Genomic DNA, 68,857 nt, shown 5'->3' on the forward strand with positions numbered 1-68,857 from the left:
GGCGGCAGAGTAAATCAATAACAAAAGAGCTGCCTTCCAACTCTGGTGTGTCCGGTGAGCTGGTTGGCCCCTCTCTCTGAGCCTCCACTGCCTCATTGCCATGGCCACGTGCCCTCTCCACGGCTGGCCAGTGACCCCTACCTCTGCCTGGCCTCAGGCCTCTCCTCTAGACCCCAGTTCATTCTGTGGCCCTGCATGCTCCAGCCCTGCCCCCTCCCTGACCTGCTTTCCTTCCCCCACACGTCATGCCTTGCTGTTCCTCACACCCCCAAGCTTGTCCTGATACAGGGCCCTTACACTGTCTGTGCCTTGCCTGGCGACACTTCTCCTTTTGTTCGTATTCAGGCATTGCTGCCTCCTTCAAGAAGCCTCCCTAATAGCCCTTCTGCCTGCCCCCGACTGGTCAGGAGCCCCACAGGCCCTGGGCACCCCATGTTATGAGAGCTTGGTCCTCAGGTGGCCCCGGAGCTGGGAGACACAGAACTGGACAGGACACCCCTAGCCCTGAGGGCCAGGGTAGGGCTCCTTGGACACTTGGGAAATGTCTGGAGTGAGTCCGTTTTCCAGATGAGGAAACTGAGGCACAGAGAGGGGCGGCAACTTGCCCCGGGTCACACTGGCGGGGCTGGGTTAGAACCCACGTCTGCGGGCATCTGGGGAGTGGGATCCGCTGTGACATGCGCCCTCCTCCGACTTCCAGGCCTCTGTTCCCACCCCCACCCCGAGCTCGGGGTTTGGGGACTTGGACGCTGAGGACCCTGGGCCACTCTCCCCCACATCTCCCCGTGGGAAGGACACACAGGAGCCAGGGGGATGGTTCAGCTTTTATTGACGCACCGTGGGTCTGCCTGGCTCCCAAGAGCCGGGGGGGGGGCAGGAAGGGGGGCACGGGCGCAGAAGCAGACCCGCCGCGTCTGTCCACAGCGTGGCCTCAGCGCCCGGGGGTGCTCAGGGGCTGTCCTCGCCCCCCACGTTGCTCAGCACCGAGCGAATCCAGTCTACGTAGAGGGAGACGCGAGCAAAGAAGTCGGGGTACTGGTTGGTGGCGCATCCCCGGATCACAAAGGAGTCCACGCCCTGGATGACACCGTCGCAGACCAAGGGGCCGCCCGAGTCCCCCTGGGGAGGGGGCAGGTCGGTCAGTCACTCAGGCCAGGCCAGCAGCCAGACGAGGCTACCTCAGGGGAAGGGGCCACGTAGGGGTGAGATGTTTCCAGCCTAGAATTTTCTTTAAAGTACGTGGGTGAGACAGGGAGGGGAGGCCCCTCTGGAGGAGAGCGGACATTTATTGGCCCCCTGCTATATACCTGGACCCCAGAATTCTGGGTGTGGCCCCCGGAGTGGGGCTAGGGCACCCACCCAAGGTGGGCTGCGGGGTGGAAAAGCCCCCAGACCCATGAAGGCCCCGTCACCCCCTCGCGATGGGTGTGCTCACCTTCCAGATGGTGTGACAGAGGCACCCGCCTGCCTGCCCTCCCTCCCTCTCCCGGCTGTCCCTGCAGCCACTGAGCTGCAGCCCCCAGTACATACAAAACAGATGCCAGCGCTGCGTTGGGGCACAAAGGTGCACACGTTCTGTGGCTGGCACAGGAAAGTGACCACGGTGACGTTGAGCTCCTGCAGGACCTGGGACGGCGGCTCAAAGGTGCCCAGGCGGCCCCAGCCCATGGCCAGGCACTGGGTGCCGTGGGGCAGCAGCTGGTTCTGCTGGGGGAGCTGGGCCACCGCAACCTGGGCGTTGAGGGTGGCCGGGCGGTCCAGCTGGGGCAGAGGGCGGTTGGTGGGCAGTGAGTCTCCAGGACCCGCAGCCACCCATGGACGATTATCTCAAAGTGCCTCCTTCAGGCCTTTGCACATGCTGTTCCCTCCGCCTGGCTCTACCTCAGGGGTCGCCTCCTCCAGGGAGGCTGCCCTGATCCCCCTCCAAACCTGCCAGGGCTCAGTTTCACATTCCCCGAGGCCAAGAGACTCCCCTTTGCAGCATTGGTCACTGTTGCATTCATTCACTTACAAAGCACTTATTGAGCACCAACTGTATGCTTGATCCTGGGCTAAGCCCTGGGGATCCTACCTCTGCCTTCTGGGAGCTGATCTTTGGGGCTGGGAGGGGCCAAGAAGAGAATGGCAGGTGGCACAGTCAAGGCAAACATAGCCCAGTGATGAACAGTGTATGCGGGAGGGGTGGCTGTCACTCAAGTAGGGTGAGGGGAGGCTTCCCTGAGGAGGGGAGGCTGGTGCCAAGGCTGAGGGTATCTGGGAACAGCGCAGGGAGCAGGGAGGGGACACAGCCGGGCAAAGGCTGGGGGCGGGGCATGGGGCATCCCGCGTGCTCAGAAGATGGTGACTGGCTCTCTCCCCACCAGGCCGTGTCCCACGCCCGCCGGGGCTCCTGTACAGTAGGTGCTGGAAAATGAATGAACAGGGGTCCCTGGGCCCTGCTGGCCCCGCCCACCCACCTGCAGGAGGAGGACGTCATTCAGCTTCTCCTGTGGGTTGTAATTGTTCTCAAACAGGCGGCTGATGCCGAACCTCTGCTCGGTGGGCTCGAAGGTCTGCAGGCGGTGGGCCCCGAGCACCACGCTCACCCGCAACGGGTTCCTGAGGGTCAGGGCGTTCATCGCTGGGACCCCGACCCCCCCCCACGTGCCCCCCACGCCCGTCCTGAGGCCCAGGGTGCAGCCCCTCGGGGACTGCCCACCGTCCCAGGAGACCCCCCCCCCGTCTGCATCTTGCCCCCGAGGTTTGAACCCCTGGCTTGAGCTAATCCTCCTGGGGCATCAGGGGGTCACGTCGGGCTGGGGAGCAGGGCAGGTGCCCGCCTAGTTTGGGATGAGAGGGTTGGGCCGATGGACGGAGGGGCTGAAACCAGGCAAGCGGAGGCAGGCCGCGCCTCGCCCCCTCGGACCCCCGGGGCAGCCCCGCGCCCCCTCCCTCGGAGCACCGCCCCCTCCCCGGGCAGGCCCGCGCCGCGCAGGCGCACTCACTCACAAGTTGCTCAGGCAGTGGGCTGCGGTCAGCACGAAGCGCGGGTGGATCAAGGTCCCCCCGCAGAAGTGGTTGCTGGGGAACAGCTGCAGCGACGCCATGTAGGGGCGCGAGTGGGGCTGGGCTTCCCGCCCGCCCACTATCTCCGCGGCCCGGGCTGCACCTGAGGACGCCGGGGTCAGCGGCCGTCGCCTTGCCTAACGCCCTCCGCGGCTCCCTGGACGGGGGACCGACCCCACCCCACCGCCCCATCCCCCGCCCAGGGAGCCCAGACGGGGGTCGGGGGACGAGGGCAGAGCCGCTGTGTGGCCTCCACCAGGCCTGGGACCCCTCAGGGCCTCCGTTTCCCCATGTGCAAATTGGGGGTCCCATAGCAGCACAGGGGGGCTGGGGGCTGTGGAGGGAAGAGGCCTGGGCCCGGGACAGTTAGCGCCGGGGAGATCCCGGTGGTCATTATCATTATTATTTCTGAAGGCACCCAGGAAGCAGCGGCGCCCAGTCCTGGAGGTCAGGAGGGGGAAGAAGCTGGCAAGATGACCCGTCTTGCAGATGGACAAACTGAGGCATGAAAAAGCCTCATCAGGATGAGGGCGGAGGGGTTCCCTCACTCCGGTTTTTCCTCTGACACGTGCGTCATTCACCCAGTGACACATTCGTTCGTGCGTGCACACTTACTTACTGAGTGCTTGCTGGGTGCCAGGTGCTGTCCAGGGATTCTGGTTATATTGAGTCCCTAGGACACCTCCCTGGGCAGGAGGCACTGGGTTTTGCCTATTTTACAGAGGCGGAAACAGAGCTGCATATCCCAGGCCCCCCCTTTCTCTCCTCCTCCCCTCCTCTTGAGGCATTCATCCCAAGCAGCCAGTCGAGGTCCTGCTTCACTTTCCCCATCTGAGCCGTGAGGGCGTGCGACAGGCAGACGGACGGACGGACGGACGGACTTGGGCCCCACTCACCGCCCAGCAGCACAGCCAACAGCACTGGGGCGAGGGCAGACCTGGAGGGTCTGCAGCTTCGGGTCATGGTTGGGCCGTGCCCCCTGCCTGCCCGCCCCCTCTTATAGCCCCAATTCAGGGAGGCCATTAGGGTTGCCCCATACCCGGGCTGGGCGTCCCCACTTCCTCCTTCCAGCTCGAGGGCTCGGGAGCTTGGGGGTCAAAGCTGCACCCCAGGAAGCCTGCAGGGGCTTCAGGCTCAGGCTCGGGGTCCCGGCACCCCAAGAGATGTAGGAAGCTGGCTCCCACCCACCCCATGCTGGGGGTCCTCTGGACAAGGGGGCTTGTGGCCACAGCCCTCACAGTGACACACACCCCAGCTTCCACACCCCCAAGGGGGCACTGCCTGCCCCCAGAGGGTCCCTGTAGCCCCAGCAAGGTGAGATGTGGCCGACGTGTGCAGGGGTGGGATGAGTCCCACTCAGCGGGACAGAAAAGGGGGTGAGGGTCTCAGAGCCCTGCGCCTCCTGAGACCCACAGGTTCATCTCTCTGCCCTCACTTTGTCTGGGGGATTCACTCTTCCCTCTAAGGCAGAGCTCTCACCTGGGGCGATTCCTCCCCCAGGGACACCTGTGGTCATCACGACTGGGGAGCTCCTGGCATGCAGTGGCTGGGACCAGGGACGCTGCCCGACACGGGAGGGGGCAGGGGGAGACTCTGGTGCCGGGGAGACATTTATTTATGTATCTATTTATAACTGACTCATTATTATGAAAAACTTAAACCTACAGAAGCATAGATAGAGGAGCTCACGGAATTTGGGGGCCAAAAAGAAAGTTTTTAAGCTTTTCATTTTGAAATCATTTCACGCTTACAGCAGTCCGCAGAATTCCCGGATGTGCTGCCCCAGCTTCCCCGGGGCCACGTCTTGCACAAAGTTTGCCCCCTCACAGGCCGCCTGGATTTCACAATCAGCCAGTCTCTGGTCCAGGATCCACCCCCCCCCCCCCGCCTCCCCGAGTCTCCTGGGCTCTGGGGCAGCCCCTCAGCCTCTCCTGGCTCTCGTGCCGTGTCCTTGGTGGCAACCTGGCGGGTTTTGGGGGGAACGTCCCTCCGAATGGGCTTGTGCGGGGTCCCCACACGGAGATGGGGTCTGTATACCGAGTGGCGGTCCCCAGGACGTGGGGTATCATCTCTGAGGTGCCTGCGTGTCCCTCCCGCCGAGTCACACTTTCCTCTTTGGAATGAATGAACGTCTCTGAGGCAGAAACACCTGCTCTGAGTTTTGCCCACCAATGACTCCTGGTGCAGCCTGCGTGCCTCACTGCTTCCCACCCCTCCTCCTGCAGGTAGTTGCCCCTCTGCCGATGCGTTTTTATTTTTTATCTTTTAAATTTTATTGAAGTAGAGTTGATTTACAATGTTGTGTTAATTTCTACTGAACAGCAAGGTGACTCAGTTATACATATATATATATTCTTTCCCCCCGCCAGGCTCTTTTTTTAAAATTAATTAATTTATTTTTTATATTCTTTTCCATATTCTTTTCCGTTATGGTTTATCCCAGGATAGTGAATATAGTTCCCTGTGCTATACAGTAGGACCTTGCTGTTTATCCATCCTATATATAATAGTTTGCATCTGCTAACCGCAAACTCCCAATCCATCCCTCCCCCACCCCTCTCCCCCTTGGCAACCATAACTCTGTTCTCTATGTCCGTGAGTCTGTTTCTGTTTCGAAGATAAGTTCATTTGTGTCATATTTTAGATTCCACGTATAAGTGATATCATATGATATTTGTCTTTCTCTTTCTGACTTACTTCACTTAGTATGATCATACCTAGGTTCATCCATGTTGCTGCAAATGGCATTATTTCATTCTTTTTTATGGCTGAGTAATATTCCATTGTATAAATGTACCACATCTTATTTATCCATTCCTCTGTCGATGGACATTTAGGTTGTTTCCATGTCTTGGCTATTGTGAACAGTGCTGTTATGAATATAAGGGTGCATGTATCTTTTCAAATTATACTTTTGTCTGGGTATATGCCCAGGAGTGGGGTTGCTGGATCACATGGCAACTCTACTTTTAGTTTTTTGAGGACCCTCCATACTGTTTTCCTTAATGGCTGCACCAACTTACATTCCCACCAACAGTGTAGGAGGGTTCCCTTTTCTCCACACCCTCTCCAGCATTTGTAATTTGTAGATTTTTTGATGGTGGCCATTCTGAGCGGTGTGAGGTCAGAATTCACACCTCATTGTATTTTTGATTTCCTCTTCTCTAATCATTAGTGATCTTTTCATGTGCCTGTTGGCCATCTGTATTGCCAACGTGTTTTTAAGTCACACATCAGCCCAGTCACTCGGGAAAGGCCGCAGCCCTGGGTGTGGCCCGGACATGTCTCCACAGAAACCCGGGGCTGCTGTGCCTTTTGCTTTCAGAACTGGTTTTTCTCGTTTGACAAGAACATCTCTGCGGACTGGCACTGTCCGGTCCAGCGGGGCAGGCTGCTTGGTGCCTCGGTTTCCCCACCTGTACAGTGAGGTGATCGTACTAATGGTCCCTCCCCCGGGGCGACAGCAGGAGGATTTGATAAGTTGGAGTATTGGAGTGTGTGGGCGCGCAGTGAGGTGAGGTGAGCACAGGTGCCAACCCTGTCGCTGCCACCCCACCACTCCCTTCCTTTTTCTGCTGTGCTTCTCCCCGTCTCAGCCCATCCTCTCGGCGGCTGGGCCGGGTCAGCATGTGCCTCTCTCAGATCCAGGCTCTTCTGGGAGCAGACGCGGGGCGGGTACACCCCAGGGTCCGGAGCCCCTCGCCTGGGTTCACATTCTGCTGTGCTTTGTGATTCTGGGCTAGAAACGCCACCTCTCTGGGCCTCGGTTTCCCCATCTGTTAATGATGGGGAGTCATGAGAACAACCCCACCTCAGGGACTGACTTCCCTAATACAGATAAGAGCTTGATGAACCATCAGCTGATGAAAGGGGGTACGCACAGGGGAGCATCACTCAGCCCTGAAAAGTAGAGAGACACTGACACTCGCTACAACGTGGATGGACCCTGAGGACACGATGCTCAGTGAGAGAAGCCAGACGCAGAAGGACACACAGGGTGTGATTCCATTGACGGGAAACGTCCAGAACAGGCAGATCCACAGAGACAGAGAGTAGGTTCCTGGTTGTCAGGGGCTGGGGGAGAGCATGGGGGTGAGTGCCCTTGGGGACAGGGCTTCTTTTCAGGGTGGTGAGAATGTTCTGGAATTAGAGGTGGTGGTTGCACAACCCTGTGACTATACTAAACGCCGCTGAACTGTTAAGCGGGTGGGTTGTATGGTAGGAGAAGTACATTTCGATAAAGCTTTAACTGAAAAAGAAAAAGAAACACACACACACAACCTTGCTAGGTAACTGCCCACGGGGTCCTGGCCAGAAGCTCTCACCCCCCAGGGAGCCTCCCGGGGTGGGGGTGGGGTGGGGAGGGGAGTCACAGCATTAGACGAGACAGGGGGATGGCCCGGGGTCCTCCTCTCTGCTCCAGGCCTGGGGTGGGGGCAGGCAGGTGAGTGCAGGGCTGGGGGGCTGCCTGAAGGCAGAGGCTTGGGAAGGCATGGGACTGGGTGGGGAGCTGGGGACACCGGGAGCCCTGGGGGTTGTAACTTGGAGGGAGGGAACCATCGGGGGCCTCTGGGGGTCGGGCCGGCAGGTGGAGGGGAAGTGGGGCTGGAAGCTGTGGCCTCGGCCCCTTCCCGCTCCAACTGTGGCTGGTGCAACAGGCAACGGCCTCGCCGGGAACACGGGCTGGGGCGGGGTGAGGGGGCAAGCGGACCCAAGCCGACCCACCCAGGATCGAGGGAAGGAGGGCGGGAGAGGCTCAGTCTCTGTGTCTCTGCCTCTTTTTCCTCTTCTCTCCTGAAAGAAGAAAAACACTCCTTTCTTGAGGGGGCCAGTGTTGGGGGCTCCAAGCTGGGACCATATGCTCTTGGACCCCAACGCCCTAGGGCCTCAGTTTCCCCATCTGAACAATCATCAGGCGGGGCCCCTGGGACCATTCTGGGCTCCTGAGCCGCTGACATTCCTCTCTGGGCCTCAGTTTCCCCTTCTATAAAGCAGGACCAATTCTGAACCCCCAATTCCACTCCTGGGTACAAACCCATAGCATTGAAAATCGATGTTCAAACAAAACGTGTACACAAATGTCCACAGCGACGTGATTCACAATAGCCAGGGTGGAACCAACCCAGATGACCATCGACAGACGATGGATATACATCCCTCCACACCTGGGAACATCACTCAGCCGTGAAAAGGGGTGAAGCACTGACACTCACTACAGCGTGGATGGACCCTGAGGACACGATGCTCAGTGAGAGAAGCCAGACACAGAAGGACACACAGGGTGTGATTCCATTGATGGGAAACGTCCAGAACAGGCCAGTCCACAGGGACAGAGAGTTAGTGGTTAGTGGTTGTCAGGGGCTGGGGGAGGGGGAGGAGAGGTGACTGCTGATGGGGACGGAGCTTCTTTTGGGGGTGATGGAATGTTCTGGAACTGGACAGCGGTGAGGGTTGCACAACCTAGTGAAATACACTAAAAACCACTGAATTGTTCCCTTTAAAAGAGTGAATTTTATGTTATGTGACTTTCACTGCAATAAATTATGAAAAACAAATAAACAGACCCGGGACCCACAGACCAGGCCTGTAGGATGGGATGAGGGCCTGGCATGCAGCTGGTGCCTAATAAGCGCCAGCAACGCCAGTGGTGATTGGAGCTCCCTGGGCCTCAGGCTCCCCATCTGTAAAATGGCTTAATGGCAACACAACTAACCTCGGTGGCCGGTGTGTGTGGGCCATCTCTGGGAGCTTCTGGGGCAGTGAGGGGGTGGAGGGCGCGCGGTCAGGGCAGGGGGCTCGGGACCGCACAGACCCCAACACCACCCGGCTCAGGGCAGAGCGCCGCCCCTTCGAGCCCCTCCCCTCCCCTGCGTGTTGGGGCGTCAGCAGGGCCCCCAGGAGAAAGGGCAGAGCCGGGCATCTCCATTTTGGCCCCGACGCCGGCTGGGCTGAGCCTCTTCCACAGCTGTGTGCTACCCGCCCGCCCCGGGCTTCTGTGGTCTCCCCACCGCCAGCCCGGAACACTGGATCCTTTGCAGCCTCTTTCTCTCGAGCCACATGGCAGGACCTGTTCCCGTCTCGTGCAAGGTGACACGTGGGCAACCCCCAGGGCGGCACCTGGTTCGGATGCCCGACCCGTCCCTGCCACCCCGCCCCCCCCCCCCAGACGAGACACCGCAGATGGCAGGCTTTGTGATCACCCCCCTGGGTGAAAAGCCCACCTCCCAGGAGGCCAGCGGGCATTTCTCACCCACTGGGTGAGGGGCAGTGTTCCCACATCGTCAAGAGCCTTCTGTGTTTCTTTGCTGTGAACTGTTTACATCCTTGACCCACTTTTTTACTACTGGGCTCTAATTTTTTTCCTTACTGATTTTAGGTGCACATTATATGTATTATATTATAAATATATAAGATAAATATATTATAAATATATACTATAAATATTAATGTATAATATTTACACAATGGATTTATTATATTTTATTATGTGTTATTAAGTATATATTTTTAAAAATACAAGTATAATATGTAATAAATACTAATATATAATGTAATGTATGGTTTAATTTTTATTTTTTAAAAATTTTTATTTATTTATTTATTTATTGGCAGCGTTGGGTCTTCGTTTCTGTGCAAGGGCTTTCTCTAGTTGCGGCGAGTGGGGGCCACTCTTCATCGCGGTGCGCGGGCCTCTCACTATCGCGGCCTCTCTTGTTGCGGAGCACAGGCTCCAGACGCGCAGGCTCAGTAGTTGTGGCTCACGGGCCCAGTTGCTCCGCGGTATGTGGGATCTTCCCAGACCAGGGCTCGAACCTGTGTCCCCTGCATTGGCAGGCAGATTCTCAACCACTGCGCCATCAGGGAAGCTCTAATTTTTATTTTAATGAAACAATTTTATTTAGTTTAATAAACTATATTATGTGTATTGTTTTATATATCATTTATATAATTATTTTTATTATGTTTTGTATGTTATACGATTATGTTTGTCATGTTTTATATATCATTTATATAAATATATAAATACATATATATATAGTTTGGCTGCACCACGGGGCATGTGGGATCTTATTTCCCCCACTAGGGATCCAACCCGTGCCCCTTGCGGTGGAAGCGTGGAGTCTTAACCTCTGGACCTCCAGGGAAGTCCCTATAAAATTATATTTATTATTTAACATTTATATTTTAGTTCCTTTCATATTAGGCTCTTTAACCGATTCAAGTGGCAAATAGTCTTAAGCCAGTTTCTCGTGTGTCTCTTGACTTTGCTGCATAATATGCAGCCAGGCCTCCGTATCCGCGGGTTCCACACCCGCGGACTGAATCAACCTCGGATTCAACCAACCACAGATCAAAAATATTTGGGAAAAAAATTTCCAGAAAGTTCTAAAAAGCAAAACTTGAATTTGCTGTAGGCGGGCAACTATATTTCCACAGCATTTACATTTTATCAGGTATTTTAAGTCATATAGAGATGATTTTAAGTGCACTGAAGGATGTGCGTAGGTTACTTGCAAATATTACGGCATTTGATATAAGGGACTTGAGCATCCGCGGATTTGGGTATCTACCAGGGTCCTGGAGCCCAGCCCCTGCAGATACTAAGGGGTGACTGTATTCTCGACCAAAATGAGAGACATTCAAGGGGGCCTGGAATCTCACAGATGTGGGTTCAGAGCCCACTCTGGCTGTGTGGCCTCAGGGTAGTCACCCAACCTCTCTGAGCCTCGGCGCCGCCTCAGGTGGCGATAACAAGAGCCCCTGGTCCTCAGGGCTGCGAGCGGATTCCGTGAGTGGAGGCCCCTGGGGTGGATGCCACTCTTGCCGGAAGATGTCCCTGCGCTCGGCACCCAGCCCCTTCCTGCCCCCGCAAAGCAGAAATCAGGTGCCGTGGACAGAATGGGAACAGATCTTTTATTAGAGTCACAACCGCGCGGGCCAGGGTGGGGCTGCGGGATGGGACAGAGGCGTGGGGGGCTGGGCTCCGTGGCAGCTCACACGCCCCCCACCGGCTGGGCTGGGGGTCCGTCAGGCTGGCGCACGTCCGCCTGGCTGGTTTATAACCGAGTCAATCCAGTCCCTGAAGAGTGCCACGCGAGCGAAGAAGTCGGGGCCCCTGCCGCAGGGCCCCCGGGACCAGGAGGCCACGCCGTGCGCCAGGCCGTTGCAGATGAGGGGGGTGCCCCCGTCCCCCTGCAGGGCGGCAGGAGAGTCAGGGCGTCCCAGGCCCAGCCCCCCTACTCTGCTCCCACCCAGAACCACTGCTCATGCCACCCGCAAATCCTGTCCCCGCCCCTGGCCCTTGGCACGTGCTGTCCCGCTGCCTGCACGCTTTTCCCTCAGCTTTGCTGGGTTAACTCCTACCTGCAACTCAGGTCTCAGATGCCCCCAGGAACTCCCTGCTGCCCCGGGCTGGGCCTGTCCCGTGCACGCCCTTGTCTTGACACCTGACTCCCCCACCCACAAGGTCTGGGAGCCCCTGGCTCCAAAAGGGCAGACCCTACCCTGTCCTGTTCCCTGTCGTGTCTCCAGCCTCCAGCCCAGAGCTTGGCACTTGTCCTTGCTTTTCCCACCACCTGGAGCCCACCCCAGGTCACGCCCAGCCCGTACCTGGCAGATGCCGCCCCGGCGGGTAAGGACGCCGGTGCACACATTGTTGGGGCGACACTGGTCCAACGGGGTCACAGTGACGTTCACGACCCTTGGGACTCGGGAGAGACGCCCTGTATGCTGTCGGGTGCCCCAGCCTGCGACCTGGCAGTTGGTGCCAGCTTCCACCGTGGCATTCTGTGGGGGCAGTGGTACCACTGCCACGGCGCTGCTGGTGAGGTTGGCCTGACGGTCCAGCTGGGGAGGGAAACTGAGTCAGGAGAGGGCGGAGCTGGGGACCAGAGCCTCACGGGGCCCAGCTGGGAGCCAGAGCGGCAGCGACGTGAGTTTTGGTCTGTAAAGTGGTTTGGGTCCTGGCCAGTTTAGGCAGTAACTGGCCGTGGGGTCCTGGCCAAGTGACTTTACCTCTCTGGGCCTCTGGTTCCTCCAGAGAAGGAATCAATCGTTCTTATTGCAAAGGTGGTTGAGAGACCCTGAAGGTGAAGAGCTTGCCCAGGAAATGCAGATAAAACAAGGTACCATCCCCCATCACAACTGACAGAAAATTTCAAAAAATCATATTATGCAGTGTCAGTAATGATGTAGAGAAATGGGCAGTTCTAAATTCTGCTGGCGGGAGGGGAAGTTGGCCCAGCTCCTGTGTCCAGGATCCGGAGGATAGGCAAATGGATTGCGCACTTGGCTGTACGATTTAACCACAGGCTCCGTACACGTGGCTCGTCCCTCCTTAGCCCCCCAGGCCGTCACCAGCCCCCCCCCCTCTCCCCACCTGCAGCAGCAGCACATCGTTCAGGTTCTCTTGGGGGTCATAGCCATTCTCACTGATGCTCCTGATGGAGAACGTCTGCCGGGACCTCTCCCGCCGCCTCAGCTTGTAGGCCCCCAGCACCACAGTGGCAATCCCGGTGTTGCTAAGAGCAGGTGGGGGCAGACACCGGGCTGGGGCAGTCCTGGGGGCTTGTGGGGAAGTCCCCAACCTTCCACACCCACCCCAGGGCCCGGGCATTGATGGGGAGCAGGCTTGCAAATAAGGCAGGGAATTACTAGCCCACTGAACCACAGCCCAGGAGCCAAAGGAAGGACAGCGGTGATGGTCAAGCCTCCTTCCTTCCTTCTGCAGCCGTATCTCCCCTCTGTTGCCAGATCGAGACCCTCCTGGGCCCCCTTCCTATCCTGGGTCCCCCATTTCCCTCTCCAAGCCCCTCAACCCTTCCTAAGACCCCTCCCCCTTGCCAAGCCCCTCCCCTTCTCACCTACCAGGCACCGTCCCCCCAGGAATCGCCAGAGCTCTCTCCCTCTCCGAGCCCCCCTCCCCACCCTGTGGCTCCCTCCTCACCGGCTTTGGAAGCAGCTGGCGGCTGTCAGGATGAAGCCGGGATGGATCAGGGCGCCCCCGCAGAAGTGCCGCCCTTGGGTCTGAATGGAGGCCAGGAATGGGAACTCCTGTGGCAGGGCCTTCCTGCCACCCACGATGTCCGCCAGGGGTGCCGAGCCTGGGGAGAGGGTGCATTGCAGCTCCCCCAGTTTCAGCCCCATCCCTGGGGAGACCCCGGCCTCCCGCCCCCTTGTTCCCCAAAAGGACAGGGGCCCACCCTCCCAGGGCTAGTCAGGGCCAGCCTGGCTGTGCGGCCTGGGCTAGGTCGCTTTCCCTCCCTGAGCCTTGAGTCCAGGGAAGCAGGGGCTGGCGCCCGCTGGTCCCTCCCACCAGGGCCTGTCCCCTGCCGCTGGACCCCTGCATAGATGGGGACGTCTGGCCTGGGGCAGGCACTCACCGGCCCTGGAGGTCGCCAGCAGGCCGGCCAGCAGGCCCAGGAGTCTGAGTGCCGTCATGACGGGGCCGCTGGGGGTGGCTGGGATGGTGGCGCCCTTATAGCCCGGGCCTTGGCCATCAGCACACCCCCGACCCAGGGCCTGGCCCCTCCCGTCAGGAACAGGGGAAGTTGCCCAAGGCCTCCAGAGCCAACCGCTCCTGGGGCCTGCCTGGGCCCTCCAACTGCCCACCCTGTGCCCCGTCCTCCCCTCTGTACGGTAGGTGACCCCTCAGATGTGGGTGAGGCTGACACCCAGCCGTGCCACTCACAATGGGGCCTCCACTCAGCTTTCCAGCCTGAGTGCTGGGTGTTCCACCACTGCCCACCTGGCCTGGGATTGAGTCCTGCTGGCTTTTGCATGTGTGTGTGTTTTACTGCTTTTTATTTTTTTTAAACAGCTTTATTGAGATATAATTCGGGTACCACACAATTCATCTGTTTAAAGCGTGCTATTCCATCGTTTTTAGTATCTTCAGAGTTACGCAGCCATCACCCCAATTTTAGAACATTCCATCACCTCAAAAGAAGCCCCGTCCCCATCAGCAGTCACTCCTCCTCCCATCCCCCAGCCCCTGACAATCATGAACCCACTCTCCATCTGTGGATTTGCCTGTTCTGGACATTTCCCATCAACGGAATCACACACTGTGTGTCTTCTGTGTCCAGCTTTTCACTTGCAGGGTTTTTATCTGTGGGCACCTGGCCGGGTCACTCGCCCGCCCTCAGTCTGTGCACCTCTAAAGTGGGCAGGTGCGGCCATGGAGTCCCCAGAGCCAGGTGGTCCTGGAGAGATTGTCTCCCCTTCCCTGTCCTCAAAGCAGGGTCTTCAGAGGTTTCAGGCACTCAGAACCTGGGCAAGAGATGAGGCCAAGGGGAGAGAAAGACAGGGTTGAGTATCCGGAATATATAAAGAACTCTCACAACTCAACAACAAAAAGACAAACAATCCACTTAAAAATGGACAAAGGATTTGAATAGACATTTCTCCCAAGATACACAAATGGCCAACATGCCATGAAAAGATGCTCAAAATTATTAGTCATCAGGGAAATGCACAAATCAAAACCACAGTGAGACACCACTTCACACCCACTAGGATGGCTGGAATGAAAAGGGCAGAAAAAATACAGCGTTGGCGAGGAGGTGGGAAATTGGAACCTCAGACAGGTTGGCAGGGATGTAAAATAGTGCCGCGGCTGGGGAAGGTCTGGCAGCTCCTCAAAACGTTAATCACCGAATTATCATATTACTCAGCAGTTCCACTCCTAGGTGCGTGCCCAAGAGAACCAAAGACAGGGCCTCAGAAACCTGCACACGTGTGTTCACAGTGGCCAAATGGTGGACGCAACACAAATGCCCTTCAACAGACAGACGTGTCCCTCCACACACGGGAACATCACTCAGCCATGAAAAGGGGTGAAGCCCTGACACTCCTACAACGTGGACGGACCCTGAGAACACGATGCTCAGTGAGAGAAGCCAGACGCAGAAGGACACACAGGGTGTGATTCCACTGATGGGAAACGTCCAGAACAGGCAGATCCACAGACACAGAGAGTGGGTTCCTGGTTGTCAGGGGCTGGGGGGTTAGGGGGTTAGGGGAATAATAGCTGAAGGAAATGGGGTTTCTTTGGGGGAGATAGAATGTTCTAGAATTAGCTGGCTGCACAACTCTGTGAATGTTCCTTCCAAAAAACAGTGGATGTGATACTTTAAGATGGCTGATCTTATGTCATGTGAATTTCACCTCAGTTTTTTATTTTTATTTTTACTTATTTTTGACACCTCAATTTAAAAAAAATAGGATTTATTTCCAAGATGACACCAAGAGGTTGGGGCTGGTGGTGGACCCCACGTCTCAGGACACTAGGACACCAGTTTCTGTCTGGGGCCCTGGGGGGTCTCTTCCAGGGCAGGACTGGGGAGGGTGGCGGGAGCAGGGGTCAGGGTGGACTTGCGGTCCTCCACCCAGCCCGAATGGTGGGGTCCTGGGGCTCAGGCCTGGTCCCTGCCGAGTCTCACGGTCCCACCGCCCAGCCGTGCCCCCCGCATGGCCTCTGCCTCAGACCAGCGTCCCCCCAAGTTTGCCTCCCGTCTCCACTCTCCCTGGATCCCACCTGCGCATCCTTCCTCCTGAGGCCCCAACTTGCCGCCCACCCTGTCCTTGCCCGTGAACCAGGCTGCTGTCTTGCACAGAGCACAGCTGGAGAGATGGGTGACTCCAGAGCCCACAGGTCCATCCCTTCCTACTTGGGTGACCTCAAGGGCCCCTCTCTGGCCCTGTTTCCCTGTCTGGGTACCAGGATGTGAACAGTTCCCCCCCACCCCCAGTAGTGAGCTGTGGTGAGCATCGAGTGGGTTAATATGTGCAAGAGTCTTTGAGCAGCACCTGGCGTGCTCAAGCCCTCTTGCCTGCTCTAAACTCTGCCATGGCTCCCTAGTGCCCCAGAAGCAAGTCCAGGCCCCACTGCTGGGCCGGCCATGTGCCATCACAGCCGGGCCTGGCTCCTCCACCACTGGGGATCGACAGGAAGAAGACCCCCACCCCTGCTCCTGATATTCCCCCAGACCCTCTCCTGGTGCCCTGAGCTGTCAGGAGGGTCCCCCAGGACATCCCTTCCTGCTCCTGCCCCCCAGGAGGCCCCCAAGAGCGAGTGCCCCATTTTCCCCTCCTCCCACCTCCTGAGGGCTGTTTGTGGTCACCTTTCAACACCAGGATTCCCAACGGCTGCCCAGCCCAGGCTCCACCCCTGGCTGGCAGGGAAACCGAGGCCCAGAGGGCATCAGGCCTGGGGAGGCAGGACAGACAGCTCCGGTGTGCCCCATGCGCAAAACGGCCTTGTTATGCCCATTTCCAGGTGAGCAAATGGAGGCCCCAGTGGGATTCAAACCCTCTGGGCCCCACCCTTAACCGCACATACAGTCATCTTTGAAGACACATGCAGCTGAGTCTCTTAAAACAAGAAGGGCCACGGCCAGGACCAGGTTGGAGTGTGAACGGCTGCGTGCAAATAAAGCCCAGTGGCTGCACACACCGGGTTATCCGTTCGTGCAGCCCTCACCCCCGACCTTAACTGGACGCTTAACTGCGGGATTGATTTTTGGGGGTCTGTCCCAGTTGTCAGCGGCTCCTCCGTGACTGTACAGGGCCAGGTATACAGGAGGTGCTCAGGAGACGGTGAAAAAATGAACCGAATAAAATCCTGCCGTTTGGGGCCTGGAGACCGTGGACAGAGACTTAAGTTCCCGGGGTCCTCAGTTTCCCCACTTGTCAAATGACGGTCAGCTGGTCCCCACCCCACATGGCTGTGTGTGGAAAAGAAGAAACACCTGCAAAGAGCAAGCGCTGCCTAAGTGAGCCTCACGTGAATTCACCACGAGGGCCCTACCGCCGCCCGCGCACCCCGGAGCATCCAGGGCGGTGCGTCCTGCATGCTGTGGGCCCGGCGAGGGGCCGGGTTTGGACGAGCGGAGGGAGGACCCCGGCGGGGCGCAGGGGGCAGGTGGGCGGTGCGCGGTGCGGGGGCCCGGGAATGAGGGCGGCCCCCCCCCCCCAGCTTCTTTTGTCTCCCGAAGGCCCGGGCACCCGGGAGCTCGCCATGGAAACGCGCGCCGGGGAGGGGGGCAGAGACGCGAGAAACCCGGAGACCAGGACACTCTCCCCGCGCCCGGCCTCGATGGGGCTCCCCGGGCCCATCCGAGAGGTCCGGGAGGGGAGGAGCCCGCAAACCCTGGCCCATACCCGCCCCCGCGGGAGACCGAAACCCCGGAGACCCAGAGTCGGAGGGCGCGGGAGCAGCGGGGGCGGGGACGGCGACGGACGCGCGCGGCGCCCCCGACGCGCCGAGACAAAGAGCCCCCGCCCCTAGCGCCGCCTGTAGGCCGCCGGGCGCGGGGTCTCGGGCCGGGCGGGGCCCCTCCCTCCCCGCCTCCCCTCCGCCCCCGCGGGGGAGGGGCTGGCTTTGTGTTCGCCGCGCCGCAGCCCCCGCCGCCGCCAGCTCCGCCCTCAGAGCGCCGGCGCGCCAGGTGAGGGGCCTGCGGGCTGAGCGAGGACCCCACCGTTCCTCCGGTCCCGAAGGCCCCCGCCCTGACGCGCGGGACGGACCCCGGCCCGGAGGCCCCTCGGTCAGGCCGTCCCCGCCCTCTCTGCCGAGCCCCCTCCCGGCCCCCCATCCGGATTGGCAGCCGGAGCGTCGGGCAGGGCCGCAGTGCGCGGGGGGAGGCCGCGGGCTCCCCTCTCCCCGGCCTCAGTTTCCCTGGGCGGTTCCTGTGCATCCTGGCCCGCCCTTCCTCCGCGGGCGCCGGGCACCGCGTTTCCCCAGGGCTCAGTCTGCGCCCCTCCCTCCTCTAGCGCGGCTTTGTCCCCTCCCACCACGGCCTGTGGCGCCCCCGGCACCATGATCTCAACCAAGGAGAAGAATAAAAGCCCGAAGGACAGCATGACGCTTCTGCCCTGCTTCTACTTCGTAGAGGTGAGTGGGGGGGGGGGTGGTCGCGCTGGTGGGGGCGGGGCAGAGGCATCAGTTCCGCCGGCCCTCGGGGACCCCCACGCTGAGGGACGGGCACAGGTCGCGTCAGCCTCGGGTCCAGGCACAGCTAGGGTGCCTGGGGGTGGGGGTGGGTCAGAACACTTGGGCTCTGCAGGATGAGTAGGAGTTGCAGAGACGCAGAAGGATGTTCTGCAGGAGCTGGGCAAATGCTGGGAGGCGGGACCTTCAGTCTGGGGTACGGGTCAAAAGCTCAGATGAAGGGGCTGGAGCAAGGTGCTGGGGGCCATGGGTGGGGGGGCGCGGGGTATGGATGCGGTGTCTTCCTCCAGCGTGAGGGCCGGAGGCCTGAAGGTCTGAATTGAAATCCCTCCTCTGCTAATGGTGGAGGCTCCTGCACTTCGCCAAGCTCTGATAGGACAGGCTGGGCACATAGTGAAGGCCTCGTGAGTGTTTAAGAAGTAAAAGATGGTAAATGCAGCCACCGGGCACATACTAAGCGCTAATGAGTGCAGACAACGTGTGGCCACACTTAGATGGTTAGCACCTGGGTTACTTACCCACAGTGCACCCTGCTTGCCGTGCTGGGAAGCCCAGCTCCAGCGAGGGGCCCAGATAAGGTGTGGGTGGAGAGGGGGAGCCACCAGACCCGAGCAAACAGCATCCCCCGCCACCCTGTGCAGGGTCACCCAGGCTGGTGGGTACCTCCCCAACGGGCAGGAAATCTGACAATTCTACAGATTTGCATTTGAATCCTCATTACAGTAGGTTGTACCTTCTCAGTGTTCTCCAGGCCTCACGGAGGCAGCACTCCCCCCCTCCCCAGGCACCTTCCCCCCTCCACTTCCCACTACTCTCCCCTGTGTCCCCTCCCAGAAAACCTTTCACACCCATTTAAGTCCACCAGATATGCAGCCTCCCCCCACCACCTTTGCAAGCACAAGTTCCTGCCCTTGGCTTTTTTCTAGCGGAGATCGTTGCTTACCATCGTCCCAGGAAATGGTACCCCATCCTTTTTCACTGCCACGTAGTACTCCAGCGCTGGGCCCCAGCCCCAGGGAGTTGGGCACTCGGGTGCTTCCTAGCCTTTGTGTCTCACAGACATTCCTAGAAGGAGACTCTTTAAGCCCTTTGGCCTGTGTCACCCCGCACGAGTGTGCAGAGCTTATCTGCAGGGTACCTCCCTGGGGAGCAGGGTGTGGTCACTCGGGAAAGACCCCAAAGTCCTCCCACGGAGGCCCCCACGTGCGTGCCTGTTTTCCCGCAGTTGCGTCTGCCCCGAGCGTTAGCGGCGTCTGGATTTTGACCCACCCAGGGGGCACAAAACCATATCCCAGACCCGGTCTGCATTTCCTTTACGGCCAGTGTTCCATTCATTTTTTTTTTTTCTTTTTTTTTAAACGCACACGCCCCCAAAGCCAGCAAGTTGGCTCGACATCGTGGGTGTGTGTGAGTGATCTTCCTTTGGTGCGGAGATATGCACTGAGGGGTTCCTGGTTTTCAGCCGAGGGTCTCAGGAAGCGGTGAGAGGCCGGTGGTGGGATTCCGGAGGCACTTACAGACCCTCAGGTGGTGGCAGGCTCCGACGGGGGACCTCCAACCTGCCACCAGGGGCCGCCGGTTCTCCCTCCAGTCTGGTCCGGCGGGCAGATGCAGGCAGAGGCTGGAGGAGAAGCAGGGGAGCCGGCCAGGCGTTATAGCCAACACCGCCTGGGGCTTGGAAAGTCGTGGGGGGTCTTCAGCACGACCCTGTCGCGGAAAGATTTGGTGATTTTAAGGCGCTTCCCAGTCCCCACCTAAACCCTCTTTGTGGCCTGACGCTGTCTGCCCACCGAGCCAGATGACACTGACCGTGTAATCACGGAGGCAGCCGCTAACTGCTGCTAATACCGCTACAGGCTCCACGTGCGTCAGACTCTAAGCGCTTTCAGTGTATTTGCTTATCCAGTCCTGCATTGAAGCCCTGGGTGGTGGCCACTTTATTGGTCCTGTTTTCAGCTGGGGAAACTGAGGCACCGGGAAGAGGTGGAGCCAGGATGCAAGCCCAGGCAGGTGGCTTCATTTAACTGCCTTGGGCCTCATGCCTGCATGCAGCAGGCACTCAATAAACGCTCCTTGCACACCAGCCCAGCTCCTGCAATCCCACCTTTGGCACTTCCCCTCTGGGAGCCCCCGGCCAGGGCTGCAGGGAGGGCCGAGACCCCTCTCAAGGCGCCGTACAAATCGAGTGGAGGTGGGGGCTTCCCAAGGCAGCTGGGCGCCGTTAGGGGCCCGCCTACTCTCTGGTCCCCAGATGTGCCAGCCCCACCTGGGCCTGGTGGGGGTTTGAGTTTGAGATCCTTGGACCAGAAGGGGAGGCAGAGGACACCGGGAGGTTCTGCTTGCATAAGAAGGTTCCACTGGAATCCGCTCAATAGCTTTGCAGCACGAGTGGGTGAGTGAGTGAGGTGTAGATCCTGCCCCCTGCCCTCCTCGGGCGCCATGTCTGCGACTTGGTCAAACGCAGCTCAGTTTTCCTGAACCTCAGCCTCCTGCCCGTTCATCACGGCTGCTGTGAGCAGGAGGAGCGTCATGTGTGCTGTGTGCCTATCACCTGAGGACACATGATCAGGGTGTGCAGAAGGACAGTTGCACAAATGAGTGATTCAAAGAATTCGTTCATTTATTCAGCACCTGCCATGGACCAGATGCCCATCTTCTCAGGGCTGAGTGTGAAGTTGGCACATAGAGGTACAGGGTGCAGAGGAAATAAAGCAGCGCAAGGGATGGAGAGACTGGTGCCAGGAAGGGGGTCTCCGAGCAGGGCCAGACACCCCAGAGGAGTGTCTAAGTGCATCCTTCTATCCCTGAGAGGAAAGGCCCAGAGGCAGGAACCTGTCTGTTGTTCCTAGGTTGTTCAAGACAGCACGGGTAGCTGGAGGAGAGAGATGAATGAAGTGGTGAGTGGGTGGATGGATGGACTGATGGATGGGTGGGTGGAATGATGGGTGGATGGATGGATGGATGGATGGAAGAAGGCAAGCATGAGTGGGTGGATGAATGGATGGTGGATTGGTAGATGGATGATGGAAGATGATGTATGGAGGATGGATGGAGGATGGGTGCTTGGATGGATGGATGGAAGGAAGGGAGGATGGATGGATGGATGATAGTTGGATGGGGGAAATGGGTGGGTTGATGGATGGATGGGTGGGTGGAAGAAAGGAAGGAAGGAAGTATAGGTGGATGGATGGATGATGGGTGGGTAGATAGATGGATGGGTGGGTGGGTGGGTGCACTGATGGATGGATGGATGAATGGATGATTGATGGATGAGTGGAAGGGTGGGTGGGTTGATGGATGGATGGGTAAGTGAAGCAAGTATGAGTGGACGGATGATGGCAGATGATGGATGGATGATGGATGGGAGGGTGGATAGGTGGATGGCTAGATGAATGGAAGGAAGGGTGGGTGGATGAACAGATGGATGGGTGGATATTGGATGAATGGATGCTTGATGGATGAGTGGATGGGTGGGTTAATGGATGGATGAGTAAGTGGATGGATGGATGGTGGATTTATGGATGGATGATGGCTGGCTGGCTGGCTGGGTGGTTGGCTGGATGGGAAATGAATAAATGGATAGAAGCATATTGGAAGTTGATGGACAGAGGGATGGGTGTTTGAATGAATGGATGATTGATGGATGAGTGGATGGTTGGGTTGATAGATGGGTAAGTGGATGGATAGTTGATTTATGGATGTATGGATGGGTGGGTGGATGGAAGGAAGGCTGGGTGGATGGATGAGTGGTTGGGTGGAAAGATGAATGGATGCATGGGTGGATAGAAGGAAGGAAGGAAGGAAGCACGAATGGGTGGATAGATGGATGGATGATGGAAGATGATGGATGGATAGAGGTGGACTGATGGATGGATGATGGAAATTAATGGAGGGTTGGATGATGGATGGGTGGATGGATGAACAGATGGGTGGGTGGGCGAGCGGTCAGATGGATGTAAAATAAATAAATGGTTAGATGTTGGAAGTTGATGGATGGAAGGATGGGTATTTGGATGCATGGATGATTGATGGATGAGTGGATGAATAGGTGATGGATGGATGGTGGATTTATGGATGGATGATGGTTGGGAGGAAGGATGGATGAGTGGATGCATGAATGGTGGATTGATGGATGGATAGGTGGGTGGAAGAAAGGAAGGGGGAAAGGAAGGAAGTGTAGATGGATGGATGGATGAATAAGTGGATGGATGGTTGGATGAATAGGTGATGGATGGATGGATGGGTCGATGGGTGTGTGGGTGGATGGATTAATGGATGAAAGGAAGGAAGGATAGGTGAATAGATGGATGGATGGATGTTGAGTGATGGATGGGTGGGTTGATGGATGGATGATGGAAGATGATGGATCAATGGGTGATAGATGGATGGGAGAATGGATGGGTGGGTGGGTGGATGGATGGAAAAAGAATAAATGGATAGATGGATATTGAAATTGATGATGGATGGGTGTTTGGATGAATGGATGATTGATCGATGAGTGGATGGCTGGATAGACGGACGGGTAAGTGGATGGATGGTGGACTTATGGATGGATAATGGATGAGTGGGTTGATGAATGGATGATGGATGGATGAGAGGATGGGTGGGCTGATGAATGGATGGATGAATGGGTAGGTTGATAGATGGATGCACAGATAGATGAGTGGATGGGTGGGTGGGTGGGTTGATGGATGGATGGGTGAGTAAGTGAATGGATTTATGGGTCGATAGATGGAAGGAAGCAAGCAAGCAGGAGTGGATGGATGAATGGATGGTGGATTGATGGATGGATGATGGAAAATGATGGATGGATGGGTGAATTATGAAATGGAAGGAAGGAAGGAAAGGTGGATGGATGGTGGATTGATGGATGGATGATGGAAGATGATGGATAGATGACAGGTGGGTGGGTAGATGGATGGACAGAAGGACGGAAGCAAGCAAACAAGGGTTCATGGATGGGTGGGTGAAAGAAAGGAAGAAGGGAAGGGAGGAAGGAAGTGTAGGTGGATGGATGGTTGGGTAGGTGGGCGGATGGATGGATAGAAGGAAGGATGGATGAGTTGATGGTAGTTTGATGGATGGATGATGGAAGATGATAGTTGGATGGTTGATATATGAATGGGTGAGTGGATGGGTGGGTGTATTGATGGATGGGTAAGTGGATGGGTGGGTGGGTGAGTGGAAGTAGGAAGTGTGGATGGATGGATGGATGATGGATGGTTGGGTGAGTGGATGGAGGTGGATTGATAGCTGATGGAAGATGATGGAAGGATGGATGATGGATGGATGATGGATGGATGAATGGGTGGGTGAGTGATGGACAGATGGGTGGGTGGGTGGGTCGATGAATGGGTGGGTGAATCTGTGGATGGGTTGATGGATGGATGAAGGGGAAAAAGGAAGCAAGCATAGGTGGATGGTTGGATGTTGGATAGAAAATTGGGTAGATGGATGGATGGGTGGGTGGGTAGATTGTGGATTCATGTATGGATGATGGAAGATGATGGATTGATGGATGACAGATGAATGGTTGGGTAATGAGTGAAAGGAAGGAAAGAAGGAGTGAAGGAAGGAGGTGTAGGTGGATGGATGTATCTATGGATGGGTGGGTGGTAGGATGGAATGATGGATGGAAGGAGGGAAGGATGAGTGGGTGGATGGATGGATGGAAGGAAGGAAGCATAAGTAGGTGAATGAATGGACAGTGGATTGATGAATGAATGATGGAAGATGATTGATGGATGAATGGATGGATGGAAGGAAGGATGAGTGGATGGATGGATGGTGGTTTGATGTATGGATGATGATGGAAGATGATGGACAGATGATAGATGCGTGGGTAGATAGATGGAAGGAAGCAAGCAAGCAAGCATAGGTGGAAAGATTGGTGGGTGGAAGAAAGGAAGAAGGGAAGGGTGGAAGGAAGTGTAGGTGGGTGGACAGATGATGGATGGGTAGGTGGAGGGAAGGATAGGTAGATGGGTGGGTGGGTGGATGCATAGGTGGATGGGTGGGTTGGAGGAAGAATGAGTAGATAGATGGATGGTGGATTGATGGGTGGATGATGGGAGAGGACGGATGAATGACAAATGAATAGATGGATGAACAGGTGGATGGATGGGTAGTGTATGGATGGATGGAAGGAAGGAATCAAGCAGCATGAATGGGTGGGTGAATGGATGTAGGATTGATGCATGATGGATGGGAGGATGGATGCGTGGATGGATGGATAAATGGATGGGTGGGCTGATGGAGGGATGGGTGGATGGTTTGATGGGTGTGTGGGTGGGTGGATGGATGGGTGTGTGGGTGGGTGGATTGATGGCAGGCTGGATGTATGATGGATGGATGGAAGGAAGGGAGGATGGGTGGATGGATGGTCAGATGGGTAGGAGGGTGGTCTGATGGAAAATGAATAACTGGATAGATGGATGTTGGAAGTTGATGGACAGGATAGGTGTTTGGATGAATGGATGATTGATGAATGAGTGGGATGGTGGATGGATGGAAGGAAGGATGAGTGGATGGATGGTGGATTGATGGATGGATGATGGAAGATGATGGATGGATGGGTGGGTGGATGGGTGGGTGGAAGGGTGGGTGGGTGTGTGGTTGGATGGGTGGATGGAATATGGATGAGTAGGTGGGTGGATGGATGATTGATGGGAGGAAAGATGGGTGGTCAGATGTATAATGAATAAATGGATGGATAGATGTTGGAAGTTGATGGACAGAGGGATGGGTGTTTGGATGAAAGGATGATTGTTGAATGGGTAGATAGGTGGTGGTTGGATGGATGAGTGGGAGGGTGGGCTGATGGATGAATGGGTGAGTAAGTGGATGGATATACGGATAGATGGATGGGTCGATGGAAGGAAGGAAGCAAGCATGAGTAGATGGATGAATGGATGGTGGATTGATGGATGGATGTGCATGGATGGATGGATGGATGGATGGGTGGGAGAAAGGAAGGACAAGTGGATGGATGGATGGTGGATTGATAGATATTGGAAGATGATGGGTGAATGGAGGGATGATGGGTGGGTGGGTTGCTGAATGGATGGATAGGTGGGTGGAAGAAAGGAAGGAAGGAAGTGTAGATGGATGGATGGATGATGGATGGGTAGATGGATGGATGATGGATGGGAGGCTGAATGGGTGGGTGGATGGGTGTTCAGATAGATGGATAATGAATAAATGAATGGATAGATGTTGGAAGCTGATGGATAGGTGTTTGTGGATGAACGGATGATGGGTGGATGAATGGATGGATGGGTGGACGGGTTGATGGGTGTGTGGGTGGGTAGATTGATGGATGCAAGGAAGGATGAAGGGATGGATGGGCGGATCAAAGGAAGGAAGCATGAGTGGATGGATAGATGGATAGAGGTGGATGGATGGATGATGGATGGGTGGGTGGGTGGGTGGATTGATGGATGGATGAGTGGGTTGATGGATAGATGGTTGGGTGGACTGGTGGGTAGATGTATGGATGGGTGAGTAAATGGATGGATGGATGGATGGATGGAAGGAAGGAAGCATAAGTGGATGAATGAATGGATGGTTGATTGATGAATTGATGTTGGAAGATGATGGATGGATGGAAGGAAGAATGAGTGGGTGTATGGATGGTGGATTGATGTATGGATGATGGAAGATGATGGATGGATGGGTGAGTAGGTGGATGGATGTATGAATAAATGGATGGAAGGAAGAAAGGAAGCAAGCAAGCATGAATGGTAGATGTATGGATGGTAAATTGATGGATGGATGGCTAGATGGAAGGATGAGTGGATGGATGGATGGATGGTGGATTTAGGTTAGGAATAGATGATGGAAGATGATGAATGGATGGATGGGTGGATGCTGGATGTATGGATGATGGGTGGATGGATGAATGGAAGGAAGGATGAGTTGATGGATGGTTGGTAGATTGATGGAAGATGATGGGTGGTTGATGGATGGGTGGGTTGGTTGATGGATGTGTGAATAGATGGATGAAAGGAAGGAGGAAAGCAAGCAAACAAGCATGAGTAGATGGATGAGTGGATGGTGGATTGATGGATGGATGAATTGGTTAATGGATAGATGGAAGAAGGAAGGATAAGTAGATGGATGGTGAATTCATGGCTACATGATGGATGGATGGATGAATGATGGATGGGAGGGATGGATGGATGAATGATGGATGGGGGTGAAGGATGGATGGGTATGTGGGTTGAATGGATGGGTAAGTGGATGGATGGGGTGGGTGGGTTGGTAAGTGGAGGGTAGTAAGTGTGGGTGGATGGATGGATGATGCATGGATGGGTGGGTGGATGGATGGAAGGAAACATGAATGGATGGATGAATGGAGGTGGATTGATGGATGGATGATGGAAGATAATTGAAGAATGGATGATGAATGGATGGATAATGGATGGATGAATGGGTGGATGGATTATGGATGGATAGATGGGTGGGTGGGTGGATGGGTGGTGAGTGAAGCAAGCATGAATGGATGGATGAATGGATGGTGGATTGATGGATGGATAATTGAAGATGATGGATTGATGGATGGGAGGATTGGTGGATGGATGGAAGGATGGGTGGGTAGGTGGGTGGGTGGCCAGATGGATTGAAACTGAATAAATGGATAGATGGATGTTGGAAGTTGATGGATGGAGGGATGGGTGTTTGGATGAATGGATGATTGATGGATGAGTGGATGGGTGGGTTGATGAGTGGATGGGTGGGTTGATGGATGGATGGATGGATGGGAGGATGGATTGGTGGGTGGGTAGGATGGCTGGCTGGAAGGAAGGAAGGGTGGAAGGGTGGATCAATGTGTGGGTGGATGGGTGAGTGGTTGGGTGGAAGCATGAGTGGATGATGGATGAATGGGGGTGTGGATGATGGATAGATGGTTGGGTGGTTGGGTTGATGGATGGATGCCTGATGGGTAGGTGTGATGATGGATGGGTGAAAGGAAAAAAGGAAGCAAGCATGGGTTGATGGATGGATGATGAATAGATGGGTGGATGGATGGGTGGGTGGATGGACAGAAGGAAGCATGGGTGGATGGTTGGATGATGGATAGATGAGTGGGTGGATGGATAGATGGGTGGTTGGATTGATGGTGGATTGATGGATGGATGATGGATGGATGGGTGGGTAGGTGAGTGGAAGGGAAGAAGGAGGGAAGGATGGAAGTGTAGGTGGATGGACATACCTATGGATGGATGGGTGGGTGGGTGGGTGGATGGATGAATGGAAGGAAGGAAGGAAGCATGAGTGGGTGAGTGGATGGATGGGTGGGTGGGTGGGTGGTCAGATGGATGGATAATAAATAAATGGATGAATGGATGTTGGAAGTTGGATGGATGGATGGGTGTTTGGATAAACGAATGATGGATGGATGAGGGGATGGGTGGGCTGATGAATGGATGGATAGATGGATGGATGGGTGGGTGGGTAGATGTATGGATGGGTGAGTAAATGGATGGATAGGTAGATGGAAGGAAGGAAGCATAAGTGGATGAATGGAGGTGGATTGATGGATGGATGATGGAAGATGATTGATGGATGGATGGATGGGTGGGTAGGGTTGATGGTCGGATGATGGACTGAGGGATGAATAGATGGGTGGGTGGATGGGTGTGTGGGTTGATTGATGGATGGATAAGTGGATGGATGGATAGATGGAGGGAAGGAAGGAAGCACGCGTGAACAGATGGATGACGGATGGATGGATGGATGGAAGGAATGTTGACGGATGGGGTGATTAGCGGATTGATGAGTGAGTTATGGGCGCAGGAATGGCTCTGTTGGATGGACGGATCTGTGGATGTTACACAGATGGGTGGTGGGTCGCTGGATTGCTGAATGAGCTGATCCGTGGGTGAACGGCAGCACGGACATATGGATGGCTGGATGAATCAGCGAAGGGACTGAATTCATGGGCGGATGACTCCGTCAACGAGCGTGGCGTGACCCTGGCCAGTCCCGTTTCTGCAGCTGCCCATAGTGGCGTCCTCCGTCGTGTCTCTGTACTTTCTGGAGCTGACCGACCTCTTCAAGCCGGCCAAGGTGGGCTTCCAGTGCTATGACCGCACGCTCTCCATGCCCTACGTGGAGACCAGCGAGGAGCTCATCCCGCTGCTCATGCTCCTCAGCTTGGCCTTCGCTGCGCCCGCGGCCTCGGTGAGTCCTGGTGCGGGGCGGGGCCGGCTGTGGGCCCCGCGGCCGCGAGCTTGACTGAGCGCCTCCCTGTCTGGCAGATCATGGTGGGCGAGGGCCTGCTGTACTGCTTGCAGTCCCGGCTGTGGGGCCGCAGCAGGGGCTCGGGCGGGCCCGAGGGCAGCATCCACGCCGGCGGCTGCAACTTCAACTCCTTCCTTCGGCGGACGGTGCGCTTTGTAGGTGAGTCCCCCCCGGCGTCCGCACGCCGAGGGTGGCGGGTCTGGCCCCAGCACCCGCGCCCGGCCCTCACCCTCCCACCCCGCAGGCGTCCACGTGTTCGGCCTGTGTGCCACAGCCCTGGTGACCGACGTCATCCAGCTGGCCACGGGCTACCACGCACCCTTCTTCCTGACGGTCTGCAAACCCAACTACACCCTGCTGGGCACGTCGTGTGAGGCCAACCCCTACATCACGCAGGACATCTGCTCCGGCCGCGACACCCACGCCATCCTGTCTGCACGGTGAGCGTGTCCAGTCCCCGTCCCATGGAGCATGCAGGGAAACTGAGGCAGGGGCCCGGAGCTGGCGGGGCTCACCCGGGTGCCTCTTGCAGGAAGACCTTCCCATCCCAGCACGCCACTCTGTCCGCCTTCGCTGCTGTCTACGTGTCGGTGAGTCCCGGCCGGCCCAGCCCCGTGCCCTGGACACCCCACCGGGCCCGGCTGCCCTGACCGCCCGGCCTGCCCCGCTGCAGATGTACTTCAACTCGGTCATCTCGGACGCCACCAAGCTGCTGAAGCCCATTCTGGTGTTCTCCTTTGCCATCGCGGCGGGCGTCTGTGGCCTCACCCAGATCACACAGTACCGCAGCCACCCCGTGGACGTCTACGCCGGCTTCCTCATTGGTGCTGGCATTGCTGCCTACCTGGTGAGGGGCTGAGGGGAGAGGCCCGGGTGCCAGGGGGAGGTCTGAGGGGGGAGGCCAGCCCCACCCTGGGGGACTCTGCTGAGTTTTGTCCCTTGGTAGCTAGAGGCAGAATCTCATGGGCCCAGACCTGCCAAATGTGCAGAGTGAGCGACCTGAGGCCAGAATTTGTCCCATTGGGAGAAAGGTGGACTTCCCCTCTCGGACCCCCATGGCAAGTCTGTGGCTTGGTGGGGACCCTGGTCTCTGGCTGCCAGCCCCACGCCCAGCCCGTGTCTCATCCGTAGGCCTGCCATGCTGTGGGCAACTTCCAGGCCCCGCCGGCAGAGAGACCAGCGGCCCCGGCGCCTGCCAAAGATGCGCTGCGGGCGCTGACCCAGCGGGGCCACGACTCGGTGTACCAGCAGAATAAGTCCGTGAGCACCGACGAGCTGGGCCCCCCCGGGCGGCTGGAGGGTGTGCCCCGGCCTGTGGCCCGCGACAAGACCTCACTGGGCAGCCTGAAGCGGGCCAGCGTGGACGTGGACCTGCTGGCCCCACGCAGCCCCATGGGCAAGGAGAACATGGTGACCTTCAGCCACACGCTGCCCCGCGTCAGCACGCCCTCACTGGATGACCCTGCCCGCCGCCACATGACCATCCACGTGCCCCTCGATGCCTCGCGATCCAAGCAGCTCATCAGCGAGTGGAAGCAGAAGTCTCTGGAGGGCCGCGGCCTGGGGCTGCCGGACGAGGCCAGCCCTGCGCACCTGCGGGCGCCAGCGGAGCCCATGGCCGAGGAGGAAGAGGAGGAGGACGAGGAGGAGGAGGAGGACGAAGAGGAGGAGGAGGGGGAGGAAGGGTGTCCAGCCCCGCCTTCACTGTACCCCACAGTCCAGGCGCGGCCGGGGCTTGGGCCACGGGTCATCCTCCCACCGCGGGCTGGCCCACAGCCGCTGGTGCACATCCCCGAGGAGGGGGTCCAGGCGACGGCAGGCCTGTCCCCCAAGAGCAGCGCGGCCGTGCGGGCCAAGTGGCTCATGATGGCAGAGAAGAGCGGCGCCGTGGTGGCCGCGGCCTCCACGCAGCCCCGCGTGGCCAACCCGCCGCGGCTGCTGCAGGTCATCGCCATGTCCAAGGCCCCAGGCGGGCCGGGCCCCAAGGCGGCTGAGACAGCCTCATCCTCCAGCGCCAGCTCCGACTCGTCCCAGTACAGGTCGCCGTCAGACCGTGACTCAGCCAGCATCGTCACCATTGACGCGCATGCGCCCCACCACCCCGTGGTCCACCTGTCTGCGGGTAACGGGCCCTGGGAGTGGAAGGCGGCGGGCGGCGGAGCCAAGGGGGCCGAGGGGGAGGGCGGCTACGAGCTGGGGGACCTGGCTCGCGGCTTCCGTGGGGGACCGAAGCCCCGGGCTGTGTCCCCAGGCTCCTCTGTTAGTGACGTGGACCAGGAGGAGCCGCGGTTCGGGGCCGTGGCCACCGTCAACCTGGCCACAGGCGAGGGGCTGCCCCCACTGGGTGCGGCCGACGGGGCCCTGGGGCCGGCCAGCCGGGAGTCAACGCTGCGGCGCAAAGCGGGCGGCCTGGTGCTGGGCGAGCGGGAGGCTGCGGAGGCGGAGGCCGAGAGCTACTACCGCAAGATGCAGGCAGCCCGCAGGTTCAAGGACTGAGGGCGGGGGCGGGGCCGCGCGGCAGGGGGGGGGGCGGGGGGGTGGTCTGGCTGAACGCAGACGTGGGGCCCCATCAGACAATAAAAGGCGATCGTGGAGCGGGGTGCGGCTTTTTGGAGTGAGTCATTTCGGTCACAGGACCCAGCAGGCAGACCCGGCCTCCGGGGACCATGCGTGCGCGCCTGAGGGTGGGGGTCTGTCTGGTGGAATGCAGATGTGGGGCCCCATCTCCAGGCCCCCTGAAACCCCCAAGCCAGAAGTGAGGGGAACAACACGGCTGAGTTTACACAGAGGAGGAAACAGCAGTGAAACGAACAGGCCCAATAAAGAGGGAAATCAAGTGCAGGATACAGAGAATTTATTCAGAGTCCAGTACAGACTGGCCAGGCCACCTCCTACATGTGGACAGGAAAAAAGAGCCTACAGAAAAGGTAGGAGTTGTTATAAAATTGCTTTAATTCAGTTCTCTCCACATTACAAGCCGGCAGCGGGCAGTGGCCTGCCATGCTCCTTACAATACTGAGCCTGTAATTGCTGTTATCAAAATATACATCTGTGTCACCATAAAAAAACCGCAATTGCTGCCCCTCACGTCTTACAACAGGTATAAAAAATTATAAATATTTACACCCTTGTTCCACCCCGACATGGAAACTTGAGGCCCAGGCCCTAAGGAGGGCCGGCCAGCACAGGGCCTGCGCGGGGAGCCCCTTGGACCCGTGAGTGCAGGACAAGGCGGTAAAGACCGGAAGGTAGGGCTGCTGTCCCACCTCCTGGGGTCCCAGCATTAGAGGCAGACAAAAAACAGAAACAAAACTTTGGTCCAAAATTTGCAGGAAAAAAGAAACCCTGAAAGTTTAAGAGCACTTGTCCTCCGGGACAGAGGACAGTTGTGAGTAAGGCATCGGCAGGTCGCAGACGCGCCGGCCCCATTGTGTCTGCCCTGGAAACTAGATCCTGCCCTGCGACTCAATGACAAGGAATAAAATAAAAGTACAGTATACAAAGTCATACCACGAGGAGAAAATTTAGGTTACACTCATACCATTTTTATCATCTTGCTATATAAAAAGTTACTTAAAACTATTTTTTGCATATAAATGAAAAAGATTAGAATATTTGGTCAACTGGAAATATTGCTAGGCACAGGTGTCTGCAGCTGCATCGAAGCATAATACAGAGATTACGGTGGAAACAAAGCTGAAGAAGCGACGGGGAGGGGCCCTGGGGCTGGGGGGCAAATCATACACATGATACAAGGACTGGGGGGCGGCCACATCCAGCCACCCATGGTCTACCACCGCGGCAGGCACACGATCCCATGGGAGGCTGACCCCCCAGGCCCCCAAACCCCTACACGTCTCCTACCCCAAGAAGGCCCTGCCAGAGCAGCGGGTTTAAGGCACAAGAAAGCCAAGTGGAGGTTTGGGAGCGCCCGCCACGCAGATTGCAGAAGGCACGGGCGAGGGGCCGGGCTGGGCCTCCACGGTCACCAAGAGCCTGAGGTTGGCACCCCACCTCCCCCAGGTGAGCAAGTGAATTCGATTTAATTTCTTTTAAAAACAGGTAAACTGATTTCTCTTTAAAAAAATAAAATCTCTGGTCTTTTTTTAAGGTCACTTCAGCTGCTTTTTAAAGTGGCTTTTTTTCTGGAATGATGGAAGTTGTCGCCGGGTGCCCGGCAGGCTGGTCCTTGGTGGCGGCCTAGATGGTGGACTTGGAGAAGGACACCCGCAGGTGGTGGTTCTCACCCAGGTCGTGGTTGTGCAGGTCGATGAGCGCCTGGATGGCCTCCTCCACGGAGCCCATCTGGATCAGCGCCATTTTGCGGTCCTTCCTGCAGGGAAAACGGGAGGGACACAAGGAGCCATGAAGGGCCGGGTGGGGCAGGGCAGGCCCAGGTAGGGCAGGGCAGGCGCAGGGGCAGCGGGGCGAGGGGGTGGGGCCGGGCTCACTGGAAGAACTTGAACCCTTTCACGATCCCGCCGTTGCTGGAGAAGAGAATCTTGAGGTCGTCCTCGGAGATGGAGGGCCTGCAGGGGGAGAGGAGGACCTGAGACAGTCTGTGGAATGTCAAGGCCATTCCCTCAATACAGCAGCTGAGTGTCCAGGGAAGGGTGGGGTCTCCAGGAGCTTTTTAGAGGCCCCAGAAATAGGTTATCAGAAAATGACCGTGAGCATCTGAAAGGTGCGCTGGAAGCAGAGAACTCACTCCCCTGGGCCTCCAGCAAGGCCTCCCTAGGGCCTGTGGAAGCCCCTGGAGATGGGAGCGTCACAGGAGACCTTTACAGGCACTCACGGGATATTGGAGAGGTGCAGGGTGGCCGAGGGTGGGAAGATGTTCTGGAAGTTCTTGGAGCCGGGCTTCTTGAAGCGGTGCAGGGGCGAGTTGCCGTAGTCCTTGGTCAGGCCCTGGTCCTCCTGGCCCTCACGGGGCAGCTGCACATTCTGGTGCTTGGAGAGTGTGATGCGCACCGGCTTCCCGTGCAGCTTGTGCCCGTTGAGGTGGCTCATGGCTGGGGGGAAGACACGACAACACAGGACCCATGTGACCCAAGGCCCCTGGGCACCGGCCCCGCAGCCCCCGCGGCCCAGCGGCCCCGCAGCCCTTACCCAGCTGGGCCTGGCTCCCGTCGGCCATCTGCACCAGGGCGTTCTCCTTCTTGTTGAACAGGATCTTCACCCGCTGCACGTCGCCGTACACGCCTTCAAGGGCACAGGGACAGACTGCTGAGCCGCCCGGGCCCCGCGGCCGCCTCCCCGCCGGCCCCGCGACCCGCACTCCCGCACAGGGCTGGCTCTCCCCGCAGCTCTGCTTATTCTGCCTCTGAGAAGCTGTCTAGTCACAGGGAGTGTTACCGGGAGGGCTACCTTCAGCAAAGAAGCCCTGAAATCCAGGAAAGGCCAATTGCCAAGAACCATCCTGCGGCTGCTACCGACACATCTACTCTGCCAATAGCATGCGGGGCCGTAAACCATGCTCTGGAGTCCAAATCAGTACGCAAAGCGCAGCCCGGACCGCACGCTCGGACATCTCAGAGCGTGACAACCACCTCAATTACACGAAAACAAGATAATAAAAGTGGGAACGATAACATACCGAAAAGAATAAAGAGGCTTTGGGGTGTGACTCTCTTTAGAGGACAGCAGAGCAAGGCAGCGAGGGACAGGGAAAGGGAGAGGTCAGGGGGCGAGTTGGAATCGTCCACCACGAGGAGGCAGCCCCGCAGGCGTGCAGGTTGATGGATGATGAAGTTGTCAGGATGTTAATATTCAAGGGCAGGTTGGTTTCCGGAGAGCAGGGTTTGAGGGGAAATTTTGTTTTTATTTATTTATGGTTTTGTTTTGTTTCAAGCAACAACAGGAAGCAGAAGTACCGTGCAGTCAGTTGGCAAAGAAATTCCGGATCAGGGCAAGAAAAAAAATTGGGAAAGGGGAAGGGGAGAAAAGAAAAAAAGTAGCAAAAACACAGGTCAGTAAATACATAAGAAAACACGCGGCGTCCCATCAGTCAAGACCACACACACTACGAGCCACGCACCGGGCGGACAGCAGGAGCGCCCCCCGCGGGGAGGAGACGGCGCCCGCCCCCACCCCTCACTCCCCCAACCAGGCCCTCCAGGAACTGTCTCCCCGGGGCCCACACCAGGGCCTCCAGTCAGGCTCGCTGGGGTGGCTGTTAGCGGAGAGCTTGGCTAGAGGAGCTGGGACAGGGCTTGAGAGGCCGCAAGTCACACGTGCTCAGACAGGCGAGAGCAGCTCGTTAAAATAAACAGGAACCCCGTCTCTCAAGAATCAAAATATCTCGAGCCTTTATCATTTCATCCCAGCTCCCTGAGCTGAACTTGGCCACCGAGACAAGCGCAGGCCCGGCTGCCACCTCAGGGACCATGGCTGGTGGCCTTGGCTTGCACCCCCTCCCCAGAGGCGCCCCGCAGGCCCCTGCAGACCGAGGTTGGTTGGGCTCGAAATTGCAAGACTGCTCTCGTGGACACAATACTTCAACTCTCAGCATCATGGAATTAGGAACATACATTGAGATGTTAAGGAAAACAGGAGGACTCCAAGCGCTGCGGAAAGGACGCAGCAGTGAGTGACGTCAGTGCAGAGAGGAGGACAGCATGACACCTGCAGGCACTGGCCGGGCCAGGGGACCCGGCTCCAGGGGCCCCAGTGCCTGGGGGAGGGGCTCAGTCTGCACTAGGACCTGAGAGCAAACTCCCGACTCCTACTTCCGGAAGGACAGCCTGGAAGAGCCACGTACCTCGGGGTTGAGGTTGCTGACCAGCAGGACAGCGTTTCCTGCCCCTGCCAGGCCCGGGATGGCGATCCGGCCTGCCGCCGCCGCTGCCGCCGCCGCCGACGGGATGGCCAGAGGAGCCAGGGCCCCGTGCACGTTAGGGACAGAGAGGCCTGGAGGGAAGAGGCGGTCAGATAAGCAGCGGCGCCCACCTTCTCCACTGAGACAGAAATGTGGGTCCTGCCCATCCTCATGCAAACGGAGACACGTGGGGGGGTGGGGGGGGGGAAGCGGCTGGCCCAGCAGCACGCCTGCAGCTCCTCTACGCTTCTCGTGGCACAGACCGTGCTGGCTTAACCATCTACATGCGCCAAACAGCACAGAAAGCTCCGGCTCCTCAGATGCAGGATCGAGCCCAGCGGCCTCGGCCGTGCTGGCATGCAGGTGCCCGTCACCATGCAAATGGCACGCCGGGCAGGACAACAAGCTCAGGACTGTCACGTAGGTGGGCGCCTGGCCCCCGGGAGGGATGCTCAGGTGTGCCCGCCCAGCTCACGCCGCTCCGCTTACCAGGCCACTTAAATGCATCTACTAGGGGCACATCCCTCCAACCACTGTGCGCTGGTCCTCACTGGGCGCTTGAAGGGAACCAGACCAGAGACTGTGGGGTTAGCGGGCTCTCTGCACGGCCCTGCCCTACGACTGCCCTGTCCAAGCTCCGTGGGGAACCTGGAGGCCTGCGCCCAGGAAGGTGGGCTCCCCCCGTGACTGCGCCACGTTGGCTGCCGTGGAAGCAGAGCTACGGGAGAGGTGTGGGCATGCAGAGTCGGTGGTAGGGACGAGTGTTTGAATACCTGCGGCTTGAGGAATTGCAAAGGTGGGAGGGAAACCAGCTCCTGCATACGGAGAGGCTGACATTATACCAGGCGCACCTAGAAACAAATGAGACACTAATCATCGCACCCATGGGTGCGAGCCGGCTGCCAGTGCCCCACCCGGCGGGTTCTGGGCTGGTGCTGTGTGGGCATCCGGGAGACAGGTGCTGACCTCCCCGGGTGCGGAGCCGGGCGCCTGGGACTGAGCTACGTGTCCTGCCCCCCACCCCACCCCGCCCCGCCGCTGCTGTCCTGCCACCGGGCATCTTACCGAAGGCTGCAGCCATGGTCTGGTCCAGCGAGGGCTGACTGTCGCCGGAGGGCAGATCGGGGCGCGTGTAGTCGCGGCTCTTGTCGTTGTTGTACTTGACGTTGAGGCTGGTGAGCTTGGAGAAGTCGATGCGCAGGGTGCAGCAGGCGTTGTAGATGTTCTGGCCGTCCAGCGACTGCGGGGACAGCGAGAGGGCTGTGAGTGGGGGCCTGGCGGCCGGCGGCGCAGCTGCCCCGGGGACCACTCACCAGCTTGGCGTGCTGGGCGCTCACGGGGTCGGCGTACTGCAGCAGCGCCTGGAACTGATTGTTCTTGGTGAAAGTGATGATCTTCAGGACGGTGCCGAACTTGGAAAAGATCTACAGGAGGAGGGCGGCCGGGTGGGGTTGGCCTCAGCCCGGGAACCGGCCTCCACCCGCAGGCCAGCACTGCCCTGCCACACCCCGCCTCACCTGGTGAAGCACGTCCAGGGTCACCGGGTAGAAGAGGTTCTCCACGATGATCCTGAGCACCGGGCTCTGGCCAGCCATCGCCATCCCCGCGTCCACCGCCGCGGCTGAGGCGGCCAGGGCCAGGTTTCCCGACTGGACTGAGTTCACCGCCTGCAGGGCCGCCTGGGCCCGCTGTGGGGGCAGAGCCGTGAGTCCCACAGGCCCCAAGGCCACCACGCGCCCCCCCACCCCACACCCCAGGACACGCACCGCCTGGTTGGGCGAGCTGTCCGTCTTGAGCTCCTTGTGGTTGGAGAACTGGATGTAGATGGGCTGGCCACGCAGTACGGGCGTCACCGACGTATAGTAGTTCACCATGGTGTTGGCAGCCTCCTCTGTGTTCATCTCGATGAAGGCCTGGGGGCGGGGGTCGCGTGTGAGCCAGGCCAGGACCCAGGAGGCCCAGTGACCACCCCAGAGAAGGCCTAGGCCTTGTACCTGGTTCTTCCCTTTCAGCATCAGGAGATTGGTGACCTTCCCGAAGGGCAGCCCCAAGGAGATGACCTCCCCCTCAGTGACGTCACTGGGCAGCTTTCGGATGTGGATCACCCTGGAGGGCACGCCTGTGCTCCTGTTGTCCCCCTTGAATTTCTTGCTGTCGTTTCCATTTGCTGCAAAAGGATGGTGTGCGTGGCACAGAGCACTTCCCGGCTCCCCTAGAGCAAGGGATCCCTCTCCTGGCATCGGCTTCCTCCCAGCTCTGGGAGGCTGCTGGGATGGGGAGATCTCCACACCTGGCTCCCAGGGAAGTGAGGCTCAAGGTCACCAAGGCCAGGCCCAACCAACCCCAAGTGCGCTCCTCAGAGCCACAGAGAAAGTGCTCCCAGGTAGGGCCGCGGTTAGGGTTACCTGTGGAGGCCGAGTTGCTGCTCATGATAAAGGGTCCGTTAGTGACACAGGCAGAGAAGAGCTCGTCAGATCCCCGCTGGAAGAGAGGGGCTGGTTGGAACCGAGCAGCGTCTATGCTGCAGCGCCCCTCAACCCTCCCTACGGGGGCCCAGTGGTTCTGCACCCAAGACACAGCTCCTTTCCCCACCTGCGGAGCCCCTGGGGGTCTTTCCCCAGGCAGGGCCAGCGTCTTGTCCCCTACAGGGGCTCTGCGTGTCCCGTCCCCCCCCCACCCCGTGTCTGGGGTCTGCACGGGCTCAGGCTGGCTACCCCGAGGCTCGGCCGTCGTGCTCTCAATCACGGCAGAACCACTCAAGGCCCACGAGGACAAAGCCCCCTTGTCACACACACTGCAGCCACCCGCTCAGCCGCAGGAGTCTGTCCTACTTTCCAGTCTGAGGAAACCGGAGCCCGATGACCAGAAAGGCCACCTCTCCAGGCAGCGGGCACCTTGGTGACAAACAAGCAAGAAGCTCCCAAAGTGCCCAGCCCATTCTCTTTCCAGAAACGACTAGTTGACTCATTAATCTCAATCTAATTGAATCAACTCCCAGAACCAGGTAAGACTGAACCCAGGGTGAAGAAGCAGACAGGGAGCCCTCCTGCCGGGCGAGGACAAAACCCCACCCGAGGAGCAGGGAGCCCCCACTGGGACCAGGAGGCTACCCTCTAACAACTTCTGGACACGAAACCGGTGGCCTGAGAAGAGCTTCCCTGCCCTACGTGCCCCACGGCCTCCCGGCAGGAACAGCAAACACCAGCCGTTCTCACAGCCAGACCCTCCAACTGCCATTTTCGCCAGCTCGTCCCTCCTCAAGGACACCTTATCTCTGCCCTTCCCTCAAACCAGCTTAACTGCCACTTACACAAACAAGCACGCCGGACACCCAGGGGCCTCCCCACCTTCCGGGGGTCTAGCCCTAGAGCTCTAGGTGCCCCAGAGCCCCTTCGGGACACTCACACCCCACCCTGACCCTCGAGACAAGCTGAAGGAAGCCAAGGAGGTTCAAGGTCTGCCTCTCAGGACAGGAATCGGGCACATGCCAACACTGCTGGGCGCAAACAGGATGCTCTGGGCCGCCCTGGCTGCTAGGCCACCTGCTATGGGCGTGACCCTGAACCCAGACCCCACGCCAGGCGGGCATCTGCAGGGGCCTCCCCACCCCATGGCTCCCCAGGGCTCAGGGCTGAGATGGCTGCGCAGAGGGCCAGCACCTGAGCCCGTGAAGGAACGGCAAAGGCTCAGGCCCCTGCCGGGCCTTCGAGTCCAGAAAAGGACCCAGAACCGCAGACCGCTTACGGGCTGGCATTTGTTATAATGAAGCAAAATGTTAAAAACCCCAAGCACTCCAGGCTGACCTGACCCGTCATGCCCCAGCTCACTTTCCCCAAGTGGACCTGGGCGCTTCAAGGCTCAGAGCAGTAGACCAGCCCCAGCCGTGAACGAAGGGCCACATAAGAACCCAGGCAGAATGCCCCTGAGCCACCGAGGACGGAGTCCCCCCGCCTAAGTGGTAGGAATGTGGACTTGGAGCCCTGACCCGCAACCCCGGCACACAAAGGCCCCCCGTCCAGAGCTGGACAGGAACGGGGCACCCGGGCGGCTCCCACACACCGGCTGCACAACCTTAAAAAGAGCACCTCGCCTCCCATCTTTGACAGGTGACAAGCAGGGCCGGGATTCCCTCAGGAATGGGGCGTCCTTGGCCCCAATCATGTTCTCACAGCAGACGGCCTGGCACGCCTACATCTGCAGGGTCTGTGGGGCAAGCCCTGCCCACTTGGCCGCCCATCTCCCCCAGGCCTCCCTCCCGGACACCGCCCCCTCCCCCAGCACGGGGGGGGGGGGGGCAGGTGCACGTGGTGACCAGTGGCTCCACATGAGACAGCCCACTGGGGCACAGCCACTCTGCGGGGTAGAAGCCTGGGGGGACGTGGGCCAGTCCACGCCGCGGGGGAGCTCTTCCCAGCTGCTGCCGCAGGCCCCTGCCCTAAAGTCAACTCAGCACCGACAGCGAACGACCACCTAAGCGCGCTCGCTGCCAGAAACAGTGCCTAGAGCCCCCCTCGCTTCTTCATCGATAGCTTACGCACCAACACTCCTGATGCCTCACTTGGGGCCCAGCTTATCCTGAACCTGAGGGGGAGGACCAGGCTGCCCTCCCGGTGGGCCCCCCGGTGCACGCCCCCTACAGGCTCAGGGCCTCCATCCTGTGCAGCTGATTCTAGCAGCCAAAACCCCCCAGGCACGGGATGGAGGAAACAGCCCCTGGAAGAGGTGCTCCGGCTGAAGTGGCCCCCAGAGAAGCAGAGGGAGGGTCCCCGTGCCAGTCATAGCACTCCGGATGGATGAAGTCCCTCTCCCTCCTCCCGCCACCAAACAAACAGGTTTTATCTGCAGGAAGATCGGAACAGGCGGCGTGCGAAGATGAGTCCACCTGGGAAAACCGAAACCAGCCACCAGACCAGAAACCAGCTGCTGCCTGCTCCTCAGGACACCCGGCCACCTGCGGGGCTCAGGACACACGGCCCGAGGGGGGACACTCTGCCCCCGACGTCCCGTTTCTCTGAGCAAAAATTATCTGAACGAGGACAGCCTCAGGAGCAGCCTGGAACCACCCCAGAGCCCCAAGGAATTCTATGGTCCCGCCCCCACCCAACAAGCTGCTTAAGTTGCAAACAAACTTCAACTTTACCCACACGAAACTGAGGACAGACATCCCGTCACCCCGCCATGCATCCCACCTCCAACCGCAAGCCGTTTTGAGCTCGAGGGCAGGGCAGGGGGTCCCGAAATCAGACTGCTGAGGGGCCACCCACCCCCCGCCCGAGGCAGGCTGTCCACCCCAGGAGCACCGAGCCGGGCAGCCCATGGTGGGAGCGGGCGGAAGGAGAAAGCAAGGTCACAAACGCCTACCTTTGTACCAACTGCTATGTCTGGGACGATGCTGCGGAGAGAAAAAAGGAGACATCAGCCAGGGCGCCCGCCACATCCCGGCGCACGAGCGGGGGCTCGAGGCCTTCGTCAGCTAGAAGGCTGGGGCAGGGAAGCGAGCCGTCCGCCCTTTAATCACCACTTGAAAAGGAGCCATCATTGTCCTCCGGCTCCCTCCCGGCAGGACCCCGGCCCCGCCTCTCGACCCGTCCAAACACAAAGACACCCCCTCCACAGGCCCTGGGAGAGACATTTGATGCTGGTTAAGGTTCAGGTGCTGCTGTTTGCTTTCTAGAAACTGGTAGTGCTTGGGGGACGTTTCCAGCAGAAGGCAAGCCGATAAAAAGGCAACTCAAGGGCCCGAGATTAGAGCTCCGGCCCTACGGGGCCGAGAAGGGGGCAGCTCGGTGGAAAGGATCAGATAGAGCTGACACGAGTTACTCATCAACCGGGCTCCACGTGAGCGGACTTTCTCCCCCCCCCCCGCCCCGCCCCGCAGAGCAGGCCCCGCTAGGAAAGGCGGGGCCGGGGGAGAGCACAGCTGCCCCGGACTCCTGGGTCCTGCAGCCCAAGCCCCCCGGGAAAACAGAACCCTCCGAGGACATCTATGTAATAAACAGAAACCGGCAACAAACTAACGACTTCTGAAATATCAGTCCAGGACACAACTCAGCCAGCAACGCCCCTCACAAGGTCACCTGGCCGCCAAGGCCTGGCGGTCCCGTGACAAGAGCCTCTCATGATGTCACACAACATGTCCCCCGGCCCAGCCTCGGGCCCGGCAGAGGGCACCGGGACCGCCGCCTGCAGGATCCCCCTCGGGCTCTCAGGGAGGTGGCTCCCACCACAGCCTCGGCTCAGGCCCTGCCCCATCCTCACCCACCGCCTCTGCGGTGGAACCCCCACCTCTTCCCCGCAAAAACCTCACGGGCCAGCGACAACGACTTTTAAAAATCTTAATGAGTCAAAAAAACTTCCCAGAAAAACAAATAATGAAAAGCACGCAGTTTCCCAACTGCTAACCCAGGCCGCCTGGCGGCTTCCTATTCCCAGGGAGGGCTTCGGACACAGGAAGTGTTTTACGTAAAATGGCCTTTCTGGGAAAGGTTTTCCGACCTTCCAAAAAGACGGCAGGCCAAACAGGAGCTGCACCCGGAGGCCAGGCCCGGCTGCCTAGGTAACCACACCACCGACGAGAAGCTGCAGATGCGCCCCCAAACCACATTACGGGGGACAATGGAGGACACAAAACTCGAGAACTTGACCAGACGGCCAAGAAAACCGAGCACACGGCCCGCTGGTTTGGGAATGGGTTCTCTGGGCAAGTCCACCCCAGCCAAAGCGGAAGGTAGACCAGGAGAAGATCAAGTTCCTCTTGCTGCAGCAATTTTTCTAAAAGGTTGGCCTCAATTCAGGTTGAAACCTATCATTTCAAGCCCAAGACACCAAAGACACGTGACCCTCCGGGCACTTTTAACCGCCCGCCCCGCCTGGTCAAGCCAAGAGAGAAAGGAGAGCTGGTTCGAAGCTCCCCACCACAAAATTCCCGCAACTGCCCCTGAACGCTTCCCACGGGGTGCCAGACGGGAGAGCGCAGCTCCACCGACTTCCACCCCTTCCCGAGAACCTAGGCCCCGCCGCCGCGCGGCCCGGTCCCCCCCACCCCGACACCTCGGCACGCTGGGAGCGGGCTCGGGTCCCGAGCCGCCCCGCCCCCACCGCGCCAGGGGCGCCACCCCGGGACGCCGGGCTGGAACAAAGGGGGCGGCGGAGGGCCCGCGCCCTTCCGGGCGGGAGGGCGGCGTCTCCGGCCGCGCCCGGGCCCGCGGCGGGCGGGGCAGGCCGGGGCAGTCCGCGCGGCGGGAAAGCCCGCGCACGCGCGCCAGAGCCGCCGGGAGCGCGCGAGGCCGCGCACGCGCGCGGAGACCATACACGGCGCGCGGAGACCATACGGGGCGCCGGAAGGGCCAGAAGACTCTCCGAGGGCGGCGCGTGCGCGCAAAACCCGGACGGGAAGCGAGAAGGGCCGCGCGGCCGCCGCGTGCGCACGGGACAGGCCTCGTGGGCACCGGAAACGGGCAGGGCTCGGCCCGGCCGCCCCCTCCCCCAGACCCCCGCCGCCTCGCGCCCCCAGCGGCCCCCTCCAGGGCCGCACCCGCGCCCCAGGCCGGGGGGAAGGGAGGGAACCGGGCGGCGCCCCGGGGCCCGGGGTGGAGGCGGAGCGGCGCGCCAAGACCGTCGCCCCGAGAAGGCCGGGGCGGCGACGAGAAAGAGACCGGAGCGCGAGAAGGACAGGGGGTAGAGCGAATGAGTACTACTCACCCGTCCATTGCACACACAGGAGACCCGCGGGGGACGGAGTGGAGGCGCCGGAATAGCAGGAACCGACCCAACGGCTCTGAGTTATAGACTCACAAAATGGCGGAGACGCCCGAACACGTCCCCCGCGCGCTCTGCCCATTGGCTCCTGCCGCGCAGATGGGCGGGGCGAGCGCCGCGGGACCCCGCCAGCACCTCCCAATGGATAGGAAGTCGCTCGAGGGGTGGGGCCAAAAACAGTGGCAGGCGGCCATTGGGGAAGATGGCCGTCCTTCAGGGCTCGAGGCGGAAACGACCGGTGGAGTCGGGGAAGGGGCGAAGAGGTGAGGCCACGTGATTGCGCCAGAGCCAGTGAGCGAGCTGCCCTCCTGCGTGGGGCTTTGCTGGAGAAGCCATCTTAGGAGTGGGTACGTGGCGGGTCAGGCGGTGGGAAGCGTGCTTCCCCCTGGCTGTCGCCATCTTGCAAACGGGCAGAGTCCACCTCCACCTCGGGCGTGAGAGCAAAGGGAGGCGCGTCGCCATCTTGAAGTAGGGCAGGAAACCTCCAGGGCGCCACCTTGCTTGTGGGCACCTGGCCGAAGTCCATTTCGAACTCAGACGTTACGCTTAGGTTAGCACGCGGAGCAGTGGCGGCGGCCTAACGCGTCCCAGAGGCGCCGGGGCTGTTTCCACTGCTGGCCACCAAGCCTGTGGCACGATGTGGCCACGGGTCGCCCCTGACTGTCCTTTGTTTGCCCCAGAGCAGCGAAGCCCGACCACGGTCTCCTTGCCTGATTGCAGGAATGGGAAAACTGAAGCCCGGGGGGCACGGCTGACGCCGCCCTGCCTGCCTGCAATGGGGGGAAAATGAGGCCGGGGGCGCACGGACAACCCCGTCGTGCCTGCCTGCAATGGGGGGGAACTGAGGCCCGGGGGCGCACAGAGCAGACTTCGCTGTCAAAGGACGTTCAGGACTGGACGGGCCTCCATCCCAGCAGCAGAACACCCCAAACTTATCCCGGAGAATGCTGATTCCAAAGACAGTTAAACAGGGTTGTGGGTGATAGGGGAACCCCGGGAAAGGTGCCGGAAAACAGGGCCAGTTGGGTGGGGCGAGTGGGGGTAGGGGCAGACAGAGTCAGGGAGGCCGCGGCAGGCCGGTACCCCAGGCTTTTGGAAGCATCCAGGAGATGATGGGCATCCCGGGCTTAAGCAGTTCCCAGCGTGGAGCAGACGTTCAATAAATAGAAGAAATTATCCTGAATATTGTTTGCTATACGTCTCGTGCAGAAAAAAGGATTTTTTTTTTTTTTTTTTTTTTTTAGAAAAAAGGATTTTTAATTGGCACAAGCCTGGAGAGGGAGAATGACACTTGTCGTTTCCCTAAGTCGAGGTCAGGCCTTTGCTCCTGCCTCTCCGGTCGGTTTTAGCTTGGGCGGAGTCATGGCAACAGCGTCCATTTTAGGGCCGCCCGGGCCTGGACGGGGCCCAGAGACCGGGGCTCCCGAGCCAGAGGGCTTTCTCGGATTAGGGGCGGCTGCCGATTTTCACGGAGGCCTCCGCCCTGCGGTCCTTGGCCCTCTCTTTCGCCGAAGGCCATCTGAAGCCCAGGAATGGCTAATCAGGAGTGTCCTGGTGGATTTAGGAGAATCCCCAACGCATTCCTGTGGATTTGCTCCCTCTCGGACTCCCGTCGCGCTCCGCTCTGGGTACCACCAGGGGCAGTTGCTCATCTTTGTTGCCTCGGTTACTGGTGCCAGGGATGGGCCCCCTTGACAGCAGGGAGGATGGTTGGAGACATGGGAGTGTCGCAGCCCAGAGGGAGAGGAGGGGGCAGCGACGTTGGTGGACCCTCCACCAGGTTCCTAGCACGGATCTAAATGGTCTCAATCTATTAAAAGCCATTTCTGCTCACCGCCCTCCGGGCTTTGCTCAGAGTCAAAGCCCAAGTCGACCTCGTGGCCCCACAGACCTCACACTCTCTGCCGCCTTTCTGGTTTCTGACCGCATTTACACAAGCCTCCTTTACGAGGCTGTTCCCTTCTGGAAGGTTCCTCCCTAAACCCACTCCCTCCTTTACTCCCTGCCCTGGGGCCTTCGCGCAGAGGCCCCCTCATCAGAACAGTCTCCCCGACCTCTCCCTTAAAACGGTTGAGGATTTCTTTCTCGCCTTCCACTGGAACACGAGGGAGAGAAGACAGCCCCTGCCCGGATCGGAATCCACGCTGTTACCACCCTAACAAGAGCCACAAACCAGGCGGCGTGAAACAACACAGATTTATTCTCGCTCGGTTGTGGAGGCCGGAAGTCAGAAATTGAGGTGTCAACAAGGCCGAGCTCCCTCCAGAGGCTCCGGGGGAGGGTCCTTCCTGCCTCTTCCGGCTCTGGGGGCCCAGGTGTCCTTGGCTTGCAGACAGATCCCTCCAGTCCCTGCCTCTGTTGTCACATGGTTCTCTTCTGTTTCTCTGTCTCTCCTGTGTGTGTCTCTAAAAAGGACCCTTGTCCTTGGATATAGAGACCACCGGGATAATCTCATCTCAAGGCCCTTAATCTCACCTGCAAACACCCTTTTCCCAAAGTCATGCTCACGGGTTAGGGGATTAGGATGTGGACACACCGTTTTGGGAGCTGCTCGTCAGCCCAGGACCCCACCTGGACCCTGGACCAGCCATGAAAGACTGCTGGCAGGCCTTCCATGTCTGCGGGGGGGGGGGGGGTCCAGGGAGCCCCCAGGCCCTGCATCTCAGTTGGATGGATGACCTGGTTTATTGGAGCAACCCGGCTCCCCTGTCTGTCTGCTCCCTGCTCAACCCTTCTGCCTGCCGGCCAGCTGGCTCCCTCATCAATGATTTAGGGTGAACGTGGGTGGTGATCCCCTTGCAACTGAGAATTTTGAAAAGGATATCTTCTGTGGCAGGGGCAGGGGAGGTGGGTGGCAGCCAGATGGGGGTGAAGGGCCAGCATCCCAGGCCCTGGCAGGGGCGGGTGGGGGGGAAGGCCGCTGGGTCTTATTTCTCTTTACAGATCTGATGGGGCTGCCTCAGTATACCCCTTTGTCAAAATAAGGGGCAAGGTTAGGCCAGTGCCCCCTTCCTTCCCATGGGCTTTCCCTAGTGTTTCAAATGAAAATGGCTTAATAGTTTCGGAATATTTGTTCCCTGTGTTTGTTTATTCATTGCCTTGATTACAACAGCCGTAGGGCCTGGGTCCAGGGTGGGTGGGGGCCTGGGTTCCACATCTCCCCTCCCCTCAGAGGCCTCCTAGCCTCTCTGACCCATTTTCCAGATTTCTGTGGGACTGAGCTGGGGGTAGGGGGTGCCAAAGAGGCTACCCGGCAGCCCCTCCAAGCTGGAGCCCCCCACCCCAGTCCCCAGCTGAGGGACAGAACGGAAACGGTTGGCTCAGGCCTGGGAATATTCACGTCGGAATCTGTCTCCCGCCCCCTGATGGGGTCCTTGGGCAACAGCTGACTCCCCAGCCCCAGGCCCTCAGGCCAAGGTGCAAACCTTACCTGCCCACACCAGCAAGCCAGCCTCTTCCCCCAGGACCCACTGTGTCCCCAGGCCCTGCCCGGAGAGGGAGCTGTCTCTCTGCCCTAAGCGCCTCCACACCCCCTGCCCGTCCACACCCTTGGGAGCTCAGCCTGGGCTGGGTACCTCCCTCCAGGCTCCTGTTTTAACTCTTGGATCCTCTAAGTAGGAAATACTATGTCTCCTTTTCCCAGAGAGCCCAGAGAGGCTGGGTGAGCTGCCTGGGCCTCTCAGCCAGGAAGAGGCCCCCACTGTGCTTTACCCAGGCTGCTCCGCCTTTACGGGGGCACCAAGGAGGGTGGGCAACTGTCTGGCCGGTCCTCAAATGGTCAATGTAGAGTTACCACCTGACCCAGCAATTCTCCTCCTTGGTATCTGCCCAGCAGAAATGAAAACACATGTCCACACAAAACCTGAACATGCACGTCCACAGCGGCACGATTCACAACAGCCCAAAAGTGGAAACAACCCAGGTGACCATCGACAGATGAAGGATAAACACCACGTGTCCCTCCACACATGGAAAAGTCACTCAGCCACGCAAAGGGGTGAAACACTGACACTCGCTGCAACGTGGACGGACCCTGAGAACACGATGCTCAGTGAGAGAAGCCAGACACAGAAGGACACACAGTGCGTGTTTCCATTGATGGGAACCGTCCAGAACAGGCAGATCCACAGACACAGAGAGTGGATTCCTGGTTGTCAGGGGCTGGGAAGTGGTTGCCAACGGCTGGCGTTTCTACCCCCGTGATGAAATGTTCTAAAATTGATCGTGATGATGGTTGCACAACTCTGTGAATAAACTGAAAAACCACTGAATTGTGCACTTAAAAACTGGATGGGCAGTGTGGTTATGCGAATTATATCTAATAAAGCTGTTTTTAAGAAATCATTAGGATGAAGACCGGAAATGCCAGCTTTGGCAAGGATGGGGCAGGGGGAACTCTAAACGCCGCTGGGGAGGGGGAAGCCGTGCAGCCGCTTTGCAAAACAGCTTGGCAGTTTCTTAAAAAGTTGCGTGTATGCCTCCCCTAAGGCCAGGCACTCACGCTCCTGCGTGTTTACACAAGAGAAACGTGTAGAAATAGTCAACAAAAGCCTGGACAAGAATCTCCATAGCAGCTTTTTTTAAAAGTACGGAACAGACAAACACTGGAAAGAACGGAAGTGAGCACTGCGCAAAGGATGGAGACGTGCTGTGTGGAGGGTCTCCGGCACAGGGGAATCCACGCGGCAACGGAGAAGCACAGAGACCAGCCGGGTAGACCTCTGTTCCAAGTACACAAATGAAGTCCAACAGCAGGCAAGATGCACCGACAGTGCCAGAAATTGGGATAGGGCGCTCTTGGGGGTCAGTGGCTGAGAAGGGCAGGTGGGGGGACCTGGGGACTCACGGGAGTTCAGTTCGCAAAATGCTTTGTGATTGGGGTGCTTTCCTGCATGTAAACTGCAGCTCAGTAGAAAGTCTGCTTAGAAAATCCTGTTGAGTCTCATCATTCTCACACTCAGGGTCTGTGAAGTCACAGCAAACGCTGGGTTGGGGAGCACGGAACCCCGGCTCCTGGGGGAAATGCGGGTGAGAGTCCTGCCAGCCTTTGGTCACAACAGTGTCACCAACCCGTCACATGTATCTTGTGTCCCGCGAGTTTCTGTTTGCAGGCTCCTTATTTAACATATATTGATTCAGTATGCAGCAGGGCTGGAGAACAACTTATGGCAAATACTCGTATTTTATCCAAAAGGCACATCACAGCCTTCTTGTGCTCAGGGACACTTGGGGGCCAAAATCACCCACAAAAAGCACTAAATGTAAAAACTTTTAGTGCCCACCTTCTCACCGGCCAGAGGACATCGCTGTGGTCACAGGAGGGGCCAGTGGGCCAGCCTGGGGGACAGCTGTCTCTGGGCACTTCTTTCTGCTGCACCTCTTTGCAGGGCCAGAGGCCCCCCTTCCCAAATGCCCCTCGCGGCTTCTCGAGCCCCACACATGCTGTGGCCGGCGCTGGGCACAGAGCTGGGATCCAGCCACACTGCGGGTCATCTCCCCGCTTCTGGATGTGACTGTCGGGAGAGGCGGTGGAGGACGGAGCAGGGCCCTGCAGGGACCGGCGGGGGATCCGGGAGGGCTTCCTGGGGGAGGTGTGTCAGATGTGGTGAGCAGAGGGAATGGCACTGAGGGAGCAGAGGGTCTTAGGGTGAGGCGGGGGCTGACTGGGCTGCACATGGATTCGGGGTGGGCAGCCACGCAGCAGGGGTGAAACACCCAGACACGAATTTACAACTTGGCAACAGACAGTAAAACTCTGGAGCCACCCTGTGTCCCCGCCGTGCACCCCTGACCGAGGGAGTGTCCCTGGGGGTCGCCAGGCACTGAAACTGCCCCAGTGCAGTAACAGGTGGGGATGGGGCCTGGACCACCCTCCCGGGCTCTCTACCTCTGCGGAGCAGCCAGGAAAACCGCAAACATTAAAACAATTTTTTAATTGAGATAAAATTCATACTATAAAACTGTACATTTGAAAAGTCCAATTCAGTGGCATTGAGTGGCCACTGAATGGCCATTGTTGTCTAACCATCACCTCTAATTCCAGAACATTCCATCACCCCAAAAACAATCCCATCCCCATCAGCAGTCACCCCCACCCCCTCCTCCAGCCCCTGACAACCAGGAACCCACTCTCTGACTCTGTGCATCTGCCTGTTCTGGACGTTTCCCATCAGTGGAATCACACCCTGTGTGTCCTTCTGCGTCTGGCTTCTCTCACTGAGCATCGTGTCCTCAGGGTCCATCCACGTTGCAGCAAGTGTCGGTGCTTCACCCCTTTTCACGGCTGAGTAATATTCCTGTGTGTGCATATGTGTATATACCACATTTATTATTCATACATCAACGGAGAGTCGTTTTTCCCCCCCACTTTTATGCAGTTGTGAGCGTGTGTGTACAGGTTTTTGCATGGACGTACGTTTTTGTTTCTCTTGGATAAATCTGTACTGGTTTCCAGCAGCTGCCGTAATGAATGATGCAAATGGGGGCCTGAAACCACCAAAGTTTATCCCCCTGCAGTTCTGGAGGCCAGAAGTCCAAGATCAAGGAGTCAGCAGGGCTGGTTCCCCAGGCCTCTCTCCTGGATCTGTCAATGGCCATCCTCTCCCTGTGTCCTCATGTGGTCGTCCCTAATCTCTCCTTTTTATAAGGACACCAGGAATTAGGTATCATGTTGGATTAGGACCCAACCTAATGATCTCATTTTAATTCAATCACCTCTGTAAAGACCCTATTTCCAATGAGATCTCATTTACAGGTACTGGAGGTTAGGGCTCCAGGATATCTTATTTTGGGGAGGGGGTGGAGAGCATGACACAATCAGCCAACTATAGACCCCCCGGAGTGGAGTTGCTGGGTCGTATATATGATGATTCTGAACTTAACCTTTGGAGGAAGCATCAGACTGTCCAGAGTGGCTGCCCCAGCCTACGTGTCCAGGGCTCTGATTTCCCACGTTCTCGCCATGTCTGTCTTTATCGGTGAATTTCCTCAGTTTGTCTCCACATCGTCTCTGCCCAGGACCCCCGCGGTACCAGGCCCTCTGGGCTGTGCCGGTCTCACCAGCCCTCCTGGAGGGGGGCCCTGGGCAGTCGTGGGGAGCCCGGGCTGGGAGTCCTGCAGGATGTCCCCAGTCTGGGTTTGTTCAGTGTGTTCTTGTGGTTGCACCGGGGCCAGGGGTTCCCGGGGGGAGACGTCGGAAGGGAGGTGCCCTTCTCATCCATCACCCCAGGGGTCCCTTCTGCCGACCTTGACCTGACCTCCTGGCTGCTCTATGGAGGGGAGGGGGGGGGTTCTTTCCCCTGTATGCTGTCCTCCTGGGAAGTGTCTCTGTGTGCAACCCTCACACAGGGTGGGCCCGGGGTCTATCAAGTGATTGGTGGTGGAGACACAAGCCACAGCCCAAAAGGCCCGAGGACCACTGCTGGGCACCAGGTGTGCCGAAAGCCCGGGCCTCCGGGAAGGTGAACGACAAACCCATGACTGAGGGCAGCAGCAGGAAACGGGGTGGGGGGTGGGGGGCGGGCAGGAAGGGGCTGGGACTTCACTCAGGGGCCACATCTAACGGGGGGGGGAGGAAGGGAGGGCGGTACTATGAGGGCTGGGCCCAAGTGTGGAGGAGGGACCCACAGAGACCCCATCAGAGGCTGAATCGTGGTCCCCAAAAGCTGTCTACATCCTGACCGCCAGCACCCGTGAACACGACCTTATTTGGAACCAGGGTCTTTGCGGATGTCATTTGCTGAGTCACCCCAGAGTAGGGCGGCCCTCGTGCAAGGGCTGGTGCCCTTCTAAGAAGAGGGGACACAGAGACACGGGGCGAGGCCATGTGACATGGGGGCAGAGATGGGGTGATGTGGTCACCGAGGTGGCCAGCTGCCGCAGGAAGATGGTCCGTCAGAGCCTGCAGAAGGATCCGGCCCGCCGGCACCTTGACCTCAGACTTCCGGCCCCCAAACTGCGAGAGAAGAAATGTGTGTTGTTTTAGGTCACCCGCTGTGGCTCTTGGTGGCGGCAGCCACAGGAAACTCACTCTGCCTCAGGGAGGTGGGGGCCGGGCGGGCAGGGAGGGCGGCTGGCTTCCACGGGCTTGCAAAATTCATGACAGGGGCGATGTCTCGATACGGAGGGAACGTGAGCTGGGCTGTAAGCGATCCCGAGGCCACCTCTTCACCCGCTACCCGCCTGTCCTCGGGGTCATGGAGCCGCAGGCACCGGCTGGGTCAGGGCTGCCCGGGGGGTCCCGGCCAGGTGCGGGCACAGGGGGAGCTGCAGACCCACCTCCTCGCTCACCCAGGACCAGAGACCCCAGACCCAGCCTGGCAACCCCTGGGCTGCCTCGTCCGGAGCCTGTTCTGGGAAAGTCCGTCCCTGCCTTGTCCAGACCTTGGCCTCTGACCCTGGGCAGGTGTGAGGCGGCTCAAAAGGCCAAACCAAGTTGAAGTCCAGAATTAACTACAGGAAAGCAGCCGCTCTCACCTGGGGAGTTTCTGCCCCAGGGGACACTGGGCCACATCTTTGGGACATCTGTGGTCATCACCATGGGGAGCTCCCGGCATCGCGTGGGTGGGGGCAGGGAGGCTGCTCCACACCCCACAGAGCCCGGGACACCCCACAGAGGATGCTTGGAGCCGAGGAGACTGGCCCAGACCCTTTGGTGCTTTTGCATGTTTTCTGGGACAACGGGGACCTGCAGAGGGATGTCAGCTCAGATAAACAAAATGCTCTGGGGTCTCTGCAGTCCTGCTCCCTGGGGGCAGAGGGTATTCTGGTAAGAAGTTAATTCTGGAAGGATCCAGGAGGGGGGAAGGACTGTGCCCCCCCAGGCAGGCCGTGGGACTCCAGGACAGAGGAGCAGCAGCCCTCGGGTTTCACGTGAGACCTGTGAACGTCGCGGGAGTGACATCACTGGCATCAATAGTTTATAGCGGGAAACGGACACCTGATCCCGTGTTGTGGCCAGCTGGCTCAGGTGCCTCAGGGCCGCCTGCCGGGGAGGCCCCTGATGACCCACCCGGGGCACAGGAATGGGCCCCTTCTCAGTCTGAACACACTAGCAGGCGTTTGGTGCCATGGTTTTCAAAGAAGGCTCCCCTTCCTGGAGTGGAGACGTTATGTCACCAATTTGTTCTCGTTTTGACAGGCCACGGGGTGGGGGCTGCTTGGTGCTCACCCAAAGGGGTTGGAGCAAAAGCACTGGCTCCAAATTCCTCTGCATCTCTGCATGGACATTTCTGCAAAGAAGACGGACAACCAACCAACAAGCACATGAAAAGATGCTCAACATCATGAGGGAAACGCAAGTCAGACCACAGTGACACGGCACCTCCCGTCCACGAGGGTGGCCACCACCCACACGGCAATCACCACCCACCCACGAGGATGACCACTGTCCACACGGCGGTCACCTCCGGCCCACAAGGGCGGCCAATGTCCCCACGGCAGTTACAAGTGTGGGCCAGGGTGTGGGGAGGCTGGAACCCTTGTCCACAGCTGGTGGGAGGTGAAACGGTGCAGCTGCTGTGGATGACAGTGGCCGTTCCTCCAAAGGGTAAACATAGAGTTACTGTATGGCCAGCAATCCCACCGTAGGAGTTCCACTCCAGGAAAATGAAAACAAGTCCACATAAATACCGTACCCAAATGTTCACGGGAACGAGATGAACGGCAGACAAAAGGTGGACCCAACCCGAGCGTCCATCATGGGACAGATGTGTCCCTCCACACACGGGAACATCACTCAGCCATGCACGAAAAGGGGTGAAGCTCTGACACTCGCTACAACGTGGACGGACCCTGAGACCACGATGCTCAGTGAGAGAAGCCAGACACAGAAGGACCCACAGGGTGTGATTCCATTGATGGGAAACGTCCAGAACAGGCAAGTCCACAGAGACAAAGAGTTAGTGGTTGTCAGGGGCTGGCGAGGGGATGTGGTGACTGCTGATGGGCACGGGGCTTCTTTTTGTTCCTGAGCATTTTGTATGTATTTTTTCTTACTGACTTTAAAATTTATGTATGTTAAATACTCATTCTACACAATTAGACAACCAAACAGAAGAAAACTAAAAATCGTCTGTAATACCCGCCCCCCCCCCCCAAGTCAGCAATAATTGCCTTTAACATCAGAGGTTTGGGGCTTCCCTGGTGGCGCAGCGGTTGAGAATCTGCCTGCCAATGCAGGGAACACGGGTTCGAGCCCTGGTCTGGGAAGATCCCACATGCCGCGGAGCAACTGGGCCCGTGAGCCACAATTACTGAGCTTGCGCGTCTGGAGCCTGTGCTCCGCAACAAGAGAGGCCGCGATAGTGAGAGGCCCGCGCACCGCGATGAAGAGTGGCCCCTGCTTGCCACAACTAGAGAAAGCCCTCGCACAGAAACGAAGACCCAACACAGCCATAAGTAAATAAATAAATAAATAAAATTTAAAAAAAAAAAAATCAGAGGTTTTCCCTTCAGAATACTTCCTGGATCTATTTCTGCTGTACGGGAAACGTTTACGTGTGTAAACATAGATGTGCATATACTTACATATCTGTACATATGTATGTATATATATATAATACATATACATATTTTTATATATATGCATATATATATATATATATATATATATATAAAATTGGGATCACGCTAATATTTTCCAAAGCTTGCCTAAAAATTACTAAGTGTCATTGTAGCAAGTCCACACAACCCTGGAAGAATAAAAAATAAGCGTGCAAAGCTCTTCATCTCTCCTGGTCCTAACAGATTCCTGCTGCTCCAAGCTCACGCTGTTCACTTCCAGGCATTTTCCACATCCCAGAATCTGGGGGAATCATACGATCATTTTTCTATTTTATAAGGTGGCACCATGTTCCTGGCTGTTAGGCAGTTTATCTCCTGTGGTCTTTAAATGGTCCTCAAGTCTTTTGTATCCATTTTTCATTGATACATTTAAAAACCAGCTCGGGGAGGGGGTCTCCCAAGCTTAGGCAGGAAAACATTTAAAAATAGAGTTGATGCAGAGAGGGAAACAAGTATCCCAGGAATCCGGAGGTAAAACTGTTAACTGTTGTTACATGGAGCAGGTTTTTAAATTCTTACTTTGTAGTTTTATTCTGTTAACCAAGGAGAGAGATATGTCTCCTTGTTAAGATGGTTCCCCTTCGTTTTCCTTTCCACTTATTTGATATCCTGAAACTTTCCGGATGATACTAACATTTCTTCTGAAACATCGTTTTTGTTGTTGTTTTAATGGTGGTAAATGCGACAGAACATGAAATTCACCATCTTAACCATCGTTAAGCGCACAGTTCAGTGGCACTAAGCATATTCACATTGTTGGGGAGCCATCCCCACCATCCATCCCTAGAACTTTCCAGAAACATCATCTTTTTTTTTTTTTGCCGCACCCTGTGGCTTGCAGGATCTCAGTTCCCCGACCGGGGATTGAACCCAGGCCATGGCACTGAAAGTGCCGAATCCTAACCACTAGGCTGCCAGGGAATTCCCTGGAAACATCATATTTAACTAGAGCTGGATCATGGTTGAGATGCCGCACGACCTTGGCCAGCCGTCGATGTGGGAGCCCCTGCCGAGGCCACGTCCCTCACGTCCTTCCCTGGCCCCTCACGTGGGTGGCTGAGCTGGTTACCCTGAACTCACTCGGGACTTGTGGGTGCGCCCAGGTCTGCACACTCTGGCTCTGTGCCCCCCAGTCCCCCAGCCTGATGTCCGGGAGCCCCGCCCCAGCCCTGCTGACCTGGGACCTGCTGCCTCCCCCGGGGTCCTCAGCAGGACCCTGCAGCCAGCCCGCTGCCCCTGGGCCTTCCTATCAGAGCATCAGAGCTGGACAAACAACCAGAAAAACCCAGAAAGCCTGGGGTGATCACCTTTCCTTCCCTACGATCCAACATTCTTAGCTTTTTTTTTTTTTTAAAGAAATTCACATTTTGCAACCCACCCCCACCCCAAGCTTCTCTGTGGAGCAACAGGGTTTAAATTCCCGCCCATTATCCTGGAGGAACATTCTAGAAGCAGCTGGGCCAAGGAAAGCCCCACCAGCTTCCATCACCCCTGTTTTCTTGGCGATTTCCTTTTTGCTGAAGATAAAATAGGTCCCAATAATAAAAACAAACGTACCGAGAGGCTTGTATTTATCTCCAAAGCACGGCCTCTGGGCTCCGGAATGTTCTTGTGTCATTTCCAGATATTGTATAGGGTTCCGGCAGAGACACGGGGACACAGCCGGGACAGACCAGGCCAAGGCTCTAATAGAAACACAGCTTTTAAATCCCTGTATGCCACTGACAACCTGCGAAGTTCACGGTTATTTCTCCCTGTGAAAATTTGTCTCTGGAACCTTCCACGGGGGTTCTCCTATGCCCCAGACCCTGAAGAATTCAAACCACCAAGGACTCCCCGCCCAGACCCCCAGGTCCCTTTACAGGGAGGCCGGCAGGATCACAGAGATCTTGACCCCAGACAAGGAAGGAAAAGTCCTTTGGTTCCCCAGCACTGTCTTTGATAATTTTCCCCTTTTTACTTCCGGCTGAGGAATGAGGTATTAAGCCAAAGAATGAAAGAAAACCAGGGGGAGGGTTTGGGGCAGTTTTAATTGCTTTTCCAAGGTTGTTAATAATTGTATTTGTTGCCTCGTGGAGCGCAGAGGCTGGGGGGAGCCGGGGTGGGCCGGGGGTGGCCTCCATCCCTCAGCGGGTCCTGGACTGAAGGCTGCAGGCCCAGGGCCCCACCCGCGAGCGGGAATGGCCGCATTCCTAGCATTCCTTCTCTCCTTCCCACATTGTTTGTTTGTTTGTTTTAAATTAGACGCCGCCAGGAACTCCTTCTGCCTTTTGGATTCTGCTGTCCTAGAACCACCGCCTGGCCGAGCCACAGAACCTTCCAGCACCCTCCCAGGCCCACCCCCCAGAGACACCCACTCTGTGGGTTATTCTGCATCTCAGTGTGTGCGGGGGCCCGCAGGACCTCAGGCCCACGGAGCAAGCGGCCTCCCCCGCCCGCCCCGACCTCCCCGTCAGGACCTCCGCCACCCCCCCCTTACGCCCCCCACGTGGCTGTGGGCGGGAGGAGGGTGGAAAGGAGATTCTGCCGCTTGCAGAGCAGGCTGGGTCACGGAGGACACCGAGGCCTGGACACAGGGAGGGGGCAGAATTTCAGACGCCAGGTAGTCAGCTGACATCCAGCTTGCCTGCGAGAAAACCGAAGCAGGGGTTACCACCCTCAATCCGGCGGCCCCTGCAGCCCCTCCACTGAGTCCAGGCTCTGTCCCCAGCACCCAGTGGGCACCTAAAGAGGGCCAGGCTGACGGCGGTGGGGCCGTGGGGCCGGCGGGCGGTTTGGGAAGCTGTTTCACTGCCCTGAGCCTCAGTGGTGTCACCTCTAAAACGGGGGCAAGGTTCGCCCCTCGTGGAGCTGCGGTGCTCTTGTCTGCAGACTCCGGCCCGTGCAGTGAGCAGAAACCCCGCCTGTGTGATCTTGACCTCCTCTTGGAAGGAACAGTAAGACCAAACCGGATAACACCTGTCAGGCCTCAGGGGGCTCCGGCACTCAGGTGGGACACCAGCAGAGTCAGCGACTGCTGTTGTAGAAATGGGATTGTTTCCAGGAAACTGGAGAATTCTGGGCAGGTTCACGCGCACAGCAGGTGCTCACGCTTGGGGCCTTTATTATTGCCCCGAGCCTATCACCTCTGCCCAGCACAGGGCGGGCACACAGCCAACGGAACTCTGACACTGAACAAAGGAAACCTCATTTACAGTGGAGGTTTCCCTGCCCCTGCCCCTCACCCCCACCCCTGCAGACTCCAAACATGAGGAAGGTTATTGCTTCTCACCAGCAGAAGGAAGCGTTTCTCCCTGCACGGCAACAGCCCAGCCCAGCCAGCCAGAAACTTCACACCCCAGCCAATGAGAGACCATCACAACTCAGCCAATGAGAGACCACCACAGCCCAGCCAATGAGAGACTTCACAGCCCAGCCAATGAGAGACCATCAGAGCTCAGCCAATGAAAAGCCACCACACTCCCAGCTCCGAGTTTCCTCCAATGGGCTCTCTGTTTACAACAGCCCCGCCCAACTCCCTATTCTCTATAAAAGTTTCCTCAGCTTTCTTCTCCAGACTTGCCTGTGGCTTCCTGGAGCGGGTATCCAGAATTGTACCTTTTTGCAGTTCCCGAAAAAACCCGTTTTGCTGTTAAGATATCTGGTTGTTTTAGATTTAAAGTCAAGTTTATGATCAGGGAGATCCCATCTGGGAGTAAAGTTGTTTTGAGCATTTTTTTTTTTTTTTTGCCACTCCGTGCTTCTTGTAGGATCCTAGTTCCCTGACCAGGGATCAAACCCAGGCCGTGGCAGTGAAAGCTAACCTAACCACAGGACCTGGCGGTCCTAACCACTGGACCGCCAGGGAATTCCCAGAATTGACCATTTTTAAGTGCACAATTCAGTGGCAGTACATTTGCAATGCTGTACAATCATTACCTCTATTTAATTACAAAACATTCCATCACCCCAAAAGGAACCTGGTCCCCATCAGCAGTCTCTCTCTACCCCCTCCCCAGCCCCTGACAACCACCAACCCACTCTCTGTGGACTGGCCTGTTCTGGACGTTTCCCATCAATGGAATCACACCCTGTGTGTCCTGTCTCTGGCTTCTCTCACTGAGCATCGTGTTCTCAAGGTCCATCCACGTGGTAAGGGGTGTCAGGGCTTCACCCCTTTACATGGCTGAGGGACGCTCCCATGTGTGGAGGGACCACATTTGTGTACCTGTTCATCCATCAATGGACACTTGGGTTGTGTCCACTTTGGGGCTGCTGTGAACAGTTGTGAACACATCTTTGTTGGAACACCTGTTTTCAGTTATTTGGGGTAAAGGCCTAGGACTGGCATTACTGGAATGGATGGTAACTCTGACTTATTGAGGAAGTGCTGTTTTCCACAGAGGCTGCCCCGCTTTACTTCATTCCCACCAGTGAGCAGGATTCTTCACCTTGTGGACAAAACATGAGCCCCGGGGCTCAAAACAGCAGACTCTGGCTTCTCCCAGTGGCCCCCGAGGCTGCGCTGGGGTGGCATCAGGACATGGGAAGGTACGTGTCAGACCACATGGGAGTTTCCATCATTTGAGGGCTGTGTGCACAGGAGGGAAATTGGGAAATTTGGACAAGTTCAGGCAGCCCGACGGTGAGTTACCACCTTGGACTCCGTGGGCCAGAAAAACCTGCTGGGGACGTTTGGTGCCCCACTTTCCCGAGTCTGGAGGCTCCCGTCTCCGAGAAGCAAGGATTCGGGGGGCACTGGCTGTCCACCGTGGCTGCCCCGCTGGCTGCTCCCTAGCATTTTCTGCCTGGAGCAGGGGAAGATGAAGGGGGGGAGGGGAGAGGGGAGAGGGGAGGGGGGAGGGGGCAGGGGAGGCCCGTGCCGGCAACCCCCTTGGCGACCTCCCTCCAGGCCTCATGAAGCTCAGGGCAGCCTCTGAGGTCACTCAGCTTGGTGGGACTTGGAGCGGAGTCTGCCTAGCCCCGGCCTCCAGCCGCCCCCAGGCTCAGCTCCGGGGCCAGCAGGAGCAGTAGGCCATCGTCCCTGCCCTCACGCGGTTGCTGGTGGCGGTGGACATCGGTCCAGAGCTCCAGAATTCAACGAGACCGTTGCATCGCGTGGCCTGAGCTCTGAAGAGGTAAAAGCAGGTGATGCCATCCACACAGAAACTTGCACACCGGTGTTTATAGCAGCTTCATCCATAACTGCCCAGACAGAAAGCAACCAACATGCCGTCCAGCAGGTGGATGGATGGATAAACGCTGGACGTCCAGACAATGGAATGTGACTTGGCGTTAAGAAGAAATGAGCTATGAAGCCACGAAAAGACTCGGAGGAACCTTAAATGCACACGCCTAAGTGGAAGAAGCCAGTCTGAAAAGGCTACACACACACTGTGATTCCAACTCTGGGACATTCTGGAAAAGACAGGACTCTGGAGCCGGGAGAAGGATCAGAGGTACGGGGCTTGGGGGGAGGAGGGATGGATAGGAGGGGACCAGAGGGGTTTAGGGCAGTGAAACTACGCTGTGTGATGCTGTAACGGTGGATACGGGTCAGTGTACATTTGTCCAAACCCACAGAACATCCAACACCAAGAGTGAACCTGAGTGTCACTACGGCCTTTAATTAATAATAAAGTATTGATGATATTGCTCATGGATTGAAATTCTTGTAGCACACCAACACCAGACGTTCATAGCCAGGGAGGAAACAGCAGGGAAACGAGGGTGAGGATGTGTACGCAGGAACTCTCTGCAATTTCTGCTCAATCCTTCTGTAAACCTAAACCTGCTCAAAAACTGAAATCTATTTTTTAAAAAGGGGTGGATGCTTGTAAGGGCAGGGCAAGGGAGGTCCAGATGCGACAACAGAATAACAAACAACCTGGTTTTTTAAAAAAATGGGCAGAGGATCTGAATAGACATTTTTCCAACAGGTACATGAAAAGATGCTCAACATCGCTAATCATCAGATAAATGCAAACCAAAACCACAGTGAGATATCACTTCACACCACTCAGAATGGCCATCATGAAAAAGACAACAAATAATAAGTGTTGGTGAGGATGTGAAAAAAGGGAGCCCTTGTGCACTGTCAGTGGGAATGTAAACTGGTGCAGCTACTGTGGAAAACAGCATGGAGTTTCCTCAAAAAATTAAAAATAGAATTATCATATCATCCTGCAATTCTACTGCTGGGTATTTATCTGAAGAAAACAAAAATACTAATTCAAAAAGATATCTGCACCCCCATGTTCATTGCAGCATTATTTACAATAGCCAAGACATGGAAACAACCTAAGTGTCTGTCGACACTTAGGTTGAATGCATAAAGAAGATGTGGTACCTATATATACAATGAAATATTATTCAACCTTAAAAAAGAAGGAAATCCTGCCATTTGTGACAACGTGGATGGACACAGAGGCCATTATACTAGGAGACAGAGGTCAGATGGGGAAAGACATACTGCGTGATCTCACTTAAATGTGTACTCTAAAAAAAATCAAGCTCATAGAAGCAGAGAGCAGAACGGTGGTTACCAGGGGCTGGGGGGTGTGGGTGTTGGGAAGTGGGGAGATGCTCGTCAAAGGGAAAAAACTTTCAGTTATAAGATGAATAGGTCCTGGGGGTCTAAAGTGCAGCACGGTGATTATAGTTAATAATATTGCATTGTGTACTTGACAGTTGCTAAGAAAGTAGATGGTAAAAATGTTCTCATCACAAAAGCATAGGTAACCACTTGAGGCGATGGCTGTGTTAATTAGCTTGATTGGGGTCATCATTTCACAATGTAAACATATATCAAACCGTCACATGCTGCACCTTAAATATACACAGTTTTTATTTGCCAATCACACCTCAGTGAAGCTGAGGGAAAAAAGTGTTTGCTCCTAGAGAAATGGCTTGATGGAATTACGTGAAATGATGAGTTGGGACAGGCTTTTAGAAAAAATTATGCCCTGCTGTATTGTATAAATTAATTTGTGCAAAAAACTAGTAAAGATATTTTTACATTATGCACAGAAAAATTAATTATACAATTCAATGCTTTCTTGTATATTCAGAGTTGTGTGACCATCACCTCTATCCAATTCCAGAACATTCCACCATCCTAAAAGGAAGCCCCATACCCATCAGCAGTCACCCCATCCCCCTCCCCAGGCCCTGACAACCAGGAACCCACTCTCTGTCTGTGGATCTGCCTGTCCTGGACGGTTCCCATCAATGGAATCACACCCTGTGTGTCCTTCTGTGTCTGGCTTCTCTCACTGAGCATCGTGTTCTCAGGGTCCGTCCACGTGGCAGCGAGTGTCAGTGCTTGTCTCCTTTTCATGGCTGAGTGATGCTCCCGTGTGTGGAGGGACCACAGGGGTCAGGCAGACTGGGGGACGCCCCCCACCCCGGGGAGACCGGCCTTTCCACAACACTCTTAGGCAGCAGCCACGGGGTCTGTGGGGCGACTGGGCAGCCCTGGGGGAGAGGGCAGGGATGCGGAGTGGATGTCCCGTGCTCGGGGTTGGGGGGCGGCATTGAGGCCACGAGGCCGGGGGCGCCCGCAGGGACCCATTGAACGCTCGGTGGCCGCTGGCCAGGGGGACCGAGGCCCTGCGGCGACTCTTGCCCACCGGTGACTCTACCACCGTCCAAGGGGCCAGACTGTCACCCACCTCCCTACATGGACAGTCTCGTGAGGATTCAGCGCCCTAAGGCGCCCGCTCCCCCTCCTCGGTTTCCCCGGCGCTTCCCCGGGAAGGGCAGGTGGAGGTCCGGTTCCAGCAGGGCTCTGAGCCCCAAAGCAGCCGGCGGAGCCACCAGAACCAAAGCAGGTCATAGCTGCACATCCATAGTTACATCCATCCAAACCCTCGCGTGTGTACGATGCGTAGTTACTTCTCGAAGGATCCCGAGGTCCGCGGTGGGTCCTGGGGATGAGGGCCCCGAGGCGGGCGGGAGGGAGGGAGACACTGCAGATTCTGGGCTGGTTAAGCCATGTGTGTGGCAGTTTTATCCTACGACGCATTGCAAAATCCCGATTCTAAGCACAGGGACCTATACTCAATACCCTGTAATAACCTAAATGCAAAGTAATCTGAAAAAAAAAATATATATATATATACATATATAACTGAATGACTTTGCTGTACACCTGAAGCTAACACAGTATTGTCAATCAACTAAACTTCCAAAAAAAAAAAAAAAAAAGTCCTGATTCTGCTCTGCTGTTGTGACCACGATGTCACGGGCAGGCCCATGGGAACATCGCAGGGCCGCTTCCAATGTGGGCGCCCAGCTGAAGTCACTCACACCCGACAAAGCAGCTTAAAAATAAATATAAGAACTCCAAATAAAAAAGAGAGAGAGAGAGAAAGAAAGGAAAGAAAAGGAGGAAAGACCGGTGCCCTGCAGGGGTGTGGGGATGTGTCTGGCTGGGAAGCACCTGGGCTGAGGCTGAGGCTTGGGGTGGGGCCTGGACCGCCCTCCCAGGCTTTCTACACCTGCGGAGTTGACCTGACACTAACACAACCTTGTAAATCAACTATACTCCAATATAAAATTAAAATTAAAATTAAAAAAACACTAATTGAGATAAAATTCACATAAAATTGTACATTTAAAGTGTACTATTCAGTGGCATTTAGTGCATTCACACTGTTGTACAACCATCATGTCTAATTCCAGAACATTCCATCACCCCAAAAAGAAGCCCCATCCTCATCAGCAGTCACTCCCCATCCCCCTCCCCAGCCCCTGACAACCGTGAACCCACTCTCGCTCTCTCTGTGGATTTGCCTGTTCTGAACGTTTCACATAAATGGAATCACACACTCTGTGGCCTTTGGTGTCCGGCTTCTCTCACTGAGCATCGTGTTCTCAGGGTCCACCCACGTGGCAGCGAGTGCCAGTGCTTCACACCTTTTCGTGGCTGAGTCATGTTCCCATGTGTGGAGGGACCACAGTGTGTTTATCCATCACCTGTGGATGGATATTTGGGTTGTTTCCACCTTTTGGCTGTTGTGAATGGTGCTGCTGTGAACGTATGTGTACAAGTTTTTCTTTGAATACCTATTTTCAATTATTTTGGGTAGGGCTTCCCTGGTGGCGCAGTGGTTAAGAATCCGCCTGCCAATGCAGGGGACACGGGTTCGAGCCCTGGTCTGGGAAGATCCCACATGCCGCGGAGCAACTAAGCCCGTGTGCCACAACTACTGAGCCTGCGCTCTAGAGCCCGCGAGCCACAACTACTGAGCCCACGTGCCACAATTACTGAAGCCTGCGCGCCTAGAGCCCGTGCTCCGCAACAAGAGAAGCCACCGCAATGAGAAGCCCGCGCACCGCAAAGAAGAGTAGCCCCCACTCGCCGCGACTAGAGAAAGCCCGCGTGCAGCAACGAGGACCCAATGCAGCCAAAAATAAATAAATAAATAGATAAATTAAAAAAAAAATTATTTTGGGTATATATATCCAGGAGCAGACTTTCCAGACCCCAAATGTTTAATGCCCAGAAAGGCAGGGCGCCCATCACTCAGTGGCTCCTGGCTGCCCACTCTGGCTCCTCCCAGCACAGCCCCCCCGACCAAGGGAGGAGCAAAGAGGACCCAGCGGTGGATATGGAGGCCCCATGCGGGGGATGGGCCCCAGCAGCAGCGTCCAGCTCAGGCCAGGTGACCCAGGTCCTCCACAACCCCTGCGGGTGGCCACGTCCTCACTCCACACCATGTAGTTACATGACTGACCTATGAGGGTGGCCAGCCAGAGTGGATGAGACATAAACAGTGGCCCCTCCGTCCCCAGCCTTTTCCATTTGCCTTGGCAGGAAATGAGGTTTTGTAACTTGAAATTGAGGGTTTCATGCCAAACCTGCAAATCTGCTCAGAAATACCCTCATGTGGGCCAAGAGGTGTGTCTTCCGGAAACATCCCTCCCAAAGCAAGGGCAGGAGCGGAGAGCTGGGACTGCTGCCCCAGGTGACCCAGGACGAGTCAGGGTGCTTCTGGGAACCTCCGTCTCTTCATCTGTCAATGAAGCCAATCTCATTCCCTCTTCCCTCCGCGTGGAAAAGCTGATGCTACTGTTGGTAAACTCTCTCCCTGGTGACTCATGCGCTAAGCCTCCTTGCCTATAAAATTTATTTCTAATTAAAACATTTAGTCTTTTATTTTAAACAAGTGAGTCTGTCCAAATACACCATTAGGAGAGTCAAAAGGCAAAGCGCAGAGTGGGGGAAGATGCTTGCAGTGTATAATCCAGCAAAGGACCAGGGTCTACAATATGTAAAGAACTCTCGCAAATCAATGACAAAAACCAAACTACCCAATTGAAGAAAAATGGGCCAAAGGCCTCAAAGGTCAGGTCCTGAAGGACACCCCAATGGCCAATGAGTTTGAACCCCATGTGGCCTGTCTGCAGCGTAAGACCTCAGTGAGGGGCCATCTCACTCCATGAGAACCACTGAAACCAAAAATACGGACAATGCCGAGTGTTGGCCAGGACCAAGAGCAGTAGGAACTTCCTGATACCTCCGACAGGAAGGTGAGAGGGGGCAGCCACTCTTGAAAAACCTCTGGAAGCATCTTCTTTTAATTGAGATGTAATCACATAACATAAAATTCATTATTTTAAAGTGGACCATCCAGGGATGTGTAGTACATTCTGTAGAGTTGTGTGACCGTCACCACGGTCTGAGTCCCGAGCACTTTCGTCACCTCAGAAGGAAGCCCCGTTCCCATTAGCAGTCACCCCACCCCCTCTCCTGCAGCCCCTGGTGACCGCTATTTACTTTCTTCCTCTGTGAATTTGCCTATTCTAGGGACTTCATATAAATTGACTCATAATATTTGTCCTTCTGTGTCTCGTTTCTTTCACTCAACATTATGTTTTCAAGGTTCACCCACACTGTAGCAAGAATCAGTGTTTCAATTTTTCAATGGCCAAATAATATTCCATTGTACAGATGGACCACATTGTGTGTATCCATTCATCAGCAGATGGATATCTGAGTTGTGTCCACTCTGTTGTGCATCGTGCTGCTGTGAACATGTGTGTACAAGGGTTTGTCTACATACCTGTTCCAGTTCTTTGGGGCACGTACCCAGGAGTGGAAGTGCTGGATCACATGGTAATTTTTTTTAAGAACGTCCAGACTCTTTTCCTCTTGTCCCATTTTACAGATGAGGAAACTGCAGCTCAGAGAAGCTAAGCCACGCAGCCGGGGTGACCCCGGGACCCCAGACTCCTCCCTCTCCATCTCTCCTCCTCTCCATACTAATTCCTGCCTCATCCACGAGATACTAGACAATGGGGCAGGCTCATGGCGTGGCCCATATGTGGAGCCTGAGGGCGAGAGAAGAGACCAGGCCTGGGGACCCACAGTCAGCCTGTGGGGCAGGAAGAGTCCTCACCAGCTCCAGGCCACCTCTTGAGCCACTCACCTCCCCAGCCGGGTGCTTCGTTTTATAAGAAGCTCCCAGTGGGCTTCCCTGGTGGCGTAGTGGTTAAGAATCTGTCAGCCAATGCAGGAGACACGGGTTCGATCCCTGGTCTGGGAAGATCCCACATGTCACGGAGCAACTAAGCCCATGCGTCACAACTACTGAGCCCGTGTGCTGCAACTACTGAAGCCCGTGCTCTGCAACAAAGAGAAGCCACGGCAACGAGAAGCCCGCACACCACAACAAACAGTAGCCCCCGCTCGCCACAACTGGAGAAAGCCCACGTGCAACAACAAAGACCCAACGTGGCCAAAAATAAATAAATCTATTAAAAAAAAGAAGAAGAAGCTCCCAGTGGAGAAATCAGACACTTGTCCCTGGCTGGTGGGATGTAAAATGGTGCAACAGCTGTGGAAAATAGGCAGCGGTTCCTCAAAAAGTTAAACATAAAATTACTGTATGATCCAGCAATTCCACTCCTAGGTATATGCCCAAATGTATACATACATACACACACACACACACAAAACTACATGCATGTTCACAGGAGAACGATTCATAACAGTCAGAATGGAAACAACCCAAATGTCCATCAACAGATGATGGATACACAAATGTGGTCCCTCCACACACGGGAACATCACTCAGCCATGAAAAGGAGAGAAGCACTGACACTCACTACAATGTGGACGGACCCTGAGAACACGATGCTCAGTGAGAGAAGTCAGACACAGAAGGACACACAGGGTGTGATTCCATTGATGGGAAACGTCCAGAACAGGCAAACCCACAGACACAGAGTGGGTTCAGGGTTGTCAGGGGCTGGCGGAGGGGGTGGGGGTGAATGCTGATGGGGATGGGGGGTCTCCTTTTGGGGTGATGGAATGTTCTGGAATTAGATAGAGGTGGTGGTTATGCAACCTTGTGAATGCACTAAAAAAACACTGAATTGTATACTCTAAGGTGGTGAGTGGTTAGTTTTATGTGAATTTTACCTCAATTTTTAAACAATGGGGACAGTGAAAGCGCTTTGCTGATAATTGTGAGGACCCCGAGAGCTGGGGTGTGTACACCGAGAAGCACGGTGCCCAGATCACAGTGAGTCCTTCCCAAGGGCTGGCCCATATCTGCCAGCATCCTGTGCATTATTTTCAGCACCAAAGCTCTGGGAGCCTATGGCACACTGTCACCTCATGACCACCCACCCACTTTCCAGATGAGGAGACTGAGGCACAGAGGGGGTGAGCAAGGTGCCCAAAGTGACCAGCTTAGCAGGAGGGAGTCTGGGCTGGAACCCAAGCCTGGGGGCAGGGTGTGACAGCGCCTCTCTTTCCCAGCAGCTTCCAGGCCTCCCCTTGGTCTGCCCCTGGGACCAGCGCTGTGTCACCTGGACTCCACATCAGAACCCGCCACCGCTGGCCTGTGCCACTGGGGTGACCCCGCTGCCCAGCCCCCCGCTGCGGGCTGGAAACCCGACTCCCGTAAACAGACGAGGGGGAGACCCAGGCCAGGCAGGTGGCAGCCCTAAGGAGCCCCCTCCTCCGGGCATCAGCCAGCAGACATTTATTCAGCACCTACTGTGTGCCGGGACCTGGGCACTTGACCAGGTGGCCTCATTTCGCCCCATGAGGTCGGCGCAGGAGGGGACCTGAGCCCAGAGAGGAGCCCTCCCCTCCCCACCCCAGTCCCCGGCCCGTGGCCGCCTGGCACCCCCCCCCCAGGGGCCTCGGACAGCCAGGCTGCGTGACCGGGTCCTGTTGGCGCTTCCCGCTGGGCCTGGGAGTCCTCGTCTGTTCCTGCCTCACAGGCTCAGGGCGCAGCCTCCGTGGGCGCAGTTGTTCACCCAGTAGTTACTGAGCAAATACCACGTGGCGGGGGGCAAGACGCGCAGCGGGGAGGAACCGCGTGCAGGGGCATTTGAGGACGCGTGTACCTGGGGGTCCCAGCATGTGCAAAGGCGCCGGGATGGGTGTGTTGGGCACACACTCACAAGGAGGCCCACGCGGCTGGAGCTCAGGGCAGGCCGTGCAGGACCCGGGGGCGCGGATGGCTCGGCTCTCACCCGGAGGGACGCGGGAGCCCCCAGGGCGCGGGCAGAGCAGGGACGCGCCCCGCTCGCTGCTCACAGGCGCCCTCTGGCGGCTTCGGGGAGAACAGGCCGTGGGCGGCACCGGGAGACGGGGGCTCCCGGGGGGGGGACTGCGGGGGTCCGGGAGGGGTGGGTGGGGTGGGGTATATGTTGGAGGAATGGCGGGGGGATGGGGGGATGGGGAGAGGGAAGGTTTCGGGGGGAAGGTGGGGGAAACGGTGGAGGATGTGGGGTGGGGGATGGTAGGGGATGGGGGAGGGGTGCTGGAATCCAGCCTGGGTGGGGGTCGCGGAGGGCGAGCAGTGGGTGGGTTCTGTTTCCGAGGCCTAAAGCCCGCAATGATTTAGAACGGTTTCCCTAAGCGCATCCAAAGGTGGGCTGCTGTGATTTCCTGCCGCTGGTCTGACCAGCACTTGGAGACTTGAATGAATGAACGAGCGAATGGCTTGGAGACTGTGCTGTCTGTGGACTTTGACCTTCGGCCACGTGGAGCCCCAGCAGGTTGTGGAGGGAGAGAGGAGTGCATGGGGTCTCTCTCAGAAGCCCCTGGGCCCCACCCCACCCTGCCTCGCTCCGAATCCCACCTGACAACGTGCCCATAGTGGGGACCTGGCCAACGAGCCCCCCAAATATTACCTCGACGTCTCTAGAATTCTCTCGAGATTCCAGAGGCTCTTTGCCAGATGAACTTTCTATCCAGACACTCAGCTGGTCCCAAGCAGGAAACCAAGGCAGGAAACACCATTTGCAGGGACAGGACTGTGGACAAAAGCATAAATTCTGTTTGGAGTATAAATAAAATGTACGTATTTAAGCCTAAAATAACGCCGTTTCAATATACCCACTTTTCAATTTTTCGACTTTTTTCAACTACTTTAGTGTTCCAGGAAAAAATAAATAAAAGATTTTTAAATACATAGAAACACATATAGAAGGCAACTGTTTTCCTCTAATAGGGCTCCGTGCTGCTTTGCCCACGCCCCTCTTTCTTACCTCCACCAGCTTAGGGCGTTCTCTGGGTCGGAGGCTGCATTTTCTCCAGTCTGGGCCCTCGGGGGTTCTGGGAAAACGCCAGCCAATTACACAGGAGTGGGAAGCAGGTTTCTCGTGCTGGGTGAAAGCTGGTGCTGCGTTGTTGGTGTTTTTCCGCCCTCTGGTGGCAGCGTGCATTTGCTCCCCTCGGCCTTGATAACAAGAAGTTGCATCTGAGTCCCTAATTATCTGGTGAGGATTCCTTTATTTACTTGGTCAATAGCAACAAGAGCTGACATTTATGCAGCCCTGACTGTGTGCCAGAAGCCTGGTAACCCTCATAACCACCCACCTTGGGGTCACTGAGACTACCTCTCCTTACAGGTGAGGAAACTGAGGCCGGCAGAGCTGGGACTTGAACCTGGGGCTCTCAACAGTGAGGAGGGACCCAAATACCCTGTTTGGGGGCTGGAACCAACTGAGCCTGAAGCTGTCCTACTTTGACTGTTCAGTTACATGAACCAGTAGATCCCAGTATTACCAAAGCCAATTTGAGTTGACTTTGCTTCAGCCTTTTTTTTCTTGCAATCCAAAGACCCTTAGTCAATCGACCCAATCCCCAGGTGAGGTCACATTCTGAGCTTTCATTGGACATGAATTTTTGGGGGGACCTTATTTAACCCACAACAGCAACTGCCTTGTGGGGTGCTGGGGCCCTGCAAACAGCCTCAGAGCCCAGACCCCGCTTTTACCCCAAAATTCAGTCCCGCTGGAAGGCACTGCCTGGAAATTTGCCGCTGGGTATAGGCATAACCCTGTGTGAGAGGCAGATGGAGTGGGGGAGCGTGGCAGGGACTGGAAAGTTAAAAAAGATGTAAAGGAAGATTTATTTTTAAAGAAACTTCTCTCAGCAAGGCCCTCGCTAATTTTTATCCAATTATAGTTTCTTCTCTTGTGGAAGAGAGATGTGGTGAAACACGGTGGGAGGGGTTCTCCCCACAGGA

The 68,857-nt window shown here is 56.9% G+C and overlaps 4 protein-coding genes and 1 long non-coding RNA gene across 12 annotated transcripts; 2 read left to right on the forward strand and 3 right to left on the reverse strand.

Annotated features, from left to right (window-relative positions):
• Nucleotides 1–948: 948 nt before the first annotated feature.
• PRTN3 (proteinase 3) lies at nucleotides 949–7,042 on the reverse strand (the record flags this gene model as incomplete). Its single annotated transcript, XM_082381276.1, has 5 exons — nucleotides 3,942–7,042; nucleotides 2,989–3,148; nucleotides 2,457–2,598; nucleotides 1,531–1,761; nucleotides 949–1,119 (listed from the first exon to the last, which is right to left on the reverse strand). The coding sequence occupies exons 1-5, from the start codon at nucleotides 4,066–4,068 to the stop codon at nucleotides 949–951; spliced, it is 831 nt and encodes a 276-aa protein (XP_082237402.1). The 5' UTR covers nucleotides 4,069–7,042.
• Nucleotides 7,043–7,650: 608 nt separating this feature from the next.
• On the reverse strand, nucleotides 7,651–16,745 carry AZU1 (azurocidin 1). Of its 2 annotated transcripts, XM_082383143.1 has the most exons (5): nucleotides 13,428–16,745; nucleotides 12,992–13,148; nucleotides 12,425–12,566; nucleotides 11,656–11,892; nucleotides 7,651–11,238 (listed from the first exon to the last, which is right to left on the reverse strand). In XM_082383143.1, exons 1-5 carry the CDS (start codon nucleotides 13,483–13,485, stop codon nucleotides 11,074–11,076), a joined length of 759 nt encoding a protein of 252 aa, XP_082239269.1. In that variant the 5' UTR covers nucleotides 13,486–16,745; the 3' UTR covers nucleotides 7,651–11,073. The 2 variants fall into 2 exon arrangements, with proteins under 2 accessions (XP_082239269.1, XP_082239268.1); XM_082383142.1 differs by lacking the exons at nucleotides 12,992–13,148; nucleotides 13,428–16,745 and having other exon boundaries at nucleotides 11,167–11,892; nucleotides 12,425–12,840.
• Nucleotides 16,746–17,090: 345 nt separating this feature from the next.
• Nucleotides 17,091–30,759, forward strand: PLPPR3 (phospholipid phosphatase related 3). Its single transcript, XM_082383135.1, is given in 8 exon segments — nucleotides 17,091–17,492; nucleotides 17,818–17,938; nucleotides 27,995–28,180; nucleotides 28,258–28,399; nucleotides 28,485–28,680; nucleotides 28,773–28,837; nucleotides 28,840–29,087; nucleotides 29,372–30,759. Coding segments are annotated over 7 exon segments (2,277 nt in total). The 5' UTR covers nucleotides 17,091–17,492; nucleotides 17,818–17,863; the 3' UTR covers nucleotides 30,737–30,759.
• A 318-nt stretch (nucleotides 30,760–31,077) lies between these two features.
• On the reverse strand, nucleotides 31,078–42,898 carry PTBP1 (polypyrimidine tract binding protein 1). 6 transcript variants are annotated; one of them, XM_082383139.1, is made up of 15 exons: nucleotides 42,759–42,898; nucleotides 40,419–40,449; nucleotides 37,463–37,538; nucleotides 37,052–37,224; nucleotides 36,824–36,970; nucleotides 36,575–36,745; nucleotides 36,371–36,481; nucleotides 36,123–36,297; nucleotides 35,831–35,908; nucleotides 35,001–35,149; nucleotides 33,837–33,870; nucleotides 33,350–33,442; nucleotides 33,036–33,252; nucleotides 32,692–32,769; nucleotides 31,078–32,573 (listed from the first exon to the last, which is right to left on the reverse strand). In XM_082383139.1, the coding sequence occupies exons 1-15, from the start codon at nucleotides 42,764–42,766 to the stop codon at nucleotides 32,441–32,443; spliced, it is 1,674 nt and encodes a 557-aa protein (XP_082239265.1). In that variant the 5' UTR covers nucleotides 42,767–42,898; the 3' UTR covers nucleotides 31,078–32,440. The 6 variants fall into 6 exon arrangements, with proteins under 6 accessions (XP_082239265.1, XP_082239263.1, XP_082239262.1 ...); XM_082383137.1 differs by having other exon boundaries at nucleotides 37,052–37,269; XM_082383136.1 differs by lacking the exon at nucleotides 42,759–42,898 and adding an exon at nucleotides 42,108–42,232 and having other exon boundaries at nucleotides 37,052–37,269.
• Nucleotides 42,899–58,231: 15,333 nt separating this feature from the next.
• On the forward strand, nucleotides 58,232–60,718 carry LOC309624735. 2 transcript variants are annotated; one of them, XR_014242105.1, is made up of 3 exons: nucleotides 58,232–58,495; nucleotides 58,598–58,816; nucleotides 59,297–60,718. It is a non-coding gene; the product is annotated as an uncharacterized lncRNA (long non-coding RNA). The 2 variants fall into 2 exon arrangements; XR_014242106.1 differs by having other exon boundaries at nucleotides 58,601–58,816.
• Nucleotides 60,719–68,857: the final 8,139 nt, after the last annotated feature.

Source organism: Balaenoptera borealis, assembly GCF_965194805.1.
Source record: "Balaenoptera borealis genome assembly, chromosome: 2".
Classification (NCBI taxonomy): Eukaryota; Metazoa; Chordata; class Mammalia; order Artiodactyla; family Balaenopteridae; genus Balaenoptera; species Balaenoptera borealis.

Excerpts from the sequence above, each read along its gene's own strand:
- AZU1 (XM_082383142.1), bottom strand. The coding sequence starts at position 12,661 with ATGCCCGGGCCCTGGGGTGGGTGTGGAAGGTTGGGGACTTCCCCACAA. Across the intron at positions 11,893-12,424 it reads ACGATGTGCTGCTGCTGCAG|CTGGACCGTCAGGCCAACCT; the intron begins GTGGGGAGAGGG and ends TTCCCTCCCCAG.
- PTBP1 (XM_082383137.1), bottom strand. Across the intron at positions 37,539-40,418 it reads ACATAGCAGTTGGTACAAAG|CGGGGATCTGACGAGCTCTT; the intron begins GTAGGCGTTTGT and ends CCTCTCTTCCAG. Across the intron at positions 36,298-36,370 it reads GCGCCCAGCACGCCAAGCTG|TCGCTGGACGGCCAGAACAT; the intron begins GTGAGTGGTCCC and ends CTGTCCCCGCAG.